General features: G+C 42.3%; 1 protein-coding gene across 1 annotated transcript; it reads left to right on the top strand.

Annotated features, from left to right (window-relative positions):
• The first annotated feature begins 42,490 nt into the window (after nt 1-42,490).
• On the top strand, nt 42,491-58,196 carry FRG1 (FSHD region gene 1). Its single transcript, XM_073341879.1, has 9 exons — nt 42,491-42,650; nt 43,198-43,265; nt 45,151-45,273; nt 49,627-49,684; nt 49,949-50,063; nt 50,453-50,557; nt 53,157-53,248; nt 53,982-54,092; nt 55,231-58,196. Exons 1-9 carry the CDS (start codon nt 42,589-42,591, stop codon nt 55,265-55,267), a joined length of 771 nt encoding a protein of 256 aa, XP_073197980.1. The 5' UTR covers nt 42,491-42,588; the 3' UTR covers nt 55,268-58,196.
• The last annotated feature ends 2,752 nt before the right edge of the window (nt 58,197-60,948 follow it).

The raw sequence follows: 60,948 nt of genomic DNA on the forward strand, positions 1-60,948 counted from the left end.
GCTTACCCTTTTAGGCCTAACAACTGCACTCTCGGAGGAATCTACATGTATGCTGTGCAGGATCAAGTCCACAGAGTATCTGTGTGCACAAGTAGCTAAACATCCAATTACCCCATTTTATGCACAAGCTCCTTTTTTGCCAGCACAAGTGATTATGTGCCCAAGAGTTGGCATTTAACCAGAGGCTGATTTTGAAAATGATCCAGACTAGTGGCCCTTGGCTGCTGGAGTGCAGAGATCACTGCCTGTCATGCTGACCAATACTGTCTCATTGCTTCTTTGCACCTAGGTCTGTAACCATCTGTTACTTCTTGTCTTGTACTCAGGCTACAAGCTTTTGGGGGAAGGGACAGTCTTTTTGTTTGTTCTGTGTTTGCACAACTCTTGGCACAATGAGTGGGGCTCCTCAACACTATGATGATAAAATAATAACAGCAACAATAAGGAAAACCAAAGGAGAACAAGTGCATCTGAGCACCTAAAATGCAGAAATTCAGTGGAGGGTTTAACAAAACTACGTAAACCAATGAAGTTGGTACATGGTCAGGATTTATTGGTGACTCCTGGGAATAAATTTTAGACAGTAGCTTTCCCCTTTTTATGATTAAAGAACTTGTATATTCGGAAGACTATTTATTTTAAATACATCTATCTATCTATCTCTATGATGTAATATCGAAGAATAATTATAATAAAAAGAGTTATGTGTATGGTACCTGGTTGTTAAATACACAAATCATTTCCTTTGAAGCTTCAGGGGCTATTCTTACACAAAATAAATCTGAAATGTTCGGGTTGAATTGCTTTTGTTGAAGACTAATGTAAACCTTTGATGTCATAGATACGCTTTTAACATTTCTTATTTCTTGTGTGTTATGCATACAATATAAGTGTGGAGATGATGTCGATAGGATACATTATGGAGTCCTGTGATAAACATATTTATCATTCACCTTTGACTGCTTCATCTGTCCTTAGCACACTAATCCATATCTGCTGAAATTACTTCCATTGTTCCCAAGTTCAAGTCCATTGACCATTTCATTGCCTCTCAGGGTTCCTCAACAAATTCCAGCTATGGAAACACAGCCAAGGGAGAGAAATGTAATCCACTCATTAGTTCCCAAAATCTTTATAGACCAGGAAGTAGATCCCAACTGCTGCCATCTCCCTCTACTGTATTTAGTTGTTGCCTTCTGTGGAGGAAGGGAACAGAAAAGGCTCCTACCTGTATCTTCCTCACCACCTTCCACTTAGCTTGGAATAAAGACCAAAAAAGATACAAAAAAGCACCTATTTTTTTAAAAGCATTTAAAAAGCATTTTTAAACATTTTCATGTTCCAACTCATACTGATAAAACCTTTACACCACCCTATGCCATCATACACACACACAGTGGTATATTTTTGAAACAAATGCTTACAACTAAACCAGAGAACTTGCCTTTTGCCTTACGGCTTGAGTCTAGTAGCAAATTATGCCTAAGAAGAAAATAATAGGGTATAGCTGTAGTCTGCTGTGAAAATGAATAAATCAGATGTGATCGCTGCTTGAGCTCAGCTTCTGAAGTGTTGATTTTTAACAGATCTGTGAAGGAAGCTGACAGGCAAAATAATCTCTCTAATCACTCGGGATGAAATCCACCTTAACTGCATAAAACTTAAGTAATCAGGCCTTGTGCAGAGTACCAAATGAGGGGCTAGGAAAGATGACATTCATAGATACACATCTCTACCTGTGAGCCGGCCATGGGGTCACATAATGCAGATACTACTCTAATACAAGCGTTAAAATAACAGATACTGCCCCATCCATCAATGCTCTGAAGGGACTGGCCCCCCTTAAGCACAGATCCCGTGGCCCTTCCCTGGCTTACTATGCTCTGGGTACCCCTGCGCAGCCGCCAACACAAGGCTTAATTATGAGCTGCCTCCTGATAGTCAGGCCTCGTGATTGGAGTGGAGGTCAAAACCCAGACATAGGGTCAGGACTGGACTGAGGGTAGCACTGGAATTGAGATCCAGGGATAGGCAAGGATCAGAACTGAGATCAGAGTCCGTAGACGAGCCAAAATCAGTACAACAGCTGGAGTCCAGGTACAAGCAAGGGATCGAAGACAGATATTCGGAGTCCAGGAGGGTCAGGAGGCAGAGGCAAAGCTGGAGTGAGTTTGTAACAGGGCTGGAGCAAGGTCAAAGTAGGACAAGAACAAGACTGGACAGGGCTCAGGCAAGGCTGGGCAGGAGCAGGAACAGGTTCCAGAGCAGTCTAGAGAGTCTGTTACACTGTGTGGCAGCAGGAGAGTCCCTCCCTGGCCAGGTAGTGCTGTTGCACACACAGATCTGCAGCTCTGGCAGGGTTGGGGAAATACCTGAGCCTGAGGGTCATCTAACCAGGCTCAGCTCAGGGATAGCTGACATGTGCCTGAAGGCTGAGTCACTGCAGGTTCTGTTGGCAGGGTAAGTCAGGGCAGCTACTGAGGCACTGGGTATGGGCCTACCCACATCTAAAGGCCCCTCCCTAAGCCTAAGGAGAGGAGCCACCAGACCCAGGCACCAATTAATCATGGGGGACAACTAATGAAAAAACAGGGATGGGAGTGAAGGTCACAGTTTCAAAATCAAGGATCCAGAGGGGACCCTGAGCAGAGAACACTGGACAGAGCCCATTGCTCCTCAATGGCATCCGGGGAGCCAGTGGACACTGCCCAGAGGAACACTGCTCAGAAACATGACAGAAGAGAGGACCTTTACAGTGGCGCCACGGATTGGGTGTGCGTAAATAAGGAAGTGCAGGAAAAAGTGCAGCCAGAACTTAAGGAAGAGGTTCTAAAGGAGCTCCAGGACTGCATAAGAGGGGCTGCAACCTGGTGCACTCAATGTAAATGTGTGCCAGGGTCACCCTCTCGCCACAGAAGGAGCAGGTGTCAGGGCGGTTGTGAATCATGCCAGGTATGCGCCCACGCTCACAGCTCCATGAAGGAGCCACCAACTAATATCCCTGTCTGTTGGAGGGGCACCTATTGAGTCTCTGGGGAGCTGAGCAAGCAGCCCTGGGTTGACTGCAGGTTTGCCTCACAGTGACTGGGAGCAAGGGGTCAACTTCCCACTGTGCAACTGTCTCCATCCCACAATGTCATGTATGTCCCATAAGTTTTGCACATTTTTAAAAAATACCATGAACCTACCATGGTCTGCTATCTCTGACAGAAGCATGGAGCCTGCACAGCTCTGCACTATTGTCATAAGCGTTGCAAGCACAGGATGCACAATCCTCCAGTATTTGCAGAGCCTAAAGAAGAACCGAATCATCAGGGAACATAATTTCTTGGAGGACAGATTGCTGTGGGACATAGCAAGAACCAATTTAAGGTCATTGGTGTCATTCATGTAAAAGCTACAGATGGTGGAGTGCCATTTCTAGGCCTGAGAAACAAACACTGATGGGTGGGATCGCATTGTAATGCCAGTTTGGGATGACGAGCAGTGGCTATCAAACTTTTGGATGTGCAAGGCCACATTCCTGGCTCTGTGTGCCAAGCTTTCCCCAAACCTCCAGCACAGGGACACCAAAATGAGAGCTGCACTGGGAGTGGAGAAGCAAGTGACGATCATACTGTGGAAACTTGCAAGACCAGATTGCTACCAGTCAGCAGGAAATCATTTTGGAGTTGGGAAATCCACTGTGAGGCTTTTGTCATACAAGTTTTCTGCTACACAGGACTGTGACTCTCAGCAACACGCAGGACACAGTGAATAGATTTGTGGCAATAGGATTTCCAAACTGCAGTGGAGTAATAGATGCCACGCATATCCCTATTTTGGTACTAGACCACCTTGCCACAGAGTACATCAACAGAAAGGGCTACTTTTCTATGGTTATGCAAGCGCTGGTGGATCACTGGGGATGCTTCACTGACATCAATGTTGGCTGGTCAGGAAAGGTGCTTGATGTTCACATCTTCAAGAACACAGAACTGTTCAGAAAGCTACAAGCAGGGACTTACTTTCCTGACCAGTGGATTACCTTTGGCAATGTTGAAATACCAATAGTGATCCAGGGGGACCCAGCCTGCCCCTTGATCCCTGGCTCATGAAGCCATATACCAGCCTTCTCAACAGTACGAAAGAAAATTCAACTACCTGTTTAGCAGGTATAGAATCACAGTTGAATATGCTTTTGGTAGATTGAAGGGATGTTGGTACTGATTATTTACAAGATTGGATCTCAGAGAAAAAAACATCCCAATAATTATAGCTGCCTTCTGTGTCCTGCATAATATCCATGAAGCAAAGGGGGAAAAGTTGCCACTGGGGTGGAGGTGGAACAGCTGTCGGCTGAGTTAGAACAGCCAGACACAAGGGCTATTAGAAGAGCTGAACACAGAGCTATTCAGCTAAGGGAGGCTTTGAAAGAGCACTTTAAAAGTGAGCCAAAGTAATGCTTTGGGGTTTGCTGTGTTCTACTTGAACCTGCTGTTTGGGGGCCTGTTGGGAGTTGCATGGTGCTTGGTGTACATCTACGAATATAACACAGTCAATGACCTATTAATTTTCCAATGCTTCCTATCTATTTATGATAATTGCACTGTGTTTGTCACTGATCCTGTGAGTTGTCACACTGAACAGTAACAAATAAGTGGGTGCCTTCAGAGCTGCTAGGCACTCTGCAGCATATGTTGTGAACTAATAAAGATGAATTATTTTCCAAATAATAGAATAGTAGTCAGTAACAAAACCAGTGCAAAGAAAAATCTGTGCAATTTAAAAGCAAATACATTAAAAACTTAATAAATTAATGGAGCAGAACTTATGAAGGGGAAAGAACATTTATGTCCATTTTACCTACACATTCAGCAACCGTGGCTTTCACAGGTCAGTGTATGTGAAGCTGTGGTTGTCTCTAATGTCCCCCGGAGTGGAGTAGTAGGTATGGATGAGGCCCCTGATGCCATGTGGAATGTTAAGGGGGGGGAGGTGTAGAAGTTGCTGTAATGGACTGCAAGGGTGGACAGTCTGTGATGGTTAAATCTGTAGGTCCATAAGAGTCTGTGTATGCTGCTGGAGAAGCCCATTATGTCCTTGTGCATCTCCCTCTTCTTTTACTTCTGGGACTCAGGGGCCTTTCTCCAGTCTTCTGTTTCCTTCTCCAGGATGTCTGCAATAGTCACCATCCAGGCCTTTTGCTCTAGGTCAGATGCAGCACTGGTTTGCAGGATCTCAATGAATATGCCATCCCAAGTCCTCTTCTTTCTCCTCCTTGTCTGGTGCAGATGTTCTGTAGCTGTCGAGGGGTGACCCCTTAGTGCTGCCATGGCAGCAGCTGCAGATAAAACACACAGAAGTACCATTGTCAGTACAGTCACAACAGAGAGCAAGCGTTAAGATTCAGAACTCCCTTCCCTTGCTCCCCCAAAGTTTTAAACAAGACATGTCTATTGACACTTCTACTTGGGAGTGCTTGCGTATGGCACCACTCACAGCACCAGCCCTGGTGAGTATGGCCTGCCGGAGCATGGGAAATGAGGAGGGAATTGCTCGGTTGCATGGAACTATAAGTATAGGGCAGTGGCATTGAGTACTGGCACCATTGTCCACAGGCAGCGGTGATTTTAGCTGATCTCTCACTTTTGTGTGTAACAAAGGCACGGAAAGCACAGCTGCTGCTGGTGTCCCAAAGCCACCCGGACCTGTATGCTGCTAGCTTGTGTAATGCAATGGTGCCTGCCAAAGTTATCTCTGACTGGTGTGGGGAAATGTTGTACCGCAGAGGAAGAAATAAGGCAGCCATCACTAGAAGACTTTGGGAGAGGATTGCAGAGTACCTCCATAAAAGTTTCATTGAGATCTCTCAGGAGGATTCAAGGGGCATCCCTGTGTACATAAAGAAACAGCTCTGCGTGGCACCCTGCCTAACTCCAGAGGGGAATTAAAAGCAATTAACCCCTCTCTTTGTTGTACCACTACCTTTTCCAGTACATGTAAATTTAATGAAAAGTTGATAGCTGTGTCCAGCAAAGTTGGGGTTGCCATTAGTACATCAATGCAATGGGAAATACAGTAGCACACTTACCCTAGATTCCTTCCCCTGCATCAGCCTTGCCTGTGCTCAACTGCCGGGACTAGCTGGAGTGCGGTGGATTCTCAAACAGGTCCTGGATTGTAGCATAGCGGGACCCCACCCCTTCCCCCGATCACATGTCCCCCATCCTCCTCCTCCATCTCATCCTCATCCTCACTGTTCAGGCCAGGGGTCTGTTGCTCAAGCTCCTTGGAGGAATCCATGGTGGTCTGCAGGGTGGTGGTGGGGTCTCCACAAAATATGTTATGAAGCTCCTTGTGAAAGTGGCAAGTCTGCAACTTGGCACCAGATAGACTGTTGACCTCCCTGGCCTTCTGATATGCCTGACACAGTTCCTTTCTTTTCATGTTCCACTGCTGCTGATCTCTGTCATATCCCTTCTCCTGCATCCCCTGGGCAATCTGCTCATAGAAATATGGACATCTGTGCAAGCCTCTTCTCCCCACAAGCCCAGGAGATCCAGTATCTCCTGTCTACTCCAAGCACGAGCACATCTGGAGCATGTAGCCAGTATGGTCAGTTAGCCAGTTACACACAACAATGGAGTGTTGCTAGGTGTACTAGGTGAGCTGCTAGGACAATCGGGAAAAGGCATTTCAAAAATCTGTAGGGCTTTAAAAGGGAAGGGAGCCTTCCTTTCTCCATGACCCCTGGGCAGTAGAGTTCACAATGTGACCAGAGCAGTCAATATGGAGTACGGTGGGACAGTTAGGGTCAACATAAGCAATACAGTGACTACCCTTGCGCTGCATCAAACTCAGTACATCTACCATGGCTCAACTCTACTCAAGGAGGTGGTATCACTACGTTGCTGTAACATGGCACTTACATCGGTGGGAGACAAATCCCAATGTACATTCATACCCAGCTAGGTCGATGCAAGGTGGCTTATGTCAACCTAACTTTGTAGCATAGACCAAGTCCGAGTAAGGCAAGCAGGAGTTGGTCCTATGTTTGAAACAGCACACTCTAGTTGAAAGGCACACAGCTGGGCTTTCCAAAGCAAATGTTAGCATTGTTTAACTCAGATAGGGGCACTCTGTTATGTATGCTATGGGACTGTCCAAATCCCTGACAGAAAATAAACCACCAGTATTCAAATAACTGCAGATTTAGAAATTCCACATCTGTTTGTTTAGAAGCCCTAACAATACTCCTAAGGATATCTACAGTTCCAGAAAAATGGTCACTCTGGGGATTCCTCATTGCCAAAAGAGTGATCTTTATCAAATAGAAATCAACAACAGGCAATATGTTGTTGCAGGGATGCATTACAGGAACAAGCACTGAATTGCAGCATTTTGTCTTCAAAAGAAATCTCATTCCTTTCACTATCCAGAATCACTCTTATTAAGGGCTAAATCCTGCTCACTTGATCATGCAAATATTCCCTTTGGCTTTGGCCCTAAATCAGAAACTTGGAAAAGAAGCTGTAGCTCACGAAAGCTTATGCTCAAATAAAATGGTTAGTCTCTAAGGTGCCACAAGTACTCCTTTTCTTTTTGCAAATACAGACTAACACGACTGCTGCTCTGAAACCTGAATCTACACTGTTTGCCATGGTTTGCTCATCTCCATCACCCACTCTGTTTAAATCACAACCCACAGTGGATTCACTGAAATTGCTCCCCAGAATACTTAAGGGATACAGTTTAGTAAATACCTGTAGACTTGATACAGTTGGTAACAACTGGATGAAGGTTACAGGTACCAAAAAAACCTTCCCTTCCTTTGTATGTATCTTCTTGATTCCACCTCCACAATCGTTCATTTCTGTCAACTGAATATTCAACCCCCTCTAAAAGCCCTAGTTCCTCCCATGGCACTTCTAGACTGAAGAAATCAGATTTAACTAGCAGACAAATGAAAGCCATCAATACAAAGCATAAAATATTAAAACCAAAAACAACACAATCAAACAGATCCTGTGGCACTAACACAATAGCTGCTCCACTTCACTCCTTGCAACCTGAGCTCAGCCTTCATTTGTGTGCTGTCTTCCTACATGGCAAGCTGTTTAGGGCCATTCCTTCTCTTTTTGTCCATTTGTAAAGCACCTAGCATGACGCTGGCCTTATACAAGTAATAATTAACCATAATTATACTCTATATCAAAAGTTTTGCCTGTTACAAAGATTGGTCCGAAAAAAGAAAGCTGGAACTGGAAGGTATGTTTACCAAAGAATTTACACTTAAATTCTGCTGAGACTGAACACTGAATCTTTAAAATTCATTTTATTTCTAAAGGTCCTTTAAAATTAAGCTAAAATTACCTGTCAACCACTAAGAAAATAGAGCAGGAGTACTGAGCTGTGGATACAGCATTTTTATTTTCATGCAATTATATATCATTTAAAATCTTTTTCACAAGCTCATTTTCTTTTCTGTTCATAACATTTTGGTTTATTGCTTTTAATCACTTCTCAGCAATTTAGTAAACAATATTATCAACTACTCTCAATTTATTTTGAAGATTTAGAGCCCAGTGAAGTCAGAATTTGCAATCAATGCAAATAACACCCTTTATCTACTCTCAGATCCCTGCTCATGAATCATGATATGACAGTATCTATATCTACAAGGTGCAACACTATTTCTAATTCACCTTGTTTAATACCAGATCACAAAATCTTCATAAATCATATCCTGTTTTTATACATCTCAGCTGCAGACACATTCATTTTTCAAATGCATCATTTCAAGCAACATTTATTTTCAACTTCAATTTCCTCACCAATCTAGTCATATAGGTTATGACACTCCTTAATAGGTTTTGTATGTGTGTGTGTATATGAGTGTGCAAGCACACTCTTTAGAGCAGTGGTGGGCAACCTGCAGCCTGTAGGCCGCATGCAGCCCGTCAGGGTAATACGCTGGTGGGCCATGAGATAGCGTTTACATTAACCATCCGCAGGCATGGCCGCCCGCAGCTCCCAGTGGCCGTGGTTCAGCGTTCCCAGCCAATGGGAGCTGCGGGGAGCCATGCCTGTGGACAGTCAATGTAAACACTGTCTCGCAGCCCACCAGTGGATTATCCTGATTGGCCGCATGCAGACCGTGGGCCACAGGTTGCCCACCACTGCTTTAGAGAAACAGCATTGTATTTTCTGTGAACTATCCCAGCTGATAAATCTAAACCCTCATTTAGTTATCCTTTTGCATCCAAAATCTATTGCACCTCATCAGCTGTCCATAGGGCCTGATTCTGCTCCCACTGTAGTCAATAGCCAAATTCCTATTAAGAAATAGATATAGATGATCTAGCCTGGTAGTGGCCACAATGTGCTAGGCAGTTTCTAAACATAAAAGGAGGCAGGGCCCGGTCAAAAAAAGCATTAAATTTCTTTCAGTGGGAATAGGATCAGGCCCATGTCCTGTAATTTTAAAAGTAAAGAGACAGGCTCTAGACCTTGCTGAACAAAATTAATGAGAGCTCATCAACCCCCTAGGGCCAAATTCTCAGCCTCAATTCCATTCTCTTTGTACGAACCCAGCAGCACAAAGGGGCCATCACCTGGCCAGTTCAACATTCCCTCTTTCTTTTCTCATTAATAAAGAATTTCATCACTAAGGGGCATGTAGGGGGAAGGAATGTGACAGGATCAGAGATGGGTAGCTCCACTTTGCTCCCCTAAGGCAAATTTCAGATGGCATACCAGTTCCAACCAGCACCATAGCCATCTGGCGTGACTTAAAGCAGCCCCTAGACTGCTATAATTTTTGTCAGGGCCAGGGCAGTTTGAGAATCAGGAAGCTGTAACAGGCACCCTGACAGCCCCCTCTGCTTCCCTCCACTTAATGTATCTTGACACTGGGTGAATGTGGCCCTCCTTTGTCTCAAATTTATGCATGGAAAGGGTACGCCACTCACAAATCTTCCAACTTCCATGCAGATGTGGGGCTCAGCTGACTCCATGGTACCATCCCCTATTCTGAACCCTTCTGAGATTTTTCAAGTAAGGCCATTTTCTACCAGTGCGGGTATTTCAAAAATACAATTTATCCACAATGGTATAGAGTTGGGGGGGTTTCTGACACTATCGAAAGATACTGTGATCTATCTAGCAGTCTCAAAGCTAAAACTTATCGTATCCAGTTAGTAACACAGACAGTGGTCACTACAAAAAAAAATTCTACTGATACCCTGTCAAGGTTCCTTCCGCACTCTGAACTCTAGGGTACAAATGTGGGGACCTGCATGAAAACCCCCAAAGCTTATTTTTACCAGCTTAGGTTAAAACTTCCCCAAGGTACAAACTATTTTACCTTTTGCCCTTGGACTTTATTACTGCCACCACCAAGCGTCTAATAGATATATAACCGGGAAAGATCCCGCTTGGAAATGTCTTTCCCCCAAAAATCCTCCCCAAACCCTACACCCCCTTTCCTGGGGAAGGCTTGATAAAAATCCTCACCAATTTGCATAGGTGAACACAGACCCAAACCCTTGGATCTTAAGAACAATGGAAAAGCAATCAGGTTCTTAAAAGAAGAATTTTAATTGAAGAAAAAAAGTAAAAGAATCACCTCTCTAAAATCAGGATGGTAAATACCTTACAGGGTAATCAGATTCAAAACATAGAAAATCCCTCTAGGCAAAACCTTAAGTTACAAAAAGACACAAAAACAGGAATATACATTCCATTCAGCACAGCTATTTTATCAGCCATTTAAACAAAACAGAATCTAACGCATATCTAGCTAGATTACTTACTAAGTTCTAAGACTCCATTCCTTTTCTGTTCCTGGCAAAAGCATCACACAGACAGAGGGAGTCTTTGTTTCTCCCCTCCTCCAGCTTTGAAAATATCTTGTATCCTCATTGGTCATTTTGGTCAGGTGCCAGCGAGGTTATCCTAGCTTTTTAACCCTTTACAGGTGAAAGGGTTTTTTCCTCTGGCCAGGAGGGATTTTAAAGGTGTTTACCCTTCCCTTTATATTTATGACATACCCATAAACAGACTTACTGGGAAATTTTATAATTCTTATTCTGCTTAACCTTTACTTAACATTCTGAATTGCTGAAATACAAGATAATTTTAAGCATCTTTTCTCATTAATATTATGTCAGGAGAGATCAAGGCGCATTTATTTAGCCACTGAAACCATTACATTTTTTAGAATTCTGTGTTTTCTTCTAATTTAGCAATGTTTGGCATTAACATAGCAGAAACACGTATATAATGAAATAATTACAAAATGCACTTAGGTTCCATCTTTGTTCCAAAGAACTTTAAATGCTCTACAAAGTTATGTGAGTAACTCTGTGCCCACTTCAGCGGGGTAACACGAGACATAGAGAGGTTAAGTGATTTGTGTAAGGTCACACAGCAATTCAGTAGCAAAACTAAGGATAAAAGCCAAGTTTCCTGCTTCCTAGATGTCTGATCCAACCACTGTTCAACACACCTCCCACAGCTATTCAGGACTCACCAGTATCAATCTTTATGTTTCTAACACACACACAAAAGTCATGGACCAGATCCCAAGATAGGGCAAATTGGAGCAGTTCTATTAAAGTTATGCTATGCTGATTTATACCCACTGAAGTTCTGGCCCCATTTTTCTAACCTCATATCTTTATTTGATTGCTCTTGTAGACAGCAGTAAGGAAACATGAAATAGCCAAAATGTGACCTGAAAGTAGTTTAAGAGTAGAAAATAGAGATCAGATCCTGCAAACCTTTATCATGTGAGTAGGCCTATTATCTTCAGTGAGGTCCATTCGCATTAATAAGGGTTTGCAGGTATCGTAAGTATCCTCTGCTTCACACACTGGTATTACAAAGAAGGATTAAAGAGAAGGCACTGAATTCATAGAAATTAGAGATGGAAAAAACTTTTTTAGTCCATCCGTTGATTGTACGATTGCTTCTTAAAATATATTTCCAGTAATTTTTTTTCTGATTAACCAGACTGAATACCAGACTTCCTATTAGAAAGTGCATAGAAATTTCTCCAGAAGTAAGTAAGCAATGAGAATTGCAGATACACAATGTGAGTTTTCCTAATTCAAAAAAATGACATACCAATTCCCCAAATCTTCTTGCTTTACACTGTGAGAGTGTTATCGCAAATTATACATCAGATTTTAAAAGCAAAAATGCCGGGTTTTCAATGCAAATTAACAAGTGATGATTCTTTTCCACAGGCCTTGATCGAATTTCTGTCTTCCCTTTATTTTTTGAAAAGTTACTCCTGCTTTACTCTTGACAGCAAGATATCCTAAAAGCTATAATGATTATCTGGAGTCTTAAGTGCGTGCATTAGACTTACCATATTCCCCAAGCTAGCTGACTGATTTAAGAAATGCACATGTGTTTTTATACTTCACAAATACAATCAAATCTACATTTGGAGAACATTAAGTTGAAGGAGATAAAATAATGTCAGGTTCTGTGGAAGTAATTTTATTTAAAGATAAACAGTATTTCAATTATATTTTTAATTGTCATTATGTTTGACAACCTAGCAAGTACATTTCCAGAAGCGTGTTTCTATAAAGGAGTATTTGGGTGTATCTGTTATGAGCCATCATCTCTGAGGGCATTGCCATTATTAGTATCACTGTCACTTTTCCAAGATGGCAGAAGATGATGTGTACAGATAACTGGAATCTAAAATGATATTGAGAATAGTATCCCATACTATGAAATGTTTCCTTTTTAATCTTATATGTTAAATCATTCATATGTGACATTTCAAAGGAAATGTTTTCCTACAACCTTTGATCAGATAGATTTTACAAAAGAGCAAATGTCACACCAACCATAAACAAGGAATAAGAAAACATCAGGCTCCTTAGCACTTTACCCGTTATTCATACAGCATCTCCAGGTGTATGGTAGACTTAGCACTAGCGATATTTGAAATCTGGTAAGAGTTTGCTGCTTCTTGCACATTCTAGCTGCTACAATATGTATGTGAGTTCAAAACTCACAAACAGAGCTTGTCTTATGTATGTAAAAAGAATGGTATTAACTTGAGTTAACTAACACAAGATAAAATCCTAGTGAAAACAAAGCAGTTGCTGATCAGGGAAGCAATTACTGGTGCCTGGGAGGGCAAGTGAACTGCTTATGTTATAAATCTAGAATGGTTTAATAAAGAGAGGGAATGTTAACTAAAACTCCTAGGTGCACATGCGGAGAGTCAAGAGGCTGAAACTGAGGTAACTGTGTTGCTATGCTGGGGACGAGAGTAGTCTGTCCTGAAACAAGTTGTATGTTTAACTCACAGGATTAATATTATATACAGCATAAAGTCCAAAAGCTGACATTTACCTCACTCTGAGTCAATCGTAGCTGTAATGGCAGTCATCTCTTGTTCCCTACGTTTGGAAAAAACTGGATCCCTGCTTCTGGAGAGGTATACAGTAATGGAGAGTCAGCAGTTCTGTCATACGCATGTGTTCAAAAAGCACGAGTCAATCCCCCAAAACATCATGAGATTTTAAAGAATAATCAGTTTGGGGTTCTTTGTATACTGAACCTTTAGGTTACATTTGGGTCCTATTTTCTGGCTTTTCTCCACAACCATGAAGACTAATTACTTTATTTTTTAAATGAAAGCTGAGATTGTCATGACTCCAGGAGCTGGTCTTTAAGAAAAATAGCAAGTATGGTGAGAGTTAGCAACACTTAGTCAGTCTCAGAAAGTCTCAAATCTTGTCTCACCTCTCTGAGTATGTGGGTAGCCCAGTGCTCTCTGAAGAGATCTAGGAGAAGGAGAGTGTATTTTCTGATACCACAGATCTTTTAAGTGTAAGCAGAGTCAGGATGAGCTCCACCCTGACATCTGGTGGTGAGGTATGGCAAGTTGTGGAAAAGAACTTCAGGGGCCAATCTCATTTGCATAGGCACACCCACCCTGCCTAGAATGAGGCCATAACTGCCCAAATGGTCACTTTGGCTGTTGTGGGATCCCCAGTGTCTCTGTTATTGGGGTGGGAAGAATAAATTGTTATTACCCTGATTATGGGAACTGTGCTTGGAACTGTACTTGGCCTTTTGTTATGATGGAGGGACTCACCATCAACTAAGTAGCACTCGCTAGACAAGGGACATGGGTTCCAAAACTCTGTGAATTGAGATAGGTTTAAGACAGGTATTAGTGCCTGGTGGTGTGGGCCCTTTGTGAGGGCCTGAAACACCAATTGCACCTCTGTCTCTCTCCACTGTGGAATGTCAGAGCTAACTTTGGGTCTATTAAGAATCTTGCTACAGGTACTGTGCTGAATTCACTTTGGCCTTATGGTGCACCAGCACTAAGTCTCCCACTACTATGAGCTGAAATCACTGAGCACTGTGTCAGGTAGTGGGGAGCCAGAAGATCTAGAGTGCAGTGGTGCTGTTCGTGGATAGGCTGGTGGAGCGTTCGTGAGACGGCGAGGCGAGCTGTGCAGAGCAGAGCCGTTCATGAGACGGCGAGGTGAGCTGTGCAGAGCGGAGCTGTTTGTGAGATGGCAGAGTGGAGCGTTCATGAGACGGCGAGCTGTACAGAGCGGAGCCGTTCGTGGTGGAGCGGAGCACTGTGGGGCAGTCAGCTTCAGGACACGTAAGGTGCCCCTTACCTGTTTCCCCCACACAGAGGCACATTTTAGCCAGACTGGGGAGTAACACTAAGCAGATGAACTTTTGAACTCTGGGGCTGGACTTTTTGGACTTTGGGTGATTTGTGGATTGCTGGACTCAAGAGACGTTTGGGTTCTGGGACTCAAGAACCGGAGGGAAAGGATGTGGCTCAATTTTCTGGGGTGGGTCTTTGCTCATGGTTTGGTTAATGAACACTAGTTGTGGTGTTTCCCCAATTTAATGCTGATGTCGTTTACCTCATGTTATTAAAGATTCTCTGCTACACCGAGACTCTGTGCTTGCGAGAGGGGAAGTATTGCCTCTTTGAGGCACCCAGGGGGTGTGTAAGATTTTCCCAGGTCACTGGGTGGGGGCTCAAGCCAGTTTTGCATTTGCTTTGATGAGAGGAAACCACTGTGTACTGAACCCGGCCCTTGCTGCTATCAACTTGGCCTGGCAGAAGGGTTACATAAGAGCTGAAGAGAAAAGTGTAGCATTAAGGTAACTTTTCTCATCAGTTCCTAATAATCTGTAGGTATCTACTGCTCTTATAATGCAATAAATATTTGATACAAAAAATTTCTAAATGGTGCCTTGGGAATCATATGGATTTTTCTAGGCTTTTAAAAACAGCATTCACTCAATATCTAGTTATGTATCAAATTATTTTACCTAAAGGCCAGGGCAAAGAACTGATTTTTTGTTTGTTTAATAAGTGGGGAGATAAAAGTGAGACTACAGTTCAGGCTCACAGAGCATTCAGAAAAAAATTAATTGTTGCCTAAACTTTTCAGTTTATCCCCACAACTGAGACGACAGATTTGCCATAAGATAGCTGAGAGCTTGAGGTGCTTTGGGATAATGACTTGCTTATGAGAATGCCATGTATCCCCTTTCAATCAGAATTCCTGTACTTAGTATTGCCACATTCACAGCAGCTTTTGAACTTCAATTTACCTAGGAAAGATCTAAAAATTGGAGCCACAGCGTTACACTCTGTTAAGATTCATCAGCATGGTAATTGATTTGCTAAACAGAGCTTACACAAATGATGATATGACCTCACTTTTTGCCTGCATTAGTATTTCAGGCTAAGTAATTATACTTGTTTCTTCCACCTACTCACTTCAAACCACCAAAGTCTCAAAAATGAGACCAACAAAAAATCTCTTACAATGTAGAATATGTCTGAAAAAAATGAACATGTATTTGTGAAGGTCTCTGCAGCTTCTTAAGACAATCTCCAATCTACAGGAAAATATCACCTCTCAGGAAAGGGATGGAACTTACATATACTATCTTTTGCAAAATAAAAATGACAGGCTTTCAAATGAACAAAGTGTAAGTTCTTCATTTTATTATTAATTATTATATAGTGCCATAGACAGGCATGGCACTTAATATATACAAAGACAAGATCTCTGACCCAAGGGAAGCTTACAACTTGAGCCACATCCTATCATTGGGATTACTTGTGTATGTAAACCAGAAGGATGTGACCCTCAGTCAGACAGCTAACAAATTTCATGGAGAAGGGCTGATGCCATTAACATACAGTTGCTCAATGTGTTGTATTTATTTCAAATTTAATGGGCCAGATCTTCAACCAGTGTAAATTTGCCTAGTTCCATTTAAATAAACTAAGGATCTGGCCCTATATCTCTTCACCGCTGGGTGCCGGACTGGTAATGTGCAGTACCCATGTGAAAATTAGGAATGGAAAGTAAACAATAAGAAGCATCATTAATGCCTGATTCAGACCTGTGATGTTTTTTCTTTGATTTATACAACAGGCATGTATGATATTATAGAAGGAATACAGAAGAGCTGGCGGATGAGAATAATTATCCTTTCAATTTCTCTGTGTGTGTGTGTGTGTGTGTGTGTGTGTACACAAAGTGCATGCATAACTTCCTATATAAGATTTGAGTTGCTCTGAGCTGCTAAAATCAATCAAGGTAATTTTTAACATCATTTTTCTGGGTACTGTATTGACAAAACAGACTTGATGGATGAGACTTTTTCAGTGTCAGGAGCACGTTTAAGAAAGAAACGTGCTGAAATGCCCAAAAGCCAAACCCAATTCCCACTTACTGTATGTTGCTCAGAGTCTCTAGACTCTTCCACTGATTGCATGCTTCCTCTAATGGGAACATATTCAGCATCGATCTTCACATCCATCCTCTGAACATGAGGATTTTCTTTCCTGTGTAGCTTTACTAGTTTTGTAGACACGTGTGGACATGTGCTACTCTTCCCTCTGCTGCCAGGTAACGTGTGAATTTTCTGGTGTACTGGAAGTAGATGAGATAGCCAAATTAACAAATTCATCCAGAGCTTTTTAATTAATTTCTGCATTTGAATCAAGATGATCTGAGTCCAAATGGTATTTTTTTCTGGTCTGCATCAGAAAAATTCAAATCCCCAGACCTAATGTGTACCACATTATTTCTAGAATTGGCTTTTATTTTCACCATTGCAAATGGAAAATTCTCTCTCATAGTCTTCCAGTTATCAACTCAGAACCAAAATAATCTTTAGATTTTTTTTAATGATGCTTACTAGGGCTGGGTAAACTGGTCAAAGAAAATTCTAGACATACTTGTTTATTTTTTTAAAAAACTTCTCTGTCAAATAGTTAGCCCTTTGCAGCCATATCATTCCACTTGTCCTCTGCCACAGTTTTAAAAAACAAAAATGAAAGCTTTCCTTCACTGATTAATCATTACTTCCCCATTACTGAGCTAGCACCCATCAGAATGCTACAGTGTATGTTAGGTCTAAGGATGATCAACCTATCAAATATTACCAACAAAATTTACCAGAACTGGAAAATTAAATCTGAGAACCTAGTGGATCCTCCAAAGTGTTTATTTACAGCAAGGGAAGTTAAATGGCTTATGTGCAGACAGAAAAATGGGTGTGTCAAATCAAAACCCTCAAAAGGAAATGAAAGGTGCCACTGTGTTACACTGACACCAGTGACCGCAGGAGGCTGAAATAGCAATCAGCAGGCTTTATGGAAGCCTCTGGCCACATCTCTTCTGCCAGCCATATCGTCTACACCAGCAGCCAGGAGGGAGGATGGTGTTGTAAGAGACCCTATGCCAGCACTGTGGTGATCCTCCAGATAAGCCATTTCCTCTGGCTCATTTCTGCCAACAAGATGCAAAGCAGCCACATTGCATTCAAAAATCAAAAATGCATGAAGGTTTTAACCAGCACAAATGGAGTAGATCTGACCTTCATTACTCTCTCTATATATAAGTAACTCTGATGGAGCCAATCTAACTGAACAGAAAGGTGTCTGTTTCGGGGGTCTAACACCACCTTTGAAACAAAAAATCTTTTTAGGTACTAAGTTCAAAATATGCAAATAAAACTGGGTCAGTGTTGATAAATGCAAAAAATGCACATTGGAAAACATAATTCCAACTATACATATAAAATGATGGGGCCTAAATTAGCTATTGCCATTCAAGAAAGAGATCTTGGACTCATTGTGGATAGTTCTCTGACAACATCCACTCAATGTGCAGCAGCAGTCAAAAAAGCAAATTGAATACTAGGAATCATTAAAAAAGGGATAGATAATAAGACAGAAAATATCATATTGCCTGTATATAAATCCATGGTACGCTCACATCTTGACTACTCCTTGCAGATGTGGTCGCCCCATCTCAAAAAAAGATATATTGGAATTGGAAAAGGTTCAGAAAAGGGCAACAAAAATGATTAGGGGTATGGAACGGCTGCCATATGAGGAGATATTAATAAGACTGGACTTTTCAGCTTGGGAAAGAGACGACTAAGGGGGGCTATGATAGAGGTCTATAAAATTGTGACTAGTGTGAAAGAAAATAAAAAAGGAAGTGTTATTTACTCCTTCTCATAACACAAGTACTAGGGGTCACCAAATGAAATTAATAGGCAGCAGATTTAAAACAAACAAGAGGAAGTATTTCTTCACACAATGCACAGTCAACCTGTGGAACTCCTTGCCACATGATCTTGTGAAGGCCAAGACTATAACAGGGTTCAAAAAGAACTAGATACATTCATGGTGAATAGATCCATCAATTACTATGAGCCAGGATGGGCAGGGATGGTGTCCTTAGCCTCTGTTTGCCAGAAGCTGGGAATGGGCAACAAGGAATGGATCACTTTATGGTTACCTGTTCTGTTCATTCCCTCTAGGGCACCTGGCATTGCCACTGTCAGAAGACAGGATACTGGGCTAAATGGACCTTTGGTCTGACCCAGTATGGCCGTTCTTATGGGTCTTCGCTCCTTACTGCAAAATGAGTCCAATGGTCAGTGAGTTTTAAGACAGTATCAAGTCTGTGTTTTGATTTTCCTCCTGGAAATTAGAAGTTCTTTGTTGAAATGCAACAGATTTTAGGATTGTGAAAAGATAGATTAGCTATTACAAAGCCCAATGATACCCAATGGACATGGCAATAAAAAAGTAAGGAGGCAATGACAAAAAAATCACTCTCCCCCTACTATCATACAGGCTTCGAAAGGGTTAAATGAACTGTCCTCAGAGTGTACTATTGTACTGCTGGTTCAGACAAATGGGTTTCATTTTATTGCATCTGATAAGGTTTTTCGATTGATTCTGGTGAGTCACCATGCCTTACAACACAGGTTGTTATTCTTAGAACAGCATCTAGTGCCCTTCACAACACAGTGGTTTTCCTTAAAACAGGCAGGTGTTATCAAAGCTAAAATGATCAGTGGAAGCAGCTTCTCAGATTTTGTGAATCAAATTAAATCAATTCTGCATCAGCACAATAACCATAACAACCAGAAATACAAAGAGACCAAGACAAAAATAATGATATTTTTCTCTTCTGTCAATGTTTGGACAGCATGAAGATCCAGTAGAATCCACAATTCATAATCCCAATCCACAGCAGGAATGGTGTCAAAATATGTGTTTTCAAGTCACAAGTGCTGTTCTTAATGAGACTAAACGTACTTTTCACTGGAATAATTAGCAATACGAAGAACTGTGACTTCAGTTTTAGAATGCAGACAACCAGTGACGCTAGGATCCTTCTTCATCCTCACATTACATTGAGTTCATAATAATGAGAGGTGAACCTCAAAAAGTTTCAAAAATATGGATAGGTTTTAAATAACAAAAGCAGTGTATCTAATAATTAGAACAGAAAATGAAAACTCAAAACTCCTTGAGTCCAACTCTTCCATTGACTCAATGAGTAATATTGGAAAAAAGTCACCTCTCTGTACTCCATTGTTACCCTATATTTAAAAAGGGATAATAATATCTATTTACCTAACAGGAGTGCTGAAAGAATTCACTGTTTGTAAAGTGTTTTAGGAATCCCGGACACATGACACAATAAAAATGCAAAGTATTATTATACTGCCATTATTATCCATAGGTTCTGACGCTTATTTTGAACCTCTGGATTGGAAATATCAAAAGAACAGGCTCTCCAGAAAACTTTGCAGTACTTCTTTGCAGCAATGTCAGAACTCCTGCCAGAGTAGTGTCTTTCTTAGTATTCATGCTTGTGATCATATCAAGCAAGTGCAGAGGCCCTAAAACAAATTAAGAATTAACTAAAACTTTTTCAGTCTTCCATTTGAGTTTTGGATGGTTTGTCTTTTATCCATACAAGTTTGTCTGTGCTTAGTTTTTGTCATTGCAGGTGTGCTCTGTAATTTAGATAAAAGATTGATTAAAATCTGCTAGGATTGTTTTAAACCTCTTTTTTTCAGGATTTTTCTTAAAACTCCTAAAAAAGTTCCGAACAAGAGATTTAATCTTATTCAACTCCTTCCTTCCTGTCTGTTTGTTAGCAACTAGAAACATGTCCAAGCCACAAACCAGATCATGCTTCAAATTTTCCCAAGATTTCAGGGTATTCAGAATCACAGTGCTGGTTTGGCCAGCTATAATAATAGAGTAAGGCCCAGATCCACAAAGGGATTTAGGCCCCTAAATCGCAGATATGATGCTACTGTGAGCCACAAAACCCCCATTCAACTGCTTCCAAACCCTATGGGTTCCTATACTCACTCAGCACCTAAATTTTCACTGTAAAAGTTTCCTAGGCACTTAAGTTTCTGCCTCTGGCCATGTGCACTACTGCCTCAGGCAGGTGTCCAGATACCTATCTCACTCCTAAACCCCAGTACGATCATCAAAATAAGTGAAGATAGGTGTCACCCCACCTATCTCGCCTGTGGGGCCCAATCCGCTAGGCATACTCACAGCAAGTCTAACTCCACACAAAATCAGTTGTGGGGCAGTGCTTTAGCTCAGTGGTGAGGGTGCTCACGTACGCTGTGGGAGACTCCACTTCAATTACCTCATCTGCCTCATGTAAAAAAGGGATTTGAACTTGAGTTTCCCATTTCTCAGGTTACGGCCCTAACCACCAGAGTATATCATGCTCTAGTAGGGGGCACGATCAGTCGCTCTTGTTGAAGCTGTTCTGCTTTGTGACACTAATGAAATATGCAGAACGGTGAACCACAAAAAGAGTGAGTCGATAGCCCAATGGTAAGGGCACTCACCTGAGATGGAGGGAACTCCTTTGCAAGTCCCTTCTCCACAATAGGCAGAAAAGGGAATTGAACAAGTGTCTTCCACATTCTAAGTGAGTACCCTAACCACTGGGATAAAGGTTATAAGGCACCTTTATGTCCTCCCTACCCATTTTGTGTGGTGTTACACATGCACTACCATCATTCTTGCAAGAAACAGCATAGGCGTCCAACACCAGGAGCTGGTTCCCAGCTAAAGATCACAAATAGAGATAGGTGCCTCTCTATCAGATGGACTTTGGTGCCTAACTCCATGTGAGGAGCAGGGTTTAGGTCACCCACTTCTTGTCAGCATCTCCCACTGGCTAGTTTAGGCAACTCCCTGCCTAGTGTGCTGGCTTTTGTGGCTCCCATTCTCAGGCACCCATCTCTCCACATGCATTGTATAAGGGTCCTAAAGTGCCTAATCCAGAGTTTGTGGATTCCACAAATTTTCCAGGTACCTACAAGTTAGGTGTTGCAATGTCTAAGTTTCTTTGTGACTCCAGGCCAGGAAGTTCAGATGCAAATCTGGAATTTCCCAGTTTCAAGGTGTTTTGATCCTGGGTTTTAATTCAAGCACAATCTCTATTAGAAAAATTACAAAACCTTGGCGTATGATACAGAAAAAAGTTCAGTGCCATCCTCCAGTGGAGCAGGACCTGTCCTTTTATACTCATGAGGAGCTTTACATCTGTTCCTGAGCTTTCCTTTCAAATTAGCTGCTTGTCAATTCTATTACCAAACAAACATGAAGCAGCTGTAGCTCTCAAACTATGATTAGTATTAAACCCTCCAAATCCAGCCCAGCTTAGACAGCCTCCCTACAGTTCTACTCAATTGATTAACTCCAACTGGTTTGCTACTAAAACTAATCTATTAATTTAACAATCTGAAAAAGCTTCAAATAAAATGCTTCACACCAGAGGGATCCAAACAATAAATTAAGTAAAACATCAATGGAGACACCACAGAAGTGTTTTAGGAGGGATAAGTAACTTTACGTTTTAAATCAGCGAGTTTTCTTTTGCCTTATGGCACTAAAACTGCGGATTATTTTATTGATTCAACACTCATTGTTTTCCTTTGCAGAACACTGGAGGACTGGAATAATGTTATTATTAGTCTTCTGAGAGAGGTAACATAGAAGACTCTAGGAACCACAAACCAATCAGCCTACTATCTGCAGCCTATAACGTCTGTGGCAAAGTATTGAACAATTGATTTACAGTAAAGCTGGATTCCAACCATGCTAAAGAATAGCATTTTGATCTGAACTTTCCACAACATATACCACCTCTGTGCAATCAACAAAATACAGGAAAAGATGACAAGCTATAACCCATCAATTTGCATTATCTTGTTAAGTCATGTTGCGATGTGTAAAATACGATAAAGGAAGAAAGTTGGTTACATACAATATACTTACTGATCTACTGGTTCAAGGGTGCTAACCAAAACAGTGAGGGGCTGTGTCACTGCCTATCCTGTAACCCTGAGTGCCTCACAATGCCTTGCTGCTGTAGCTCCCAACCTAGGACACTCACAACCAGCCTACAAGCTTGCAGATCACACCCTGCATGTCTGTGTGCTTAGACAACCCTGGTTCAGCAGCTCTGACCGCAACAGCCTCTCTACAGCCCCAGTGTGGCTTCCACCAGCCCTAGTTACTACTTGCAGGGTGACCCCAACACACTCCCAATTCAGAACTTTCCCAAACCGTGTGCTCTGTAATATCCAGCTCTCTCCTGGACAGTAATAAGGTTTGCTTTTCCTCTAAACACAAAAGCACATCAGAGCATATTAACTGGAGTAAAGACACCATCCATTTAAATACAGCACTGAGATGGTTTATATTAATAATAAAACAAGTTTATTAACTAAAGAAGATAGGTTAAGTGATGCCAATTAAAAGGAATAAAGTTAGAAAGGGTTACAAGCAAATAAAAATGAAAACACACATAAAAAAGTCTAAAAATCTAGTAAAATACAGGCTTTGTTCAAGATATTTTTCTCGCCTATAGTCAGTTCCCAGAGATTTCAAAACAAACACACACACACACACACCTTGGTTGAAGGGCCCATCTTTCTCAGCTTGCAAGAGCTCTCTTCACTTGTGTCTGGCTAGTGGATGGATGCCAAACATGGCTGCTCTCCTTGCTTATATATTCCAAAGTTCAATAACTTTGTTTCAAGAGGCAGGGTGGTTCCATGCTGTTCTTCCCTTCCTGTGGGCTTCCCATCCCCTTCTATATAAATGGGACTTCTGTTGTTTTGATTCCATCATCTTTAACTGACATAGGAGATAGGTAAATAGTTACCTTCTCTACTGTGTAGAGGGAACCTGTTTCTCCCCAAATGGCCACAGACTTCAAAACATAATATCATTTCCTCATATAGTGTTAATACATACATTTCACAATTATATTACTCACCAAGGTGTCATTAGCTTTCACTCCTATACTGCAACAACATTGCATACAGTCAGTTGATTCAATTGCTTTCCTCCAGAACCATGAGGGCTAGAAACATCCTTTTTTAAAATAAAAGCTGAGATTTTCACATAATCACTTCACTCCAGGAGCTGAACCTTAAAAAAAACACCAAAAATGAGAGTTGCAACAAAATCATGATAGTTGGCAAGACTGATTCACATATTATAAAATAGGTTCTATACATTATATAATACTATTAGATGTTACATGCAGATGGCAAAGGTCCAGTGGTTTAGGTGCAAGCCTGAGATTTGGGAGACCCCAGTCCAGTTCCCAGCTCTATCACAAATTTCTTGTGTAGCCTTGGGACCTTGATTTCAGTGGGAATTAGACACCTAATTACTTTTAAAAATCTGGCCCTTAGTCTCCCTGTGACTCAGTTTCCCATCTGTAAAATGAGAATAATAATGCTTCTCTATGTTGTGGGGCATAATACATTACATACATTCTGAAGATAAATACATTAAAGATTATGAAGCATTCAGCTATTATGGTAATGGTAGAAGTAGAGAACTATCCTAGATTGAAAAACACTTGGAAAACAAGAAACCAGTTGGCAAAACTAATAACTAACTATTACAAAACGACTAACAATGAGCACTGCATTTTTATGACTCAGGCAGTTGAGCAATCATGATCAGTGTTCTGTGGTTGCTGGCATCCCACAAGTTCTTTCCCAGGCTAACCCAAATGAAGTTTGTTGCAGTAGTCCAGCTTAGAGGTAACAAATGTTTCAATAGCAAAAAGTAATGCGGCAAGCAGACAGGGTAGAAAAACACAGTGCTTTGTTAAACTATGTCTACACTTAAAACACTACAGCTGTAGTTAATCCACCTTCCTGAGAGGCAGTAGCTAAATTGACGGAAGGATTCTTCCATCAACCTAGCGCTGTCTACACGGAGGTTCAGGTCGTCTTAACTACGTCTCTCAGGGATGTGGATTTTTCATAGCCCTGAGAGATGTAGCTATGCAGATTAACTTTTCAGTGTAAACCAGCCCCGAGAAGCCAACATTACATGCTGGGGCTTTGTTTGTTTCCAAAAAAGCCCCAAGCTTGCATTCCTCAGGCCAGGTCTACACTAAAAAGTTAGGTTAACCCAGCTATGTCACTCAGGAGTGTGAAAAATCCACACCCCTGAGCAACACAGTTAAGCCAAACTAAACCCCACCCCAAGTGTAGATGGTGTAGACAGAAGCATTCTTTATTCCAACCTAGCTACTACCACTCAGGAGGGTGAATTAAATACAGCAATGGGAGAACCCCTTCCATCACTCTAGTGAGTATCTACACTGAAGCACTACAGCTGTGCCACTGCAGTGGTTTAAGTGTAGACATAGCCCATCTCTGGTCTCATACTAATATATGTCCTTCTTGAAACCTGATCACCTTTTTCCAGTCCCACTCAGCATACTACATCAAAAGCATGGATTACCATGGCAAGGCCAAGTTCTGAAAGAAAAAGTCACAGCTTCTGAATATTTCAGAAGCCCCAGCTGAACTCCTGGCCACCTCAGAAACACAGGCTTCCGTGTTCAATTTATGGACTTTTTGTTTGTTTCTTTCTTTTCCTACCCAAATTATTTTTTTAATTCAATAGCTTTAAAAATAGCCTAACCAATATTTAAGACTATGTGGATATAGGCTCATAATATAATCTGAATGGATTTTGCTCACCTAACAGATTTTCATTAACATGAGTCTTGAGACAGCAATGCATGCTCTTGTTCCTCCTTAGTTTGTGTTGGTCTTAAAAACTCAGATTCAAAAAGTTAGATAGCCCAAGTATATTAGGTTTATGATGGAGAGAAAATATTGACAAAACAAAAGCAAAAAGTAGAATTATTTACTGATGATGTCCTGACTAAGGTACAGATTAGGAAATTAAATGTACTGTATACTTTTTTCATCCCTGTCACTGATATAAATCCAGTTGACCGTTATTACATTAGATGGGTGTTGAGATGGAAAATAAATGTGACAGTCTCATTAGTCAAGTTCCTAATGGAAAAAACCACTAGCACCAACTGACACTGTTAAGGCATCTGGAGTGGCTCAAGATTATGAGTACCAACCGCAGGGCAGACTTTTAAGAAGCAGAGCACAAACCCCAAACTGGTGTGAATTCTATCCTTAGGATTTCACCAACCAAGTATCAAGTGTAAACTCCTCAGACACTATAATAGCCTACCCATGGAGTCACAGACAGTCCCCTTGGGCACTCCAGTCTATCTTGCCACCTAGGCAAGTTTGCCTTTTCTTTCACCAAAAATCACAACAATATTCAGGTTAATCCTAGTCCCAAAGAACCAGTTACTTGCCCCAGGTCAATTGTACTTTAAATCATATACCAAAGATGACACTTATAGCCAATCCTATGATAAACTAACTAAAGATTTGGAGTACTTGTGGCACCTTAGAGACTAACCAATTTATTTGAGTATGAGCTTTCGTGAGCTACAGCTCACTTCATCGGATGCATACCGTGGAAACTGCAGAAGACATTATATACACAAAGGAAGATGATGTCTGTCTGTATCTGTACAAGTTTTTTCATGCAGTTGATAGATTTCCACTCCATACGGCTTTTCTTTTTGCAAATACAGACTAACACGGCTGTTACTCTGAAACCTAACTAAAGATTTATTCACTAAGAAAAAGAAATGAGAGTTATTTACAAGGTTAAAGCAGCAGGTAAACATATACAGACAAGTGAGTTACAGTCTTAGGTTTCAAAAGGTGGTAGAAACTTCTATAATAAACCAACTCTATCTGTCCTGGAGGGCTAACCCAGGCCAAGCACTGGGGAACTTCTGCTTATTCTTAGTAATCCTTGCCCCTCAGAATATGTCTACACAACAAAGAAAAACTCCTGGCTGACCCATGCCAGCCACCTTGGGCTCGTGGGCTCAGGCTGTGGGGCTGTTTCATTGCTGTGTAGACTTCTGGGCTTGGGCTGGAGCTTGGGCTCTAGGACCCTCCCACACCACATACCCTCAGAATCCAAGCAGCACAAAGATACCCTTTCATCCTGTCACGGATTTTTATTCCCTTCCCCCAGAGTTCAAACTTATGTGACGAATCCACACGCACGTCTCTTCTTCATAGGCGTGTGGGAGGGAGCAATCAACGAAAGTCTTTTATCCTCTGATGTTTCACAATGATTTGTCTATAGGCCTTCTTTTGTTGGGCAGGAAATAACAACTCCTGTGGCAAACCAATATTTCACACTGAGTAATTTTCTCTCCTGACTGATGGTATGAGTTACAGAGCAAACACTTAAATATTATCTTATAACATGGGATATGGTTATTATAAGTCAGTTTCATGTATGCAGAAACTTGCAAGCATTTCATAAACACTAAATGCATTTTTATAAGCCTAATACCTATTTTACCTACAACACACCCATGAGCCAGACTGGTTTCCTATGCATCTGTCAGTGTTCACTTGAGGCCTAAGGGCCTTGGCCTGAGCTGGTTTGCTAGTATCACAGATACTTTGCCACAGTCATAGTAGTGAGACAATAGACTGAATGGACATGGAGAATGAACACCTAGAGGTTTTCTTTTCAAGCCAGGAAGCTTGCTCTGCCACTGCCTGTGCTCTGCCTGTTCTGCAGATAAGGGTCCTTTGCGCTTTCTCCCACCTTTCACAAGTACTAAGTTTCCCCAAAACAATTTAAAAAAAAAATAAGTTGTTTAAAAACTCAAGGATTTCACTCCCATTGCGTGTAAAGAAAATTGTGGTTTTGTGGGGACAGTATCTGGATTCAGGACAAATGACACAAAATCAGAAGCTCTGTAAGATATGTAGAGGAAAGTCACCTACAACAGCTCTTCCAATTAAAATGGGCAATGAAAACAATCAAATACCTTGGCAGTACCTTATCCCAGTTAGACAAAACTGTAAAGAAATGATACAGCATTCCTGTGGGACAGCAAACATAATTTAGGAAGAAAAGGCTTATGGTTTTATGGCTGGGGAGAATAGCAGCAGTGAAAATGGATAACCTGCCAAGGATTCATTTTCTTTTTAAGCTCTGCCAATTCAAGTGTCTAGGGAAACTATAAATGACATCCAGCATTGTAACACAAGATTTGGGGTTAGAAAGTAAACTGCCAAGACTTACCAGTCATGTGCTATCAAGGGGAAAAAAGGGTATGGGATGGGCCCTCTACAACACTGAAACATATCATTGGGCTACACAACTAAGGACCCTGTTCCAGAAATATGGCCTTTCCAGAAGGAAGCTGTCACGGTTCCTCCCCCACTCTGAACTCTAGGGTACAGATGTGGGGACCTGCATGAAAAACCTCCTAAGCTTATCTTTACCAGCTTAGGTCAAAACTTCCCCAAGGTACAAAATATTACCCCCGTTATCCTTGGACTGGCCGCTACCACCACCAAACTAATACTGGTTACTGGGGAAGAGCTGTTTGGACGCGTCCTTCCCCCCAAAATACTTCCCAAAACCTTGCACCCCACTTCCTGGACAAGGTTTGGTAAAAAGCCTCACCAATTTGCATAGGTGACCACAGACCCAAACCCTTGGATCTGAAAACAATGAAAAAGCATTCAGTGTTTTACAAGAAGACTTTTAATAAAAAATAGAAGTAAATAGAAATAAAGAAATCCCCCCTGTAAAATCAGGATGGTAGATCTCTTACAGGGTAATTAGATTCAAAAACATAGAGAACCCCTCTAGGCAAAACCTTAAGTTACAAAAAAGATACACAGACAGAAATAGTTATTCTATTCAGCACAATTCTTTTCTCAGCCATTTAAAGAAATCATAATCTAACACATACCTAGCTAGATTACTTACTAAAAGTTCTAAGACTCCATTCCTGTTCTGTCCCTGGCCAAGACGACTACAGACAGACACAGACCCTTTGTTTCTCTCCCTCCTCCCAGCTTTTGAAAGTATCTTGTCTCCTCATTGGTCATTTTGGTCAGGTGCCAGCAAGGTTACCTTTAGCTTCTTAACCCTTTACAGGTGAGAGGAGCTTTCCCCTGGCCAGGAGGGATTTCAAAGGGGTTTACCCTTCCCTTTATATTTATGACACGCCCCCCAAATCTCAGCTAGGGTGAAACACTGGCTGGGATTTCTTCCTGGAGCTCTAGGAAAACAGAGTTAATAAGACACATGCATCTCTAAATATACTACCAAGTACATAAAGACTAACAATATTTTCCACATCTCAAGGACGATTTTAACCAGTTGATTCTGGGAAACTTTCACGGGAGAGTGCATCAGCCACTTTGTTAGAAGCTCCTGAGATGTGTTGGATGTCGAAATCAAAATCTTGGAGAGCTAAACTCCACCGAAGAAGTTTTTTGTTAGTTTCTTTGACGGTGTGAAGCCACTTTAGTGCAGCATGGTCGGTTTGCAGGTGGAAACGCCGTCCCCAAACATATGGGCGTAGCTTTTCCAGAGCGTAGACAATGGCATAACATTCTTTTTCAGTGACTGACCAGTTGCTTTCCCTCTCAGACAGTTTTTTGCTGAGAAACACTACAGGGTGGAATTCTTGATCAGGTCCTTTCTGCATTAAAACTGCTCCCACACCACGCTCGGATGCATCTGTGGTTACTAGGAACAGTTTGTCAAAGTCTGGGGCCCTTAGTACAGGGTCAGACATGAGTGTCGCTTTAAGCTGGTTAAAGGCCTTCTGACACTTTCCGGTCCACTGAACAGCATTTGGCTGTTTCTTTTTGGTTAGGTCTGTCAGTGGGGCAGCGATTTGGCTGTAGTGCGGTACAAATCGTCTGTAATAACCGGCCAAGCCTAAGAAGGATTGAACCTGTTTCTTTGACTTTGGGACAGGCCACTTTTGGATAGCATCCACTTTGGCCTGTAGGGGGCTGATAGTTCCTTGACCCACCTGGTGTCCAAGGTAAGTCACTCTGTTTAGGCCTATTTGACACTTCTTAGCCTTAACAGTTAGTCCTGCCTCCCTTATGCGCTCAAGGACTTTTTGTAGATGTTCCAGGTGGTCTGCCCAGGAATCCGAAAATATGGCCACATCGTCAAGGTAGGCGACTGCATATTCTCCTAATCCCGCTAGGAGACCATCTACAAGTCTTTGGAAAGTGGCGGGTGCATTTCGCAGCCCGAAAGGGAGTACATTAAATTCATACAGCCCGAGATGTGTGATGAAGGCTGACCTTTCCTTGGCAGATTCATCTAGCGGTACCTGCCAGTACCCCTTGGTTAAGTCCAAGGTAGAGATGAACTGGGCCCGTCCCAGTTTCTCTAATAGTTCATCAGTGTGTGGCATTGGATAGTTGTCTGGGCGAGTTACAGCATTTAGCTTACGGTAGTCCACGCAGAAACGTATTTCCCCATCTGGTTTGGGAACTAGAACCACTGGAGATGCCCATGCACTTTCAGAGGGGCGGATTACACCCATCTGTAACATATCCTGGATCTCCCGTTCTATAGCAGTTTTAGCTTGAGGAGACACCCGGTAAGGGTGGACCCTAATTGGGTGAGCATTACCTGTGTCAATGGAGTGGTATGCCCGTTCAGTCAGTCCTGGGGTGGCTGAGAACGTTGGCGCGTAGCTAGTGCACAGCTCCTGGATCTGCTGTCGCTGCATACGCCCAAGGGTCATGGAGAGGTTCACCTCTTCCACACCACCAGCACATTTCCCTTCGTAATAGACACCTTCAGGCCACTCAGCGTCGTCTCCTCCCTGGGCTGTAAACTGACAAACCTTTAATTCTCTGGAATAAAAGGGCTTTAGAGAATTAATATGATACACCTTAGGCTTTCGGTTGGAGGTGGGGAATGCTATGATATAATTAACAGCTCCCAGGCGCTCCTGGACCACGAATGGCCCTTCCCACGATGCTTCCATTTTATGGGCCTGGAGCGCCTTTAAGACCATGACCTGGTCTCCTACTTTGAAGGAACGCTCTCTGGCATGTTTATCATACCAGGCTTTTTGCTCTTTTTGAGCATCCTGTAAGTTTTCTCTAGCAAGGGCTAAAGAGGTTCGGAGGGTGTTTTGTAGGTTGGTTACAAAGTCCAGAATGTTAGTTCCTGGAGAAGGTGTAACTCCCTCCCATTGCTGCTTCACCAACTGCAATGGCCCCTTAACCTCACGGCCATATACAAGTTCAAATGGGGAAAACCCTAAACTGGGATGTGGTACAGCTCTGTAGGCAAAGAGCAACTGCTGCAATACTAGGTCCCAATCATTGGAGTGCTCATTTACGAATTTACGTATCATGGCCCCCAAAGTTCCATTAAACTTCTCCACCATGCCATTTGTTTGATGATGGTAAGGAGTGGCAACCAAGTGATTTACCCCATGAGCTTCCCAAAGGTTTTTCATAGTTCCTGCCAGGAAATTAGTCCCTGCATCTGTGAGGATGTCGGAGGGCCAACCTACCCTGGCAAAAATGTCTGCTAGTGCCTGACACACACTTTTAGCCCTGGTGTTGCTTAGAGCTACTGCTTCCGGCCATCGGGTGGCAAAATCCATGAAAGTCAGTATGTACTGCTTTCCTCTGGGTGTCTTTTTCGGAAAAGGACCCAGAATATCCACAGCTACTCGCTGAAATGGAACTTCAATGATGGGGAGTGGCTGGAGAGGGGCTTTGACCTGGTCTTGGGGTTTTCCCACTCTTTGGCACACCTCACAAGACTGGACATAGGTAGAAACATCCTTGCCCATTCCCTCCCAGTGGAATGATCCCCCCAAACGGTCTTTGGTCCTGTTCACCCCAGCATGGCCACTAGGGTGATCATGGGCTAAGCTCAAGAGCTTGGCCCGGTATTTAGTTGGAACTACCAACTGTCTCTGAGGATGCCAGTCTTCCTGGTGTCCACCAGAAAGAGTTTCCTTGTATAAAAGTCCTCTTTCTACAACAAACCTGGATCGATTAGAAGAGCTGAGAGGCGGTGGGTTGCTCCGTGCCGCCGTCCACGCTCTCTGGAGGCTTTCATCTGCTTCCTGTTCGGTCTGGAACTGTTCCCTTGATGCTGGAGACATCAGTTCCTCATTGGATTGGGGACATAGGCTTGGTCCCTCTGGAAGCGATATAGGGGATGGAGCTGTTTGTGTTGACTGTGAACCGCTCTCCGCTGGTGCACTATGTTGGGATTCAGGCTCCGGCTGAGCCTCTTGTGTAGGGTTATCGGCTGCTGCCAGGTCAGGTTCGGTGGGGCCCTCTGGTGTTGAGGTTGCAAGTACTGGATTCAGTGCTGGCACGGGGTCTGGTGTTGGTTGTTTGGCTGGTTCCGGTTCTGGGACTGGTTCCGTCTGGGTCTCTGGGACTGGATCCACTACTGCTGTTGCAGACATTGGCCTGGGGTCCGGGTCCATCACCTCTGACCGGGCCCTGATAGAAGTTTCCGGAACAGAGCTAGGCCCCACGGCTTGTTTAGCCTGGCTGCGGGTGACCGTTCCCACCCTCTTGGCCTGCTTCACGTGATTGGCCAAGTCTTCCCCCAACAGCATGGGGATGGGATAATCATCATAGACTGCAAAAGTCCACATTCCTGACCAGCCCTTGTACTGGACAGGCAACTTGGCTGTAGGCAAATTGAAAGAGTTGGACTTGAAGGGTTGAATCGTCACTTGGATCTCTGGGTTGATTAAATTGGGGTCCACTAAGGAAGCATGGATAGCTGACACTTGTGCTCCGGTGTCCCTCCACGCGGTGACCTTCTTCCCACCCACACTCACAGTTTCCCTCCGCTCCAAGGGTATCTGGGAGGTATCTGGGCCTGTGGACCTCTGGTGTGATTCCGGTGCAATGAACTGTAATCTGTTGGGGTTCTTGGGGCAGTTGGTCTTTACATGCCCCAGCTCGTTACATTTAAAACATCGTCCAGCTGATGGGTCACCGGGGCGAGGTGGGTTGCTGGAGAACGGGGTGGTGGGACGATAAGGGGTCTGGAGGGTTCTTTGGGAGGTAGGTGGGGCTTTGGGCGGCCCCCGGTAATAGGGTGTGGTCTGGGGTGGTCCCTTCTGGTCTCCGCTCCAACTGCGACCAGTTTTCTTCTTCTCTGCCACCTCCACCCATCTGGCTCCAATCTCTCCTGCCTCGATTACAGTTTTGGGTTTCCCATCTAGGATGTATCTTTCTATTTCCTCAGGAACACCCTCTAAGAATTGTTCCATTTGCATTAGGAAGGGCAAATTTACTGGAGATTCAACACTTGCTCCTGATATCCAGGCATCCCAATGTTTCACAATGTGGTAGGCATGTCGGGTAAATGACATGTCTGGTTTCCACCTTAGGGCTCGGAACCTCCGACGAGGCCGCTCGGGTGTTATCCCCATTCTGACTCTCGCCTTGGATTTAAACAGTTCATACTTGTTCATATGTTCTTTAGGCATTTCAGCTGCCACCTCAGCTAAGGGTCCACTGAGCTGCGGCCTCAGCTCTACCATGTATTGGTCAGTAGAGATGTTGTACCCAAGGCAGGCCCTTTCGAAGTTTTCTAAGAAGGCCTCAGTATCATCACCTGCCTTGTAGGTGGGGAACTTTCTGGGATGGGAAGTGGTACCTGGAGAAGGATTGCTAGGGTTTGTTGGTATATTCTGCTGGGCCTTTATCCTCTCCATCTCCTCCACATGCTTCCTTGCCTCCATTTCCCTCTTGTGGGCAGCCTCCTGTACCTCCTTCTCCAGCCGCATGAGTTCTATCTGTCTTTCATGTTCCCTTTGTTTTTCCTCAGCCTGAAATCTGGCTAATTCCAGCTGTAGTCGAGCCGAGGATTTGGCCATTCTAACCTCTCTGTTTTTAACTAACTTTACACCCGAGGTTTAGAAATAAACAAACAAAACTTGGCTGTAAAATTTTGCTGTGCTGGAATAGAATACCTATTCTCTGATAGTGATTGTCAGCCTACAGAAAAAGACAATTCCCTTGTCTCTGCTCTGGGCCCAAATTAAAGCAAAAAACCTCCAACTACTTGGAAACCTGCTTACCCAGCCCAAAGAAAAAAAAAATTTCTTTTCAAACCTGTGCTCCTTGTAAAACAAAAAAAAATCAAAATCCTAAAAAAAACCCTGCCACTTTTGTCTCCAGGCAAATGGGTAGAGCACACACCCCCTATTTACTTTTAGGAAGAAAAGAAAAAAAAAAAACCTCTGGGTTGGAAGACTGTGAATTTCCCTGCAGGAGTTAAGTACCCTGCCTCCAGGCAAAGAAAACCTGCAATTCACAAGATAATCCCCTTTTGTCTCTGCTTGGCCACAAAGCAGAGAGAAACCAAGCTGCTTTCAGTTTCAAAGCTGCTTTCTGGACTTCCTAAAAATTCCTTTTTAAAATCTGTATTTCTAGTTCAAAAAATCTCAACTGGATCTCAAAATGATTTCAGGTTAATCCCACCACTGTGCCACCATGTCACGGTTCCTCCCCCACTCTGAACTCTAGGGTACAGATGTGGGGACCTGCATGAAAAACCTCCTAAGCTTATCTTTACCAGCTTAGGTCAAAACTTCCCCAAGGTACAAAATATTACCCCCGTTATCCTTGGACTGGCCGCTACCACCACCAAACTAATACTGGTTACTGGGGAAGAGCTGTTTGGACGCGTCCTTCCCCCCAAAATACTTCCCAAAACCTTGCACCCCACTTCCTGGACAAGGTTTGGTAAAAAGCCTCACCAATTTGCATAGGTGACCACAGACCCAAACCCTTGGATCTGAAAACAATGAAAAAGCATTCAGTGTTTTACAAGAAGACTTTTAATAAAAAATAGAAGTAAATAGAAATAAAGAAATCCCCCCTGTAAAATCAGGATGGTAGATATCTTACAGGGTAATTAGATTCAAAAACATAGAGAACCCCTCTAGGCAAAACCTTAAGTTACAAAAAAGATACACAGACAGAAATAGTTATTCTATTCAGCACAATTCTTTTCTCAGCCATTTAAAGAAATCATAATCTAACACATACCTAGCTAGATTACTTACTAAAAGTTCTAAGACTCCATTCCTATTCTGTCCCCGGCCAAGACGACTACAGACAGACACAGACCCTTTGTTTCTCTCCCTCCTCCCAGCTTTTGAAAGTATCTTGTCTCCTCATTGGTCATTTTGGTCAGGTGCCAGCGAGGTTACCTTTAGCTTCTTAACCCTTTACAGGTGAGAGGAGCTTTCCCCTGGCCAGGAGGGATTTCAAAGGGGTTTACCCTTCCCTTTATATTTATGACAGAAGCACACTAAGTTCCAAGGGATCTTCTGCAAACACAGATCAAGGGCACAGAGGAAATAACTGCTTAGAAAGAAAAAAACAACTGCTGAAGTAGCAGTTGGCAGTTTGAGGAAAACTGAGGTTATTAATTTTATCTAGGGCTCAGGGACTGAAGCCTTGAAGTACGGGTTGGGCAAGGCGCCTTATTTTCTCAGGCAAGAATAAGGAATCTTGGGAAAGTGGGTTTTATATATTCTTCCCTCAGAGAGGGGGAGATTGTGGAGGCTTGCAGTCTCTCCCAGAGCTACAGAGATCTTGGCCTATTTTGCTTCCAGCTGTGAGGAAGAAACATTTTGAGGAATCAGTCTGATACAATAAAGGTAAACACTGGGTAGCAATTGCTTTGGAAAATCATATAGAAATTAAATTTTGGTATATAATAAAAAGAAAAGACTAACCTCAACATTAATGGAATTACATGAAACACCAATCACTAAATTCTCTCTAGAATTTTAGAGACAGTTGTTTGAAAAGTTGGCTATTGCCTCATTTTCTTTCCCCATATTTTCATTTCTCCTAGGATGTGAAGCTAGCGTATTTGCACAATGAGATCAATACATTGGGCCACATCAAATACCTACCACAGGGAATTAATGTAATTACGGCAAACCAAGGGACCGTCAATATGATTACAATATAATAATGATTACTAAGAAACAGGAAGGGAAAGGCCAATATATAAAAGCTAGGAAGAGTTAGTGGAAAAAGAACAATAGACTTTAATTTGGGAAAGAGTAGATGTCAAGGTTCCTTCCCCACTCTGAACTCTAGGGTACAGATGTGGGAACCTGCATGAAAGACCCCCTAAGCTTATTCTTACCAGCTTAGGTTAAAAGCTGCTACTACCAAAGTGTTACACAAAGAACAGGGGAAGTGCCCACTTGGAAACGTCTCCCCCGCAAAATATCCCCTCAAGCACTGCACCCCCTTTCCTGGGGAAGGCTTGATAAAAATCCTCACCAATTTGCATAGGTGAACACAGACCCAAACCCTTGGATCTTAAGAACAATGAAACAGCAATCAGGTTCTTAAAAAAAGAATTTTAATTAAAGAAAAAGTAAAAGAATCACCTCTGTAAAATCAGGATGGTAAATACCTTACAGGGTAATCAGATTCAAAACATAGAGAATCCCTCTAGGCAAAACCTTAAGTTACAAAAAGACACAAAACCAGAAATATACATTCCATTCAGCACAACTTATTTTATCAGCCATTTAAACAAAACAGAATCTAACGCATATCTAACTAGATTGCTTACTAACTCTTTACAGGAGTTCTGACCTGCATTCCTGCTCTGGTCCTGGCAAAAACATCACACAGACAGAGAGGACTCTTTGTTTCCACCCCTGCCTCCAGCTTTGAAAGTATCTTGTCTCCTCATTGGTCATTTTGGTTCAGGTGCCAGCGAAGTTATCTTAGCTTCTTAACCTTTTACAGGTGAAAGGGTTTTTCCTCTGGCCAGGAGGGATTTAAAGGTGGTTAGCCTTCCCTTTATTTTTATGACGGCAGACAATATCATGTACTCAGAAGGATAAAATGAAATCAGAAGAGTTAATCCCAGGCAAATCTACAGGGGCCAAGAGGGCCATGGAACAGCTGCAGGACTGTTCTGTAGCTTCGTTGCCCTTTGACTCCAGCAGCAGTGCTGTGCAGAGGAGGAGCACTGTATTTAAAGGTTAAGCAAAATCCCACTACCTTCTGCATTGTCTCCATTGCTCCCTAAGTTATTACGATTATAAAGATATAATGCTTCCAGGCATCTCAGTTCAGGTGATATACCTCCTCCTCCCACCTGCACAACTTCTGAATGTAAGAGGCATGAGCGCTGGGTATAATAGGTCAGGGGAGGCAGAATGAGGCGCACCTCCCTTTGAAGGCACACCGGGAACCTGTCGCCTTTGGAGCACTGCCAAAAGGGTGCCCGAGCCATTGCCCCGCCCACGCTCCGTCCCAAGGCTCCATTCCCACATCCTTCTCTTGCCAAGTGGCCCCAACCATGCTCCTCCTCTTCCTGTCCCTGCTCTGCCTTTTCCCCTGGGGTCCCCATCTGCCACTCGCACTTCTCCGACACTTCCTCCACAGCCTCCCTCCCCCGCTCGCCTCTCGCGCCTCTTCGCCTCCTGAGAGGCAGAGAGGCATGGGTTTGGGGTCCCATGGGGGATGGAGGGGGCGGAGATAGGCGCGAGCAGTGGGGGAGCCCCTCAGAGGAGGAAGCAGAGAGGCACAGGTGGAGGGGCCCCTTGAGGAAGGGGACACATATGTGCCAGCGGCAGGTGGGGGGCCTCAGACTCTGAGGCTCAGAGAAGGGGGCCAAGTGGGAGAAGGGTCTGGAGCACAATCAGAGTGGAGTATGGGTGGGGCCTCATGGAGAGGAGGCTAGGTGGGGATGGGCCTCGGAGTGCAGCAGGGGGAGGACCACAGCCCGGGCACTGGTGGCCCCTCCCACTTCTAGGGAGCTTCTGGCGCTGAGGCCCAGCCTCCTGAAATGCAGGAGTCACGCATTGCCCATGGTAAGAGACATCACTAGGGTTACCAGATATCCAGTTTTCGACTGGACTATTCGGTCGAAAAGGAACCCTGCCAGCTTCCGTCAGCACCGCCGACTGGGCCGTTAAAGGTCCGGTCAGTGGAGCTGCAGGGCTAAGGCAGGCTAGTCCCTACCTGTCCTAGCACTGTGCTGCGCCGCGGAAGCAGCCAGTAGGTCAGGCTCCTAGGCGGGGGGCCACGGGGCTTAGCGCACTGCCCCCTCCCAGAGCACCAGCTCCACACTCCCATTGGCCAGAACTGTGGCCAGTGGAAGCTGGGGAGGGTGCCTGTGGGCAAGAGCAGCACGCAGAGCCTCCTGCCCCACTCCTCTGTCTCCACCTAGGAGCCAGACCTGCTGGCCACTTCCGGGGCACAGCACGGAGCCAGGACAGGTAGGAATTAGCCTGCCTTAGACCTGCTGCACTGCCGGGAGCTGCCCAAGGTAAGCCTGCAACCCAACCCCCTACCCCAGCCCTGAGCCCCCCCACAAAGCTGGAGCTCCCTCCTCCATCCCAAACCCCTCATCCTTGGCCCCACACCCCACACCCTGCCCCAGCCCTGTGAAAGTGAGTGAGGGTCGGGCAGAGCAAGCGGGAATGTAGTGAGTGGGGGTGGGGCCTGGGGAAGGGGTGGGGCCTAGGGGAAGGGGGCAGAGCTAGGGTGTTCGGTTTTGTGGGATTAGAAAATTGGCAACCCTAGGCATCATGGAAGTTTTATGATCAAAATCTGTCAAATAAGCAAAAATGTACTATTAGCTCTTACATTTTTTCTGATATCCTAAATATTGTATTATGTATTGACTAAAGTTGTAAAATGCTTGTTTATGAATGTTTACTTGTCCATGTAAAAATCTGAAATTAAACTTCTTATTTAACAAAACTGGCAATTTTCAAGGCATCTGTAATATTCAGAAGTTACAATAAAAACATTTTCAAAATATAGTGGGCCAAAATGACTCTATTTTGACATCCAGGGGCTGTGCTCTGACATCATGACTTGCATCATGATATTATGGCGATGCATCAGCATGATCACACAACTATTTTGGAATGTTGTAACAAAGCATTGCAAGGTGGCAGCCTGAGCTCCACCTCACATCAGACTTCCCTCCTCCAAATTATCAAGCAAAATGTAAACCTCACACAAGCTACCTTTTATGCAGCTTGTTATATCTGCCAAGAGCGAGATATTTTAGGAGGGCCACCCATAGCTGTAAAGAAAGAGAAACTGAGCCAACTCCACAATTAAGAGAGCTCATTCACCACTAGAGTTTGTCTTAACCTGGAAGATTTCCACATTTTCTAACTATAAATAAAAGAGATAGACCTAGACCTATACAAAGTTCAGATCCCAAAGTTCAAGGATGTTCAGATCTCGGATTTTGGTTCAAGCCCATCTCTAGCATATGCATCTAAAGCACTTGAATATATCCATGCAAGCACAACTTCATCTCTTTATTTCCATCACTTCAAAATGTCCTAGAGACATGTTGTTCATAAGGATTTTTTTTATAACTTGAGCTATGAAGGTGCCCATTTTGCAAATGACACCTCAGCGAAAATACCCCATCTGCATGAGAGACGGCAAATGATCTCAATCTTTAGGAATCTTTATTAAAAAAAAAAAAAAAAGCACATACAGCAAATTCCAAGCCAGTAACAAAATCCATCTATGATTTGTTTTCTAGATTTTCATATACCAAGGCTCCATTTATTTCCACTACCATAAAGAAAATGAACCATTACACATTTTTAAACAATCATAGCTAGCACATTTTGGAAATGTTTTAATTTCAAAAATACTAACTGGCAAATTAGAATGTAAATAGCTTTCCTAAAATGGCACTATTTTAGACACTGTTTTCTGATTGATGGTATGACTTTGCCCTGAGGGAGAAGATTTCATAGTTTTGTATGTATAATGTAATGATGTCTTTTTGCTGTTAGTGTCACTGAAATGAAAAATACTTTAAAATATGTAATTATTGTAAATAAAATTATATCCATTAAAAAGAAGAGAACTTAAGTCTCACATTATAGGAGCTTGAGAAACTCATGCCTAAATTTTTTTAAGCACTAGGAATGTATACTCTCAGCATTGTAGAGTAAGAATTGCAAGGTGGCAGCCTTGCAAATAAATAGTAAGTGTAATAAATATGGCCCCAATCCCGCAAAAATTTATACACATGTTCAATTAAAGTGCATAGTTGCTTCATGGACCACTCAAAATGCACAAAGTTAAGCAAGTGTGTAAGACTTTCCAGGATCAGGCAGATATCATTAGCAAACTGTAACAAAAGTATAGACATTATAGTTTTCAAAAGTTTGTTAATTTTCATGTATTTTTGTGGATACAGCAACATCTGGTGGACAAATAGCAGAATATAAAGAGAAGACATTTCAGTTATCTGATAAAAACGAGAAGTCCAGTGGCACCTTAAAGACTAACAGATTTATTTCAGCATAAGTTTTTGTGGGTAAAAAGAAGTGTGAGCTATGAACCTGTGAAATGGATCCATGTCCCTCCTGGCTGGTGAAAACCAGCAAAGAACTATGCCTACTACTAAAGGAAATAGTCAGTGCTTCTTTCAGAAAATAACATAACTACCAGACTTTGTGAAAAATGCAATGGTTAACTCAAACTTCAAGAAACCAACATTCAGTCCTGAATTTCTCTCCATCTACTAACCCATCTCCAGCCTCCTGTTCCTGGGCAAAATAACTGAGAAAGTAGTAACCACTAAGTTCCAACAATATGTGACATCAGTCAACATCCTGGATGCTCAGTGTTCATACTAAAGCACATAGCTGGTTCTAGTGGCACTAGAAGACAATCTCCTCATGATCATGGTCACAGGTAAAATCTCCATGCTCATGCTGCTGGACCTCTCTGCAGCCTTTGATGCCGTGGACCAGAAAGTACTACTAACTTTCCTACTTGACACAGAAGATGACCCAGCACTAGTGGCTCCAATAATTCCTCTCCAGAAGAACTCAAAGAGTAGTGATGGGTAACTTCTTCTCCCTCTGAAGACCCTCACCTAAGGATCCTGCAGCAATCCCTTCTTTCCCCCCAGTTCTTCAATATCTACATGAGACCACTGGGAGAGAGAGCGAGATGCTACGGGCTTAGCTGTCAACGGTATGCCAATGATACTCAACTATATATCTCATTCTCAACTGATGCAACCATCACCATTTTTTAAATGTCAGAACATTTATGGAAAATAAGCTCTTGGATGAAGAGCAGCTGATTCAAGCTGAACCCAGGTAAAACCAAAGTGGCACTGATCAGAAAGAAGAACAGCTTGTAAGAGCTGGCCAAGACATTGTCTTCACCTTCCATCAAAGGACACAGCCCTCATTCGTCAAAGTGATGTGAAGCCTCAGGGTCCTATTTGACCCCTCACTGAGCTTGGATGACCAGGAAGCATCAGTTTCCAAAAATGCCTTCTGTCACCTCCAGGTTGATATGAAACTTTGTCCCTCTCATGCAGACAAGGACCTGGACATACCGATCCATGCATTTGTCACCTCCAGACTGGATTACTGTAATTCATATCTGAAACTGAATACGCAGATGATGCACTGACTGTAGCTGGTACAGAATATGGCTGCCCACCTTCTCCATGGCTCAGGCCATCATGAACACATCAAGCCTGTGCTCAAGTTTCTTCAAGTTTTTAGTGTGGCCCATCACACTAGTTTCTGATGCTTTCATCCTGATTTTCTAAGCAATTAATGGATCAAGGCCCACCTAAATCAAAGTCTAATTTTTGATCTATGAATCACCGTGCCAGCAGAGCTCCTCTGGGACAATGAGATCTGAAAGCCCTGGATAAAGCATGTGAGAGCTGGGGACCAAGCATTCTCTGTTGAAGGGATTTGGCTATGGAACAATCTTCCTGAGGAAATCAGGTGAATCTAGAGTGTGACCATCTTTAGGAAATGTTGCAAAGCCTTCCTCTTTGAGAAATCCTTTTCAACATAAGTGATGCTCATAGTTCAAACAACTCTTTTATTTCCAAATGCCTTTCATCACCACCCAAAAAGAAAAAAAGAATCAACCTATCCCAAACAGAGTTTTGACCTGAAAAGGAAGAAGGGTCAGAGACCTCATGAAGTACATTGTGTCCTGGCTATTGATATTGATTGTATGTAGATGTTCAGATATTATGGTGATGGGCTGTACTATAAAACCCTTAGGATACATCTACACTGCACACTCCTTTTGGTGGCATGTAGAATACAGACACTATACACACCGCTAGCATGGATATAAATAGTAGTGTAGATGGTGAGGTACTGCTTAGGCAAGTAAAAACACACCTGAACCCTTTGGTCATGTCCCCTATGTGGCACTCTACACACCCAAGTAGTACCTCTGCCCCTCTACACTGCTATTTTTAGCAGTGTAGTGTTCCACTGCCTCCCGGCTGCTGGAGTATTTCCCCTCCATAAGGAAAGGCTCCAGCAGCGGGGAAAGGCTCTGGCAGAGGGAAGGCAGCGCAGAAAAGCTTTGGCAGCTTGCCGCTGCTGAGTCTTTCCCTGCTGCCTCCCCTGCCAGACGCTTTCATCAAGACCTCTGGCTACACACCGTAGTGTGGACACAGGCTGCTTTTCACTGTGCTGTCTAGTTACACATACTCTACACACTGATGAAGGAAGTTCTAGTGTAGACATAGACTACGAGTATGTCTACGCTGCAATTAAAAACCCCTGGTTGGCCCACGCCAGCTGAGTTGGGCTCGTGAGGCTCGGGCTCACAGGGTTGTTTAATTGTGGTGTGGACATTAGGTCTAACACCCTGCAAGGTGGAAGGGGCCCAAGCCCAAACGTCTACATGGTAATCAAACCGCGCCTTAGTCAGAGCCCCAAGCACCGGAGGCGACTGGCGTGGTCCCGCCCTGGGTATCTAATTGCAAACTCACAACACCCGCCCGAAGGGGGCGGGACCAGCCGGGTGAGAGCAGGGGCTTCGCTTTCCCACTGCGCATGTGCACACCACTCGCACGCGTTGCCTAACGGCCGGCCGTTCCCATTTGTCCCTCGGCGGCCCCCGTTGGAGTTGCGGGAAGGCGTGGACGTTGTGTCCGTGCCGCTACGCGGCGGCCTCTGTGGTTCAGCAATGGCGGAATATACCTGCGTGAAATCCACCAAGCTCGTTCTCAAGGGGACGAAGAAGAAAAGGTGCGAAGTGGCCGGGACGTTCCGCCCCCCCCCCGACCCCCCCGCATTGGTCGCCCACGCGCCGCGATGAGCCCCGCTCCCCGGCATGGACAGGCCGGTCCGTCTCTGTCTGCTGCTCCCGGGCGGGGGCCCTGCCCGGGGCTCGCTCCCCAACCGTGAAGTCACCGCGCGCCCTGGCCCCCGCCCCCGCCCCCGCCCCCGCGTGACCGCGCTCGTTCCGGGGTAAAGCGGCCCTGGCTCGCTGTAGCTTCGACTGACTGGGGTCAGGTGTGAACTAAACCCCAGCGAGAGCGTCCACACGGCGTCGTGCCTGGTTTTGAGTAAAGCGGTTTAAAAACCGACTTCTGAGATGGGTACAACGTGAGCCTGCTGACAGCTCGGTCTGCAGAGCCCAGGGCTGCCCTGTCAGAGCGGAGGTTTGTCCTGGTGACCCGCCCCTCTCTCCTCCTCCCGTGTTACTGTGTATTAGTGGTGGTGGTCCAGAGACACACGGTTAGTTAGGGAAGGCTTATTATTTAGCCGTTTTTGCCATTGTCTCGCTTTGCAGTAAGAAAAAGCACAGAGATAAGAAAAGAAAAAGAGAAGAAAATGCAGAAGATCAGCTTGATATTGTTGGTGAGTGGGCTTTCAAGGATGTGCACACCAGTATAGAAGTAAAGATAAAGACAGGAAAAGTTAGGGTGTTTGTTTTGTTTTGTTGTTTGGGCTTCTGGCATGAATACAAAACACTTTTGCATTGACTATTTGTACATGTCTGCAAACCTATAAATCATAGTCCTTGTAGTCAAGAAAAATACATAAATGACTGTTTAAAAAATCTGTATAGAAATCTTTTTTTATATGGGGTAGAAGGGAGGTCTGATGTCCAATAGCCTCTGTTTCTCTACACACACTATGCTCTCTTGGCTGCTTCCAAAAAAGAGGAAAAGGCCATTCTAAGTTTAAGGCTACAAATAATCTTTCCAACAGCTAAGTCTAACTTCTAATTGCAGTGTGTCACATCATAAGTCAAAAAGGGTATTTGGTGTTTGTCATTTATTTGCTTTAAAGTGAATGATGCAGAACACTTTTGTTCAACTTCTGGAATACTTGTAGATTGTTTTACTGCAAGAGCAAAATAAACCTAAATATAATTATCAATCAAGGCTTCACAGCAAACTACCTAAACAGTAGGAGCTTATCATGCTACTACATATTACTAGATAAGATCTATTTCCTACCCAGACCAAAATCTGCATCTCCTCGTGGATGTCTAGCCATCAGCTGAAGCTCAACATGGCTAAAACAGCTCTTAATCTTCCCTCAATGCCCTTTCGGCACTGCTTCCTTTTTCACTCAGGCACATAACCTGGGCATCATCTTCAACTCAAACCTCTCTCTAGATCCTCATATTTAAGCTATCTTGCAGATTCTTTCTGAGAAACTTCTCTAAGATATAGCCCATAGACAATGTTTCAGAAGTAGTGTGCTGAGTCTTCATTTATTCACTCTAACTTAAGGTTTCACGTGCCAGTAATACGTTTTAATGTTTTTAGAAGGTCTCTTTCTATAAGTCTATAATATATAACTAAACTATTGTTGTATGTAAAGTAAATAAGGTTTTTAAAATCTTTAAGAAGCTTCATTTAGAATTAAATTAAAATGCAAACCCCCCCCCCTTCCCCCCGGACTGGTGGCCAGGACCCTGGCAGTGTGCGTGCCACTGAAAATCAGCTCGCGTGCTGCCTTTGTGCCTTAGGTTGCCTATCCCTGATATAGCCTTTCCTATCCATCCATGCAGCTATCGCTGCATCTTGATCACTGGAACATCCTTTTCTCTTTTTAACATCTGTAACAAATGAAATCTTGTCCCATTCATATCCATTCAGAATGCTGCTGCAAAGATCATATTCCTAGCCTGTTAGTTTGACCATATCATCTTTCTCTTTGCAACACTCCACTGGCTCTCCCATCTCTAGCATATCAAATATAAGCTGCTTCTCTTCACTTTCAAAACGCTGCACAGTGTATCCCAACTCTACCTATAATTTCTCATTCACAGTTGAGATGTTGATTCACACCTCTGATCTGCCATTGATGCCAACCTCTATCACCCACTTATTAAACTTTCAAATAAGCACCCTAATGCTTTCTCCCGTGCTGTCCCTCATGCTTAAGAGCATTTCCCACAAACATCGTTATCCTCCAAACCCTTTCCTTTGCCGTGACACCTACAAAAAGACTGAAGACAGTTAAGTTGCTGGTATGCTGAGACCACTGCCTATCCTGCTAATGAATACTGTCTTGGTTCCTTGTACTCCCCTGTCTGTCTGTATCCATCTGTTGTCAGTTGCAAGTTCTTTGAGGCAGGGACCGTCATTTTGTTCTGTACAACACATAGTCTGATGGGGTTCTGATCCATGATAGGGCTCCTACGTGCTATGTTAATTCAAATAATAATAGTATTTGGCTAAAATCCAGTTGTAAGTGTGCTATGTTATTTCATTTTCTTATATTTTAGGAAGCTGGTGGGCAGTAAAAAATTTTGGTGAAATCACAGGAACTGTAGCAATAGAACTGGACAAGGGAGCCTATATCCACGCTCTTGACAATGGCCTTTTTACACTTGGAGCACCACATAAAGGTTTGTATCAGAAAAAGAAAAATTTTGCAGTGTCGAGGTATGAAACATATTTTGCTAAGTGGAGAGTGTTTGTTGAAGACAATAACCTAAAGATTTTTTTATAGTGATGCTAGTTAATATACATAATACAAAATATCATCCTATATGGCACAGCCAAGAGGATAACTGAATCCTAATGACTGACCACTAATTAATTTTTCTAAGCCAGTCTTGATGTTTTCTTTATACATGCAATTCAGTTCCTTTCCTGATGCTCAATTTCCTTGTATAAAAGTCCTTTTTCTACAATAAAACCTGGATTGATTAGAAGAGCTGAGAGGCGGTGGGTTGCTCCATGCCACCGTCCAAGCTCTCTGGGGGCTTTCATCTGCTTCCTGTTCGGTCTGGAACTGTTCCCTTGATGCTGAAGACATCAGTTCCTCGTTGGATTGTGGACCTAGGCTTGGTCCCCCTGGAAGCGATGTAGGGGATGGGGCTGTTTCCGCTTGACTGTGAACCGCTTTCTGCTGGTGCACTACATTGGGTTTCAGGCTCCGGTTGAGCCTCTTGTGTAGGGTTATCGGCTGCTGCCGGTGCAGATTCGGTGGGGCCCTTTGGTGTTGGGGTTGCAAGTACTGGATTCAGTGCTGGCACTGGTTCTGGTGCTGGTTGTTCCGCAGGTTTCGGCTCTGGGTCTGGCTCTATCTGGGTCTCTGGGACTGGATCCACTACTGCTGTTGCAGACGTTGACATGGGGTCCGGTTCCATCACCTCTGACTGGGTACTGGTAGAAGTTTCCGGAACAGAGCTAGGCGTGACGGCTTGCTTAGCCTGGCTGTGGGTGACCATTCCCACCCTCTTGGCTAGCTTCACATGATTGGCCAAGTCTTCTCCCAGCAGCATGGGGATGGGATAATCATCAAAAGTCTACGTTCCTGACCAGCCCTTGTACTGGACAGGCAACTTGGATGTAGGCTAATTGAAAGAGTTGGACTTGAAGGGTTGAATTGTCACTTGGATCTCTGGGTCGATTAAATTGGGATCCACTGAGGAAGTATGGATAGCCGACACTTGTGCTCCGGTGTCCTTCCACGCTGTGACCTTCTTCCCGCCCACACTCACAGTTTCCCTCCGATCCGAGGATATCTGGACCTGAGGACCTCTGGTGTGATTCCGGTGCAATGAACTGTAATCTGTTGGGGTTCTTGGGGCAGTTGGCCTTTACATGCCCCGGCTCATTACATTTAAAACATCGTCCAGCTGACGGGTCACTGGGGCGAGGTGGGTTGCTGGAGAACGGTGTGGCAGGACGATAAGGTGTCTGGAGTGTTCCTTGGGGTGTAGTTGGAGCCTTGAGCTGCCCCCAGTAGTAGGGTGTGGTCTGAGGTTGTCCCTTCTGGTATCCGCTTCAACTGCAACCAGGATTGTTCCTCTCTCCTCCCTCCAACCATTTTGTTCCGGTTTGCCCCTTCTGATATTTGCCCTAACTGCTACTAGTTTTTTTCTTTTCTGCCACCTCCACCCATTTGGCTCTAATCTCTCCTGCCTCGATTACAGTTGTGGGCTTTCCATCTGTATCTTTTTATTTCCTCAAGAATACCCTCTAAGAACTGCTCCATTTGCATTAGGAAGGGCAACTTTTCTGGACAGTTAACGCTTGCTCCTGATATCCAGGCATCCCAATGTTTCACAATGTGGTAGCCATGTCGAGTAAATGACATGTCTGGTTTCCACCTTAGGGCTCTGAACCCCCGACAGGAATGCTCGGGTGTTATCCCCATTCTGACTCTCGCCTGGGTTTTAAACAGTTCATATTTGTTCATGTGTTCCTTAAGCATTTCAGCTGCCACCTCGGCTAAGGGTCCACTGAGTTGCGGCCTCAGCTCTACCATGTATTGGTCTGTAGAGATGCTGTACCCAAGGCAGGCCCTTTCGAAGTGTTTTAAGAAGGCCTCGGTATCATCGCCTGCCTTGTACGTGGGGAACTTCCTGGGATGAGAAGCGGTACCTGGAGAAAGATTGCTATTCTGCTGAGCCTTTGTCTTCTCCATCTCCAGTGCATGCTTCCTCTCTTTTTCCTTCTCCTCCAGTTCTTTTTCCTTTGTCTCCGTAGCTCTGCTGCGGGCAGCCTCTCGTTTTTTTTCTGCCTCTTTCGCTGCCTCCAGTTCTCTCCTTTGGGCAGCCTCTTTGTTTTTTTCTGCCTTGGTTTCTGTCATGTTTGCCTCTCTGTTTTTAACTAACTTTACACCCGAGAGTTAGAAATCAAACAAACAAAAACACTTGGCTTGTCAAAAATATAGGTTGTGCTGTAACCTGATACCGATGTTCTCTGATAGTTTTCTCAGCCGACAGAAAAATCCTTTGTCTCCAGACAAATAGACAGAAAAACCCTCTAATTGTTCTTGGCTAAAAAAAAACAAAAAAACCCGACCTCTTCAGGTCTGTGAAGAACTTGTGAATTTCCTTGCAGGAGGTTAACTACCCTGCCTTTAGATAGAGAAAACTGCAGCTCACAAAAGCAAGCTCCCTTTTGTTATGCTTGTTGCTTTGTCCCCTTTTACAAAACCCTTTAAAATCTTTTAAAATTCTTCTGTGTTTTTGGTTCAAAAAAAATCTCAAAATGATTTCAAATAAATCCCACCACTCTGCCACCATGTCAAGTTTCCTTCCACACTCTGAACTCTAGGGTACAGATGTGGGGACCTGCATGAAAGACCCCCTAAGCTTATTCTTACCAGCTTAGGTTAAAACTTCGCCAAGGTACACACTTTTACCTTTTTGTCCTTGAACCTTTATGCTGCCACCACCAAAGCGTCTAACAAAAATAACAGGGGAAGTGCCCACTTGGAAACGTCTTTCTCCCCCCTTCCCTCCTCACCCCCCCAAAAAATATCCCCGCAAGCACTACACCCCCTTTTCTGGGGAAGGCTTGATAAAAATCCTCACCAATTTGCATAGGTGAACGCAGACCCAAACCCTTGAATCTTAAGAACAATGAAACAGCAATCAGGTTCTTAAAAGAAGAATTTTAATTAAAGAAAAAGTAAAAGAATCACCTCTGTAAAATCAGGATGGTAAATACCTTACAGGGTAATCAGATTCAAAACATAGAGAATCCCTCTAGGCAAAACTTTTTAAGTTACAAAAAGACACAAAAACAGGAATATATATTCCATTCAGCACAGCTTATTTTATCAGCCATTTAAACAAAACAGAATCTAACGCATATCTAACTAGATTGCTTGCTAACTCTTTACAGGAGTTCTGACCTGCATTCCTGCTCTGGTCCCAGCAAAAGCATCACACAGACAGAGAGGACCCTTTGTTCCCCCCGCCAGCTTTGAAAGTATCTTGTCTTCTCATTGGTCATTTTGGTCAGATGCCAGCGAGGTTAACTTTAGCATCTTAACCCTTTACAGGTGAAAGGGTTTTTCCTCTGGCCAGGAGGGATTTAAAGGTGTTTACGCTTCCCTTTATATTTATGACAACATGTAATTCAGTTCCTTTCCTGATGCTCACCTGTATGTTTAGGCCTTTAACAAGGTGGAAAGCACTATCGCTCTTGTAAGTAACCATGCAAAACCAGAATGAGGGTCCTGGTCTAACTTTAGTTTCTCTTTTTGTCTTATAAAAAGAGAAACTAAAGTCAGACTAGGACCATCATTTACCAACCAACAACTCCCACTCCACGTCAAAGGGTGCTGACTAACCCTCCTATACCTGTAATTGTTATGTAGATGTTCTGTGGAGGTGGCCTGGTAACTGGTCTTTCCCTCACTCTGAGAGTGAGAGAGGTACTGCTCAAGTAGGGAATCCCTGTTCTGGAAGCAGAGTGAATTTGGATGTATTTCAACCCCAGAGTAAGGTAATGGCCAGTCCAGGAATGGTGGCAGTATATCATTCCCGCTGTTGCAAAAGTGATGGTGGCTTTTAAAATACTGAATTCTAGTCATGCGCTCAAGTAAAACAGTGCAAGTACATTTTCTTAGGAGAAGCTTATATAATGCATAGGCTGAGATTCACAAAGCAATTCAGTGGATTTAGATTCACATTTTCCATGAATAGTTATAAATTCTCAATCCTAAATTTGTTGGGGGCAGGGATAGTCTTTATTTGTGTCTTGTAGAATGCTAACCATATACTGTAAGTGCTTAGATAACTCCTATAAAACTCTTCTTTGCTTTTACAGTGTTTGGATACTCTTCTGAAAATTTATGTCAATATCTGGCCCCGCATTATAGCCTTTTCCTGTATTGTATACTGATCATTCTTGTGTAATCTATCATCTTTATTTAAACTTAGTGTCATAAATTCAAAAATTGTATATCTAATGCTTTATACCTAATAATAATTTTCAAAAAAAATGTCTTTCAGAGGATGATGGCCCTAGTCCTCCTGAGCAGTTTACAGCAGTAAAGTTGTCTGATACCAGGTAATTTCTCCAGTGGATTTTTGAAAAATTTGATGTTGTGCAGTTTTTACTTCAAGAATGTCCATAAGGTCTCATTTAGACTGCTATATGTGATCTCTTACCCTGAATCAAAGCTAATTATCCCTCCCTTAAAATCTCCTTTATTGTAACATCTAGCTCTTAGAAGTATAGCTAAAACCAAAATACTGGACCTCTTTGATATATTGAATATTTTACAGAATGTTTTAAAGTTAAAACACTATCTTTTTTCCTCATTTCTCTAAGAATTGCACTGAAGTCTGGCTATGGCAAATACCTTGGCATAAATTCAGATGGTCTTGTTATTGGACGATCAGATGCAATAGGATCAAGAGAGCAATGGGAACCTGTCTTCCAAGATGTAAGCCATCTCTAATATTAACTGCAGGTGATGTTCTTGGTAAAAATTGTTGTTTTAAACTTAACATTAATAGTGCTAATGGGATACTCTTCCATGCAAGTGGTAAAACAATGACATGACAGGTATTGCAAAATTATAAAGAATAGTTAATTTGTAAGTTGCAGTTGGGTACATTACTGTATTTTTAAAGACTTTAAATCAAAATGTTTTTCTGGTTTTGGCAGCAATATACAATGTAAGAGTAAAAGAGAGAGCAGATTGCCAAGGGTGGCTACTAAGAATTCCTTAGACATCTGTGGTGTCTTCTGGAGTATTCTAGAATTCTTATAATTTTAAGGCATGTCTAAAATTTGTTAACAGTACTAACTTAAATGGTGGTATTTTAACAGGGGAAAATGGCTTTATTAGCAGCAAATAGCTGTTTTATCACCTGTAATGAAGAGGGAGATATAGAAGCCAAAAGTAAAACTGCAGGGGAAGAAGAAATGATAAAGGTAATTTGTGTGTGATATATTCTCTATACTTATCAGCTTGAATGCTATAGTGGAAAATGCAAAACCTATGTACTATCCATAATATTTATGGAACAAACATTCTAACATCGTAAGTTTACATAATACCTTTCATCATGAATTTTTCTAATTCACTTTACAAACTTCATATTAAGGAGCATCTTCATTCATCACTGAATTATGGACCTCTCCAAGGTCATATGGGGCAGCTTTTCAACAAATCTGCTGCCTAACCATTTAAGATGGGAAGAGAGTTATACTCATTGGAAATTGCAGGTAGGCAGAATACTCAACAAAACTGGCTTATGCCAAGTAACCAGGATTGCAAACTCCTTACTCTTGTGCAAATGCCACAAGATCTCTGACCACAAGTGGTCACTGTCTTTTTTGGTCTGAACAAATCAGATTGTAGTTCTGACAGCAAACTGCTCTCTAATAGTATGCTAGATTATTTGTTCAACACTTGCTCAGAAGTGTACCACCTCCTCCTTGCCAGTAACTGACAGCAACTTGGGTTTTCCTTGGCAATGTCGGGTGCAAGTACTAGATGTCCCTGGTTTGTACAAACAAGACTATCACAGTTTCTAATAGAAAAGCACTTAAGCTCCATCTATAATTCAACATCAGTTAAATTAGAAATGCAATATATTGTCACTCCTGGACATTAAAGGAGTAAAAAAAAAAAAATTCTTGTCTTGATTTCTAGTTTCTAAAATCCCATAAACTTAATCTAAAACTTGGTATATAAAATTTGCTAAGAACTCAGTCTTGTAAGATTGTACAATTTAAATAGGAGTCTCCAAGTCCTCTTTCATCTTGCCAAGTACAGATGATGATGTTTTAATTGCATATATAGCAAAGCATTAACTGTTTCAGAACATGACACCACGCCCCATATAATTCATAGAAATACTGTTATGATAATGGCATAATTAAGATGTATTTTATGCAAGATGAGTCATGTGAGATACCATTGGAAAGGTTATGATTTACTGAATATGATTATCATATTTGTATTCATGTACATTTTTGTATCTGAAGTTAGGAATATTGTCTATACACCTATTACAAATGTGTTTACACCTGGGGAACACGCACTAAACAATGCAGTCGGTCTAGTTGCTGGCTGGAAAGGGCCATTTGGAAAAACAGTAGGTCTTTGAAGATATCCCACCCTCCTGGAAAGCCTTCCTGTGGACTCTGCAAATAGACTTTTAAGTTATGGCTGCAGGGTCATGTGATCAAGTCACCTGACTCCATGATAAAATCAGTACTTTTCCACTGGCCAGGAGTGGGAATCACTGGAAGACAAAGGATTCCCACCATATGTAAAACCTATTTAAGGCAGGAGAGTGACATAATTGTGGTTCATTCTTCACTGAATCCCTGCCCAGGATGACTGCTAGAAACATCTAAGGGTATGTCTTTATTAGCAACGTACGGCAGCGCTTTAACGTGGCTGTGTAATCATGGCACCAGCGCTGGGAGAGAGCTCTCCCACCATTGTAAAAAAACCACCCCCATGAGGGGAGTAGCTACCAGCACTGGGAGTGCAACTACCAGCTTTGGTGCACTGTCTATGCTGCCACTTTACAGTGCTGAAACATGTAGCTCTCGGGGGTGTTTTTTCACACCCCTGAGTGAGAAAGTTGCAGTGCTGTAAAGTGGCAGTGTAGACAAGGCCTTAGAAACAAAGACTTGGGGAATGAGGAGGAGGAGCTGAGCCCAGGTTGGGAGGGTGTCTTGTCTGTGAAAGAAATTCCTGGAGTTTTAAGCTGCAAGCAAAAGCAGCTTGCTTTCAAGAACCTCTGCAATCTGCTTAAAACAACATTTAGTTTCTTTAGTACCTTAAGCTTAGCTTGCGAGTTTGTTTTATTTACTCAGTAATCTGCTTTGATCTGTTCACTATCCCTTATAATCACTTAAAATCTATCTTCTGTAGTTAATTTTGTTTTTGTTTTCTCTAAAATCCAGTTTGTGGAATTCATAACGGGGCCAAAAAGCTGTGCGTATCTTCCTCCACATTGAGGGAGGGAGCGAATTTCATGAGCTTATACTGTACAGTTCTCTGTGCAGCACAAGACAATTTTGGGCTTACACTCCAAAGGGGGGTGTGCACTTGAGTGCTGGGCAAAGTGTGTATCCTGGAAGGGAGCTTGAGAGTCTGTCACAGCAGCACAGTGTAAAGGGAACCCAGTTCCAAGTGGCACCCTGGGGGAACCAGTCACAACATGAATCGTGGCTAATCCCTTAAATGTAGTGTTTATTACTGTAGATTCAGAATATATTTTGTTTGTATATTCAAGAAATATGTGAAATGTTGTTTAGTGTTTGTATGTTTTATATATACAATTTCAAGGTAGGAGCAAAGGCTTTATAAAACCAGAATAGAATAGAATCAACTTTTTTGTTAAGAGATCTTTGTCATATCCTAAGAAGCTGTTAAACTGAAAAGACCTACTCAAAAATTCAATGCTTTTCATATCCTGAGTGCCAGGAGAAGTTGGAATGTGTTTAGTTTTTTCTTACTATCAATTGTAGTTCGTATAATGTATATTTTCTATTTTCCCCTAATAACTAGATCCGTACTTGTGCTGAAAGAGAAGCTAAGCAGAAAGATGACATTCCAGAAGAAGACAAAGGAAATGTTAAACAATGTGAAATCAATTATGTGTATGTAATTGAAAGCTATTTAGCTGCCAGCCTTCTACATCTAAAATAAACTATCCATTTCCGTATCTGAGCACAAGGGATTCCCATCTCCCCTTGTTTAAAACAATCCTGACCCACCATCCTTCTAGTCAAATGAAATTCTCTTCAGAGTCCTGTCAGCACTGCACATTAACAACCCAAAGAGGTTCCTGCTGAATGACAGTCTTCCCTCTCAAAGGCGGGGAGGCTAGTCTATCTTCCCTCCCCCCCCGCCCTGCCCCGAGGAGCTTGGGGCTGGCCAAAGCCACACCATGCCTTCCCTTCCCAGGCCCAGCCCGCCCAGGGGAAAAGCATCTGTTAGAAGACTGTTTCGATATGCCCCATGCAGGTTCTGGGGCAGCCGAGGAGGCCATACCACCTCCTCAGCCGCCCTGGCACCTGCATGGGGCATAATAAAGCAAAAACTTCACCACCAAACCCCGCAACCAGGGGTCCGGCAGGTGTGGCAGCAACACCCCTGGCCTATTGTACCCGCCACCCATGATCTTAGAACACAGACTGTCTGAATAGGTTGTACCCACAACACTCAGTGTAACATGTGAGACCATTACCGATTCTCTTACATCTTATTCTACTTTTAGGCCACGAATCTAGCCCAGGAATTGAACTTTGAAATCCTTGCACAACTATTGCATTTTATTATATAAAGTTCCAATAGAACTGGAGCTATTTTCACCCTCTTTATTGGTTGCAGAAAGAAGTTCCAAAGTTTCCAAGATCGTAAACTCAAAATAAGCCAAGAAGACAGTAAAGCTCTCAAAAAAGCTAGAAAAGAAGGCACTTTCCATGAGACGTTGCTGGACAGGTATTTTCAAATCCAAATAATTCCAGCTGTTAATTAAATGAAAGCTTTTGACAGATAAATCTGTGATATACCTGGAATGCTAAAGACAACTAGAGTTAAGATTGCCTAAATGTTCTCACCATAGTCCATTTTCTGCTGCCTGTATATTTTTGAAACTCGCCTTTTTCAAGCCTGCCTGGTTTCTACCTGAAAGAAAACTTTTATGGAAAGCTTGAGCAAAACTCGTTTAGTCAATTGAGTACAAGGAGAGTGGAGAACAATAATACTGTATTATAAAAGCAAAATTCTTACATTTATTTTTTTCAACAACCCTGACACCAAAACAAGGATAGAAAGTTGCATTTTTGTAGGGAAATAGCCATTATTAAGGATTCTTTTCACATTGTTTAGTGAAAACTACTCTTGGTTTGACCAAGCTATGAGGGTGTGAGAATAGCACTTTGTACAGGTACAGTATTTGGGGAATGCAGAATATTCCAAGCACTACTTACCAGCTTTCTAAGCAAAAGAAAGCTGTACTGTATACCTATAAGTAATTAACTCAGCTGTGAAAAACATTGAGAAGAGCTGATGCCACTACTGTACAATTGTTACGTCGATTTAAGGCATTAGGGTTCCATAGGAGCCCTGCCCCATTGCATTGACTTGTGCAACTGAAAATTTTATTAACCTGGCGTAATGTTTTCTGTGATGTTCGCTGTGTATGCCAATGAAGCCTTTCCTTGTTAAGTGTGATGTGGCATGCCAGAGATGGTCCAGCCAAATAGTTTTTGACTATGGAATCATTTTTGTTTACATTCCCTGTCTTTAAAAAAATTCTATTAAAAAAAAAAAGTAAAAGATTAAGGCTTCGTGATTCAGAAACCAGAAAACTCCAAAATTTTAAGGTTGCATGTGCGACCAGTGGGCATATTCCTCACGGCTCTAATGCAAGAGCAAATACTAGCTGTACAAAGTAACAAAGCCAACAAACAATTCAGAAGTACTAACAGGCCTCTAATGTCATTTGCCAATGTTCCAAAGTTAAGTAGAAGCAAATGTTATAACAGCCTCCCCGTATGTCTTGTAACTATCACACTGTTGAAATGTATGTGGCTTTTGTGTAACCTAAATTTTGTCTGTCTTCTCTTTCATATAGGCGAGCAAAATTGAAAGCTGATAGATACTGCAAGTGACAAAAACAATTGGCTTGTTTGCTTGCTTTTATATCCTTTGGTTGTCCAACTGAACATACTATCTGAATAAGACATTTTGCAAATGTGACTTTATTTATGCAAAGACTTTTTTGTTCCTTCTTCTCATTAGAGTTAGTATCTAGTGTCACTCTGCATAAGAATTTGTCATTATTCTGATGGAATGCCATTTAGTTTATTATAAAACTTTACACGGTATTGAAATTTGGTATGCAGAATTTTATCCAAAAGCAAATAGCTTTAGCAAATTGAATTGTTGAAGGTTGAGAGAAGCAACTCAGTAATCTGAAGGTCATGATTAATAATCACGAAGAGAAGAGCTGCATACAAAACCAAACTACAAAGTTGCCCTGACCAATTGTACTTTCATTGGATAAATAAATTTTATCAAACTAATGTCTCTCTGAACATATGGGACTGAAGTCTCAGCTTGACTTCAGTGGAGCAATGCTGCCTGATACCAACTGAGGATCTAGAATGGTTTTCAACATTTATAGAGAACAGTGGGTCTGTAAACATTAAGCGAATGTTTGCATAAACTATGTAGTTGAAAAACAGTATGGGGAAATGAAGAAAAGGCTGTCAGAAATGTAGAAATTGAGGTTCTTCATGAGAAAAGGAAACCCTTTAATTACCCATATGTTGCTGATGGTTTTTATGTTTTCAAATTTTGCTAATTTAAAGCTGTTGGATGGACTTGTTTCTATCTTTTAAAGTAAAAATGTTAAAGAATGTTTAAAATGCAGATACTGTGCATTCCTAATAACTATTACATAGAATGCTGTTTGCTATTTATGCTTGTTACCAAAATTTTATTTTAATAAAAACCGTTTATAGGAACTATTCCAACTGTACTGATTGTAACACCACCTTCACAATTCAGCTCTAACCTGTCGTCAAAAAGTATTTGGTTACCAGGCTCAGCCTTTTCATCTCAAGTCTTACTTCTAGTGAAGGCCATAATTTAAGTTACCTACATGCAACGTGTAGTCTATGCTGGTTTTTGTGGTTTTAAATTTGGAGCGTGGAATTGCCTATAACCTAAAGCAGGGGTAATTAATAGGGAGACCACGAGCCAAATCCAGACCGCCAAACACTTTTAATTGGGCCCCCAAAATATTTTTATCTGGCATTGGGACCTTGACTATATCTTGACCAAGAAATTTGGACCTTGACAAAAAATAGACTACGCCTGACCTGAGGCATAAAAATGGGATCATTAAAAGAACAGGTAGAGTCTGAGCATAAATACCCATCAGCATAAGGCTGAAAGACAGCACCGCCAGTTTAAAGTGGTGTCACTTCATAGCCAGCCTATGTGAAAATGAAACAGGGTGAACTTAATTGCCTATATTCAGAACAAGTTATAACTGGTGCTGAAGCCAAGTTAAGAAAGAATTGCAGTAGTAGAGCTGTATACACATGAGAGTATGTGATGCTGGTGTCAGGGACTCATAAGACAAACAGGTGTATAGCTTGTGCAGATTTATATTGCTGAAAAACTCACGTTGCACACCATTTTATTATCCCTCATCACATGAAAAGCTAACTGATTATTTACTGTATCAGGACTCAGACTGGTGCTTGGGAAAGTTTACTGGTTCTGTGCTAACTAAGCACATTGATTGTTGGCTCTCCAACATGGTTTTAATGCCAGGAATCGAATGTTTTATTTTATACTATTAAAAAGATAAAGGATCCAAGTTTTAGATAATATAGAGCAATGGAATCCAACTCTTAGTTTTTTAGAAAATATATATATATTTAAAAAAATAAAAACCATAGCACTTGTCCATTGTATTATCACCTACTTTTTATCCCTTGTTGCTGTTTGTCTAGACGTACCAGATCATGCCATTTACCTTCATGCAGAGGGGACTCTGCACCTAGGTCTCCCTCATGGAAGGATGGGAACCATAAGCTGCACTGTTCCCCTGTGTCCCCAGTCCTGAAGAAAGCCCTCTGCAGGTCTGAGAAATCATAAGAGCTAGGGACGTGCTTGGGAATGCACATCCTCCTGCCCATGCTGCAGGGATCTCACATGAAAGTTAATATAACGTGGGGCTATATCCCTCCTGTTGGGAAGTAGCTTTTCAAGGGGAATCTGTCACAAGGTTCATTTGCTGCTGCGCTGCCAAGAAGTCGGAGGGAGGGTCAAAAGACTTTCAGAGCTGCTGTGGAGTCAGAGGGCCTCCATGCATATGGCTTTTGCCTCCATGTAGATCTCAGCAGATCTACTTAGTCCACAGGGTGGTCAAACTTATTACTCAACAGAAAAATAGGCAGAAACTCTGCCATTTTTCCTTCCCAAGCCTTTTTGTGTGAGATTTTGCCTGAGAAGAGGACTTGTCTACATGAGGAAATTTACAGCCATGCTACCAATATAATTATACTGGTATAATTTCCCATGAAGACAAGCCTTTAAATAGTAAGTTCACTGGAAGGCACATAAGACCTATGAGGTTGATAGAAATAAGTTAGAATACAAAGAAGTTAACTTAAAGCAAGGGCCGTAGCCATGCCAAGCTGTAAGAATGACTAATAATATGATAAATTAATCAGAACAACAAGAGAAATTGCCATCACTTTTGTCTATTTCATTCAGTAACCTGTATCTGACAGTATCAACTAACAGATGCATCAAAGATGAGTGCAAGAAACCTCACAGTAGACAATTGTGGTCGAACCTGACCTTCAGAAAAGTTTCTCCTTAATCTCTGTTACCTATGGCCTGAAGTATGAGGGTTTATAGCCTTTCCTAAACATAACTCTAATGCTGGACATTTGCTTTTACTATATAAATGTCTAATCCTTTTTTGTATACAGTGACCTGAAGAAGAGCTCCATGTAAGCTCAAAAGCTTGTGTCTCTCCTTAACAGAAGTTGGTCCAATAAAAGATTCTCTCACCCACTTTGTGTGTCTGATTGTTTTCTAAATATTGTTCAGCTCAGCCATCTCAATATTGTTTAGGAATGAGTCTGTCTTAAGTTATGTTGTCAGGTGTTGGGGTTTTTTTTAGTATTTGCAGGTATCAGTTTTGAATTTGTTGCTTTCCAATTTCACTGAACATCCCACTTGTTCCTGGATTGTGAAAAAGGATAAATAGGAGCATTCAGTTTATCTTTTCTGGGCTATTTGATTGTATAGTACACTTCCATTATATCACCTGTCATTTGTGTCCTCTCTAAATGAAGCAGTTCTGGTCTTTCAATTCCTCATCCATACAAAATCCTGCCATGATCTAATCATATTCATCACGCATGTCTGAATTTCTGTTTCTGCCACGTTGTTTTGAGGTAGGGTAACTAAAACTGAACACAGTATTCCAAGTAAGGAGAACTATAAGCTTGATGTAATGGTGTTATGTTCTCAGTATTGTTCTTTCTTTATGCATCCTAATGTATTTTCTTTTGACAGTTGCTGTAGAGCAGTGGCTCTTAACCTTTCCAGACTACTGTATCCCTTTCAGGAGTCTGATTTTTCTCTTATGTACCCCAAGTTTCACCTCCCTTAAAAATTACTTGCTTACAAATCAGACATAAAAATACAAAAAAGTGTCACAGCTACACTATTACAGAAAAATTGCTTACTTTCTCATTTTTACCATATAATTATAAAATCAATTGGAATATAAACATACTTACATTTCAGTGTATAGTGTATAAACAAGTCACTGTGTATGAAATTTTAATTTGTACTGACTTCACTAGTACTTTTTATGTAGCCTGTTGTATAGTTAAGCAAATATCTAGATGAGTTTATGTACTCCTTGGAAGAGTTCTGTGTACCCCCAGGGGTACGCGCAGCCCTGGCTGAGAACCACTGCTGTAGAGCACATTGAACTGTCCATGCTGACACTTGTGTCTTTCTCTCTCTCTTTTTTTTTTTCCACTATCTTGCATTTTGTCAACAAAAAATTTTCATCTGATCTGGTGCTGCCCATCTACCTAGCTTTGTTAGGTCCCTCTGACGTTGCTCATAGTATTCTGCGGGCTTGACTAAACTCTAGAATTGTGCCACCTGTAAATTCTGCAGTATCACTTTTCACCCATTTTACGAAGATAATTTAAAAATATATTGAACTCCAGTCCTTGTACAGAGCCTCATGTCACCCTACTTTAACCTTTTACCATGTTGAAAATTGGTCTTTCATTTCTATTTTTTATTTCTACTTTATGGCAGTATTTTACCTACCAGAGTAAGCTACCCCAGAGAGTTTGCAGATCATTTAGAGTGAAACAAACAGTAGTCATGTAGTTACCAAACATGTTCCGTGTTTCTCTAATTTTTTCACGAACTTCACATGAAATTACATCCCTCCCTTCACATACGGTTCTTAAGGCCCCATCCCTCCCACACCTACACAGACACACATCATGTACAACGTGTTTCTGTTTGGGCTAACTGTAGGATTGCATATGAGAATTTGGCTTGAGTCCTTTGGGACACCACCCTAAGAAAAACTGAAGAGGCGTGTAAAGCCTTAGTCAAGCAGTAATGCAAATCACATACTGCTGCTGAAGCCTTAGAGACATGGTATGCATTGGTATGTTACAGAGATAACGCCCCATAAATGCAAACAAAAAAAAGATGCTTATGTAATTAGTGGATAAACAGTTTTTGTGAATGAGTTCAGACATTTTATATAAAGCTTACCACATAATGAGATCACTATCTGATTTTTTAAAATAAAAAGCTTAGCTATGCCAATCTCTACATGACTAGCAAAAGCCCAATGTACATGGTTGTTTTAAAATGTAGAAATAAAGACCAAATAGCCATTTACAGTGTGTCTGGTATTACTACCGATATTTTTCAATTGTCTACAATATAAATCAGGCACAGGCAACCAAATAAAACACTGTTAGGTAATGAATTCTCAAAAAGTTGGCAATTGTTAGTCTTAGAGAATTTTTAAAATAAATGCTCAGTTCCTACTTTAAAGTGTGTTTGTGGTCTTAAAATTGACTATAAGCTACTGCACAAGTCTGCTTCATTTAATGACAAAGTTAAAATCATCAATGAATATGTGTCAGTGTGAGATTGGAATCTTTTTAATAGCATCGACTGGAGCCACTCGGGCCGTATTCTCCTCACACTCCTGTATGAGGGCATAAAGGGCAGGGCAGCTGTGACCCTCCACCAGTTCCCTCTTACTGCCCAGTGTAGGGAGACAATCTGGTAAGTTTCCAACACGTTTGTTCTTAGCTTCAGAAAAACCTTCAGAACTCTGATTGCCTGACAGGACTGCTGTGAATGACACTGTCTGAACTGAATATTGGACCTGAAAAAGAGCTCTGTGGTGCTTGAAAGTTTGTGTCTTTAACTAACAGGAGTCGGTTCAATATGAGAGATTACCTCACCTACCTTGTCTCTGGACTGAATACAAACCCTCTTGTACAGGGCTCGATATGATGGATTCAAACCTCTTCTGTTTAGGAAAGTCCCATATAGAGAATGCTAGCAAAACTCAGTAACACTGACCTGCCCAGGTATAGCCATATGTGCTGGGAGGGTATAAAGAGAAAAAAAAAACAATTGCTGAATAACGAAGCAATTCTTTTGTGAGTGATCCATACGTTGTTTCCCAAACAGAAAAAAGATTATTAATAGAGAGCCTGTAATACGGAACTGATAAGCCTCCCTATTACTTAGGGTTAAA

This window comes from Lepidochelys kempii, chromosome 4 (assembly GCF_965140285.1).
Source record: "Lepidochelys kempii isolate rLepKem1 chromosome 4, rLepKem1.hap1, whole genome shotgun sequence".
NCBI lineage: Eukaryota > Metazoa > Chordata > Testudines > Cheloniidae > Lepidochelys > Lepidochelys kempii.

What these genes read in the sequence shown, in the direction of transcription:
- FRG1 (XM_073341879.1), top strand. Translation starts at nt 42,589, where the DNA reads ATGGCGGAATATACCTGCGTGAAATCCACCAAGCTCGTTCTCAAGGGG. An exon ending in GTAAAGTTGTCTGATACCAG is followed by an intron (nt 49,685 to 49,948) that starts GTAATTTCTCCA and finishes CATTTCTCTAAG; the next exon opens with AATTGCACTGAAGTCTGGCT. An exon ending in GGGAACCTGTCTTCCAAGAT is followed by an intron (nt 50,064 to 50,452) that starts GTAAGCCATCTC and finishes GTATTTTAACAG; the next exon opens with GGGAAAATGGCTTTATTAGC.